Raw genomic sequence first — 72,089 nt, 5'->3', positions numbered from 1 at the left:
CGTGGTTGGCCATATTTTTCCATTTGTAAAAATATCTTAACTTTTATAAAATGTGCCAACTTTACTTTACGCCACTGGCAAATTCCTCACTGCCAGCCACTGATCATTTCAAAGCCCGTTTCGGCCAAAATGTTTTGATTTTTTTTTGATTTTATGGATTCTTTCGTAATTCTCTAACTAGCTAGGGCTTATAACAATACCCTTCATGTTTCTAACTAACTAGTACTGCGGCTGATTAGCCTTATTACTATCTCCATCTGATGGTTGTATTTAATTGACTGAATTTATGTTACATTAATAAGTTTTATGAGGAAAAATTCTTAACTGGATAAAAAACCTCATACAAATGACAAGAAAAAGATAAAAAAAATAAAAAATTCTGAACTTTTTACGCTGTTTTACTTTGTGATTTACTGAATTTAAGTTTTTCATTTTTTCATGTTTTGGCTGCGTCCTTTTCACTTCGGTGGTCCTGCAAAAAAGTTTGTTAGAGAATTCCTGTTGGAGAAAAAACACATTTTGTTATATTAAAAAAGGATACTATTTCTTCGTCATCGCTGTTATTTTTCTCATGGAGCTTCACGGTGTGATCTCCTTGAGAAGCTCCATTAGGATAATCAGTTTCTCTGTCTTTGATGAGCAGGAGGCCAGTTTTTCGCGTACCCTGATGAGGCCTCGCAGTAGGATCATTATGTCCTCGTCATCAGAGGATCCGGTGTTTGGGGCTTGGCGTTGTTCCGGTGTGGCTCTTGGTGGTTCCTGTTGTTCAGGAGCCTGTTGCTGGTGGTTGCTTCGGCCCGCTACGTCCGCCCAGGATCGGCCGTCAACTCGGGCCGCGGGTCTCTGTGCCCGGGGCTCTGCCTATTTGCGCCTCTGGGCGTTGGATTGCTCCTGTCTGCGCTGGAGAGCAGCTACGTATGCCACCCTGTTGGGGCATTTGCCGTTGTTTGCGGGATGGGCTCCGCCGCAATTTCAGCAGACGGCCGGCTCTTCTCGATCGGTTTTGGGGCACTCCGGTGTGGCGTGACTGCCTTCGCATTTGACGCAGCGGGCAACGTGTGCGCAATTTCTGGACCCATGTCCGAAATTTTGGCATCTGTGGCACTGTGTTCCGTGTTGGAGGTGGTTGCTTCTATACTTCCTCAAAGTAATCCTGCAGTGGCACAAGTAGACCACTGCGGCTCTCAGGTGGCCCATGTTTGTTTCCTGGCCAAAGTGTGCCAGGTAAAGTGGGTATTCTGTGCCAGAAATTTCAGACTCCGAAAAGCATCGATACAGCATCGCGCGCGCATCTCGGCCGAGCGGAACGATGTTTAGTTTTGTGTTTACAAATTGTTGATAGCTAATTATAACTTTAAAAATATGTTGGTAATACCTGTTATAACTTGTACATCTCCTCAGCGGTAGTCAAATAAAAACTATTGTGCTACCACGGGGGAGATATTTAAAAATGCTTTTTTAACAAATTCAACTATATTTTTGTCAATAATTTTACATATTTGGCTCTACAAAAGGCCGGGAACCCCGGGAAAGTCGATGTAATGAACTGTCTTAGCAGTTAAATTGTGGTATACAGTAGTGAATGGTAGAATAAGTCGGAGACGCCCGAGAAAACACTAGTTTCTCATAAATACAAATATCAAATAAGTAATTTCTCGTCTATTATATTTGTATTAGTTCTATTGTGTCATTTACGAAACTCCTAAATGTTGACTGGAGGTAAATGGAGGTCCGCTCGTATGAACCCCCATTTGAATCCATTTGATTCCCAAATTTTTTTCTCGCTGACATATACCCCCAGCAAGCCCATATCGGCCCCTGGGGGTCCATATAGACCACTTTGGGAACCTCTGCCTTAGACCCTAGACAGTTGATGCTCAGGACAGTTGAATGTCCTCCTAACAGTTCATCCCCCGGACAGTTAATCTGGGGAATCAAATGAAATGTATCCCGGGATCAACTGTCGGGGATCGAGTGCTCTGTCACCAGCTTTTATGGATGATTTTTACCTACTGACGTATTCGTTTTTGGGGATTTATGTCGTATTTCGCTTTATCTTTCTTTGGCCATTTATTTTTATAAAACATATAAATCCCTACCATCATGACAGACAGTGGTTTTTTATAGAACAGTCCGATAATTTGCCAAAAATAGACGCAATGATGACGGATCCATTATTCTCACAAATTGATTATTATGGAAAATAGTGCTATTTAATATTATTTTTGTAAATATGAATACACGCGTAAAATCTCTTATATTTGACATAACATTGCGGAAGCTTATCGATGTGAGGTTCGATATGAAGGTGCTGCCTATCAAAGACATCACTTTTAACCAGGGGTTATAAACGCAAGGTCTCCCTCGTTCGAAATTATGTAGGAAAATGTAAAAATGCTAACTAATAATAAAGATTTGTATAAAATAGCAAACAAACCCCTAATCAAAATGACTCTAAAATTATGTCAACAAAAACAATATAATATAAAATTGGGAATCTCCAAAAAACCCCGGAAACCATTCATTGGACAACCAACACTTTTACCATAGGTCACACATGTGGTTTGCTACGTTTGGTGACTTAGCAGGGGTGTCCGGGTTCATGGGGTGAGGATTGTCTAGGTCCTGGTACTGTGTAGCGGGACAGATTTGGAGAGACTGGTTGAGGGATACCTTTTTATCTCTCCAGCAGGACTAACACCACCTTTAGGAAACCATTCATTGGACAAGCAACACTTCTACCATAGGTCACACATGTGGTTTGCTACGTTTGGTGACTTAGCAGGGGTGTCCGGGTTCATGGGGTGAGGATTGTCTAGGTCCTGGTACTGTGTAGCGGGACAGATTTGGAGAGACTGGTTGAGGGATACCTTTTTATCTCTCCAGCAGGACTAACACCACCTTTAGGAAACCATTCATTGGACAAGCAACACTTCTACCATAGGTCACACATGTGGTTTGCTACGTTTGATGACTTAGCAGGGGTGTCCGGGTTCATGGGGTGAGGATTGTCTAGGTCCTGGTACTGTGTAGCGGGACAGATTTGGAGAGACTGGTTGAGGGATACCTTTTTATCTCTCCAGCAGGACTAACACCACCTTTAGGAAACCATTCATTGGACAAGCAACACTTCTACCATAGGTCACACATGTGGTTTGCTACGTTTGGAGATTTAGCAGGGGTGTCCGGGTTCATGGGGTGAGGATTGTCTAGGTCCTGGTACTGTGTAGCGGGACAGATTTGGAGAGACTGGTTGAGGGATACCTTTTCATCTCTCCAGCAGGACTAACACCACCTTTGGGAAACCATTCATTGGACAAGCAACACTTCTACCATAGGTCACACATGTGGTTTGCTACGTTTGGTGACTTAGCAGGGGTGTCCGGGTTCATGGGGTGAGGATTGTCTAGGTCCTGGTACTGTGTAGCGGGACAGATTTGGAGAGACTGGTTGAGGGATACCTTTTTATCTCTCCAGCAAGACTAACACCACCTTTAGGAAACCATTCATTGGACAAGCAACACTTCTACCATAGGTCACACATGTGGTTTGCTACGTTTGATGACTTAGCAGGGGTGTCCGGGTTCATGGGGTGAGGATTGTCTAGGTCCTGGTACTGTGTAGCGGGACAGATTTGGAGAGACTGGTTGAGGGATACCTTTTTATCTCTCCAGCAGGACTAACACCACCTTTAGGAAACCATTCATTGGACAAGCAACACTTCTACCATAGGTCACACATGTGGTTTGCTACGTTTGGAGATTTAGCAGGGGTGTCCGGGTTCATGGGGTGAGGATTGTCTAGGTCCTGGTACTGTGTAGCGGGACAGATTTGGAGAGACTGGTTGAGGGATACCTTTTCATCTCTCCAGCAGGACTAACACCACCTTTGGGAAACCATTCATTGGACAAGCAACACTTCTACCATAGGTCACACATGTGGTTTGCTACGTTTGGTGACTTAGCAGGGGTGTCCGGGTTCATGGGGTGAGGATTGTCTAGGTCCTGGTACTGTGTAGCGGGACAGATTTGGAGAGACTGGTTGAGGGATACCTTTTTATCTCTCCAGCAAGACTAACACCACCTTTAGGAAACCATTCATTGGACAAGCAACACTTCTACCATAGGTCACACATGTGGTTTGCTACGTTTGGAGATTTAGCAGGGGTGTCCGGGTTCATGGGGTGAGGATTGTCTAGGTCCTGGTACTGTGTAGCGGGACAGATTTGGAGAGACTGGTTGAGGGATACCTTTTTATCTCTCCAGCAGGACTAACACCACCTTTGGGAAACCATTCATTGGACAAGCAACACTTCTACCATAGGTCACACATGTGGTTTGCTACGTTTGATGACTTAGCAGGGGTGTCCGGGTTCATGGGGTGAGGATTGTCTAGGTCATGGTACTGTGTAGCGGGACAGATTTGGAGAGACTGTTTGAGGGATACCTTTTTATCTCTCCAGCAGGACTAACACCACCTTTAGGAAACCATTCATTGGACAAGCAACACTTCTACCATAGGTCACACATGTGGTTTGCTACGTTTGGAGATTTAGCAGGGGTGTCCGGGTTCATGGGGTGAGGATTGTCTAGGTCCTGGTACTGTGTAGCGGGACAGATTTGGAGAGACTGGTTGAGGGATACCTTTTTATCTCTCCAGCAGGACTAACACCACCTTTAGGAAACCATTCATTGGACAAGCAACACTTCTACCATAGGTCACACATGTGGTTTGCTACGTTTGGAGATTTAGCAGGGGTGTCCGGGTTCATGGGGTGAGGATTGTCTAGGTCCTGGTACTGTGTAGCGGGACAGATTTGGAGAGACTGGTTGAGGGATACCTTTTTATCTCTCCAGCAGGACTAACACCACCTTTAGGAAACCATTCATTGGACAAGCAACACTTCTACCATAGGTCACACATGTGGTTTGCTACGTTTTGAGATTTAGCAGGGGTGTCCGGGTTCATGGGGTGAGGATTGTCTAGGTCCTGGTACTGTGTAGCGGGACAGATTTGGAGAGACTGGTTGAGGGATACCTTTTTATCTCTCCAGCAGGACTAACACCACCTTTAGGAAACCATTCATTGGACAAGCAACACTTCTACCATAGGTCAAAAATGTGGTTTGCTACGTTTGGTGACTTAGCAGGGGTGTCCGGGTTCATGGGGTGAGGATTGTCTAGGTCCTGGTACTGTGTAGCGGGACAGATTTGGAGAGACTGGTTGAGGGATACCTTTTTATCTCTCCAGCAGGACTAACACCACCTTTAGGAAACCATTCATTGGACAAGCAACACTTCTACCATAGGTCACACATGTGGTTTGCTACGTTTGGTTACTTAGCAGGGGTGTCCGGGTTCATGGGGTGAGGATTGTCTAGGTCCAGGTACTGTGTAGCGGGACAGATTTGGAGAGACTGGTTGAGGGATACCTTTTTATCTCTCCAGCAGGACTAACACCACCTTTAGGAAACCATTCATTGGACAAGCAACACTTCTACCATAGGTCACACATGTGGTTTGCTACGTTTGGAGATTTAGCAGGGGTGTCCGGGTTCATGGGGTGAGGATTGTCTAGGTCCTGGTACTGTGTAGCGGGACAGATTTGGAGAGACTGGTTGAGGGATACCTTTTTATCTCTCCAGCAGGACTAACACCACCTTTAGGAAACCATTCATTGGACAAGCAACACTTCTACCATAGGTCACACATGTGGTTTGCTACGTTTGGTGACTTAGCAGGGGTGTCCGGGTTCATGGGGTGAGGATTGTCTAGGTCCTGGTACTGTGTAGCGGGACAGATTTGGAGAGACTGGTTGAGGGATACCTTTTTATCTCTCCAGCAGGACTAACACCACCTTTAGGAAACCATTCATTGGACAAGCAACACTTCTACCATAGGTCACACATGTGGTTTGCTACGTTTGGAGATTTAGCAGGGGTGTCCGCGTTCATGGGGTGAGGATTGTCTAGGTCCTGGTACTGTGTAGCGGGACAGATTTGGAGAGATTGGTTGAGGGATACCTTTTTATCTCTCCAGCAGGACTAACACCACCTTTAGGAAACCATTCATTGGACAAGCAACACTTCTACCATAGGTCACACATGTGGTTTGCTACGTTTGGTGACTTAGCAGGGGTGTCCGGGTTCATGGGGTGAGGATTGTCTAGGTCCTGGTACTGTGTAGCGGGACAGATTTGGAGAGACTGGTTGAGGGATACCTTTTTATCTCTCCAGCAGGACTAACACCACCTTTAGGAAACCATTCATTGGACAAGCAACACTTCTACCATAGGTCACACATGTGGTTTGCTACGTTTGGAGATTTAGCAGGGGTGTCCGGGTTCATGGGGTGAGGATTGTCTAGGTCCTGGTACTGTGTAGCGGGACAGATTTGGAGAGACTGGTTGAGGGATACCTTTTTATCTCTCCAGCAGGACTAACACCACCTTTAGGAAACCATTCATTGGACAAGCAACACTTCTACCATAGGTCACACATGTGGTTTGCTACGTTTGGTGACTTAGCAGGGGTGTCCGGGTTCATGGGGTGAGGATTGTCTAGGTCCTGGTACTGTGTAGCGGGACAGATTTGGAGAGACTGGTTGAGGGATACCTTTTTATCTCTCCAGCAGGACTAACACCACCTTTAGGAAACCATTCATTGGACAAGCAACACTTCTACCATAGGTCACACATGTGGTTTGCTACGTTTGGAGATTTAGCAGGGGTGTCCGGGTTCATGGGGTGAGGATTGTCTAGGTCCTGGTACTGTGTAGCGGGACAGATTTGGAGAGATTGGTTGAGGGATACCTTTTTATCTCTCCAGCAGGACTAACACCACCTTTGGGAAATATTTACACGTTTATTTATTCATTTGTTTATCGAACATCCTCCGTGGTCGAGGGATAAGGCTGTCGACTAGTAATCCGTTATTTCACAATTTATTCACTAAAACCAATATGTAGTGAGCTTGTGGCAAGTTCCAGAGTGGAAGATGCTCTCAGTATCGCATTGGTATGCTTCTTATCGTTATGGTTCTTCCCTCCTACAGCTTGAATGTCTTCAAGACCCATGGGACCTCCTCTCCTCAAAAACACAGCATCCCCAGAGATGATATACGGGCCTCCTGTGTGGAGTTTTTCAGAATGAACTCTATATGTAAAAAATAAAATTATTGTGGAGAACAGGTTGGGGAAGAGGAAGGTGGGAAAGTACCTGGCTATTCAGCTTTTGTCGTCAAATATGGCTAAAACCATTTCAAGCAAAGTTTCAATTCTAACTGGTGATCTTACACCAGGGTGATACTGAGAGTATCTTCCACTGTGCTGCAGATATGTCAGGTAGGTGTGCTGACCCCTATTCTACCAGTATTACAATGGAAGATGTTTCGAGGAACAGGTGCAGTCGGAAAACACACATTTGCTTCTACGATTCGTTCTATAGTTGCCTCCTTCTTCTCCTCAAACAGACCCTCCACACAGCATCCTGTGTTTGAAACTCCAAATCCATATATTGTATCATTTATTTATTTATTTTATTTATTTATTTAATACATGTAGGGTAGGGCGGGGCTAGGTGAACATGATTTTGCTAATTTGACCCCAGAGTCGAAACTCTTATAGTTATTTTTGTTTTTTCAATTTATTAAGATAGCTTCATTATCTGGCTTTATAATGTTATCCATGAAATGATATAATACGTTGACCTTATGCAAGATATTTTAATTTTCACGCAGAAGGAGAAATGGTTCAACTTGCCTCATAGGTGGGGTTAGTTGAACCACCCCACGGGGCTTGTTGAACAATATAGTGTCATATATGTATTATCATTCATACTCATGGTTTAATAAAACAAATTAAGATATTAAAGTAAATTTATTGAAATAATGAAAGAATACAGGATTAGGTAATAGAACGAAGATTATTTAATCGATAAAATCGGCAAATGTGCATCGGAATAGTTTCAGATGTGCATTTTTGGTGTGCCCACTTTAGACAGGCGTGACAACTCTTCTCCTGGAAAGCTCTCTAAATAAATCTCATCACAAATTAGGCAAGCATAGTCTTCACAATTGTCGGATGATGAGTCTGACAATGTGAAGACTTTTTTCTTAGTTGCCTTCTTTTTTGCCTTATCTGTTCCTGTCTTTTGCTTCTTAGATTGCTCTTCGGCAAGAGAATCCTTTTCAGGAGTGTCTGTTAAAATAGCAGCTCTTCTTTTCTTCCTCATTGTTTGCAGCTGTTTTAGGCACTGCCTTTGGAAATTGTCTAACGGTTTCAGGTGAAAAGTAAACGCCATTTCTAGATGTAGATTCTACAGTATTGTTGTTGATATTGGGAGAAACATTCTCTTTTCTTGTTGTCCGTATACCGTGTACGCATCTAGAAAGTTTAAAAAAATCGGTATTATTGATGTGTTGATGAGTGAAATTAATGCACTACGTATAAAATTACTGTAAGGAATCTGAATGGGGCAAGATGAACCAAATGGTTCAATTAGCCCCACCCATGTTTTATTACAAATTTCATCGAATAACTCATATACCACTAAATGTATTAAAATTTTACAATTGTCAAGATATAGTTGAGTAAATACCAATTTCAAATTGACTTACCTTGACTTGGTATCTTTTTCCTTGGTATCTATTTTCAAAAAAGCAGTCGATCGTCTTTTTTTACTTTTGGAGCAAAAATCACACAAAATCCCCGTACACACGCTACGGATGTCATGTGCCTACTGAATGCTTGGTGGCGCGGTCCCCACACTTCTAGCTTGTTAGAACATGTTCAGCATCGCAAGCCTTTCGGATCCGAAGATATTGGCGTGGCCCAACTAGCCCCTTGGTTCAACTAGCCCCGCCCAACCCTACATTTAATGTTACATTATTATGAAATTTACATAAAGTAGATATAATGAATCACCATACTAGGCGGCTGCCTGTTTCATGGTGACCAATTGAGTGTAATTAATTTGTATGAAATATGAAATCTAGTGTAAACATATGAAATTAGTAACTATAGATGAAGCTAAAATTTTGGAAAAATTGTAATAAAAAGTAGAAGATAGAAATTAGAAAGGAGAAAGAAGTAAATTAGCATTAGATTGTAAAAATGTACATAATTATATATATAATTTTTAATATGTGTGCATGCAAGCACACATGTATATATAGCAGCAGACATACCTATATACATATAACAGCACATGTATACATACACCCATATGACGCATCCTCACGCATATAAACAATATATACACCTCTATCTGAGTACTTGGAATAGGCTACTAACACTATAACAATCACACATCAAAAAATCCCCGAGCGCTTTCCTGAAACTGTCGTATTTGGATATTGATTTTATTTCTAACGTTAAATTATTGAATAGTTTTGGAGCAAGAAAGTTAAATTGTCTTTGTGCCATTGAGGTTTTTATTGGGGGAATAGTATAATTCGATTTGTTGGAATATCTTGTATTATGGGTCAATTCAAAAATATTTTTTTTCGTATGTTTGAATTTATAGTAGGAGGATATGTTTTTGACTTATAAGGATTTTATGTTGAGTACTTTGAAGTCGTTAAATAAGTCCTTCGTGGGGTGAATATAGTGTACTTTGTAAATAGTCCGCATTATCAATTTTTGAGCTTTAATTAATGGATCTAATATCGTGTTAGAGCATCCTCCCCAGACTATTTTTTTTTTTTTTTTTTTTTTATTGCCGGTAACCCGGGCGTTTATTGATATCAATATTTGTTTACAAATTATGTGCGCTACCCGACTCACTAGACAATTTCTGTTCTGAGCCGGGTAGCAGTATCTACTATTACATATATCATCAATAAATAAAAAGTGACTAAAAATACAAAGTAAATAAATAAAAATACAAAATACAAAGTAAATAAATAAAAATACAAAATACAGGAAAAAGAAACGTAATTAAAAAGTAAAAGATTACCTAGATAAAATAAACTAAATATAAATTAAATTATTACATTCATATGTAACACTAATTGGACATTTTAATATGTCATATAAAAATTAGCATGGAAGGTTTGCGAGTAGCTTGTTAATGCAATTTCTTTTTTTGTTCATTAGCCACGTATTAAAGTCTTTATATGTACATTTTCTGTTGATTTGAGTTGTATGTTGTGTTTCTTTTAAGAAAATATTGAATATGGAAGGTGCGAGGTAAGATTCATGTTTTTTAGCAAGAGTGGATTTAATTATTGGCACTTGTAAATGATTGTTAGATTTAGCTCTAGTGTTCTGGGAGTGAGATATGTGTGAAGGTGACGATTTTATGCAATTAGTATGGATAATTTTTTTTATGAATAGCTTCCTGATATCAAGTATTTTATTTTTAATTAAAAGATTTTCAGTGGGATAAAGATATGGTTTTTTGAACATAGTTCTAATAAGTGCTTTATGAGCTGTATTAAGTAGCTTGATGTATGTGTCTGCGGCACCACCCCATGCCGATATACCATAAATTAAAATGCTTTGACAAAGGGAAAAGTAGACATTTTTTAGTAGTTTAAGTGACATAATGTTTCTAATCGTTTTAAAAATGTATATTTGTTTCCGGATTCTCATTGCAAGTGAAATTATGTGAAGTTCCCATTTTAGTTTGCAATCCACTGTTAAACCAAGATACTTAATATTATCCGAATGTTCAATTTTTTCGCAGTCGCAGTTTTTGGTTTGTGGTGTAGTACATGGATACAGGTGTAAAAGCGGGACGGTTTTTGGTTGCCCAATATTTGTTTTACTGAATGTTAGAAATTTGGTTTTCGAGGTGTTTAGGGTAAGAAGATTTTTGTCGAGCCATTTTTTTATCTCCCTCATACCAAATTCGGCGCTCTTAAATGCCTTTTCCCAAGATTGCTCTTTAAAAAGAAGTACAGTATCATCTGCGTAGCTGATCACATTATAGAAGAGTGTTGGAATTTTAATATCAGTGAGACCATTAATATAGATAAGAAAAAGAATAGGGCCTAAGACACTACCCTGAGGCACTCCGTACTTTATTTCTGCTGTGTCACTCAAGCATTTATTAAGTTCAACTATTTGTTTCCTATTTTTTGTATAACTGATGAACCATTTGAGCGGTTTTCCATTGATGCCAATATTTTTAAGTTTTTCGTATAGCATATCATGAGAGATGGTGTCAAAGGCTTTAGCCAGATCTAGAAAAACTCCAATTACTTTAGATCCCTTATCTACATGTTTTACAATGAAGTTGGTTAATTCAGAAATTGCCTGTTCTGTGCCCATTTTTGCCCGAAAACCGAATTGATGACTTGATAGTAAGTTGTGTTTATCGAGGTAGGATAGCAGTCTTTTTTTCATTGCTTTTTCTAGGAGTTTTGATAGAGAGTTAAGTAGTGAAATAGGTCTGTAGTTGGAGATTAACGTTTTGTCTCCAGATTTATGGATCGGAGTAATACTGGCAATTTTAAGTTTGTCAGGTACAACACATTGGAAGAAACTTTGATTAAATATATGTTGGAGAGGTATACCGATATATTCTCGTAAATTAATCAGGATTAGGTTAGATATGTTGTCCGGGCCAGGTGCACAATGAGTTTTGAGAGAAAGAATGAGTTCGTTAATTTCTTTTTTATTTATTTTATAAATGTTAAAGGAATGATTTGGTCGCAAGGAGGAACTTTCTTTGACAAGTAGCTCTTCTGTCGTGTGGTTCTTTGTAAGTATTTTTTCCGCTAAATCTAAGCCAACGTTGGAAAAATGATAATTAATGTGATTTGCAATTTTTTTGGGTTCGTTTTGTGTTAAACAGATTTCCCCATCGACTAACAATTTATTAATAGAAGTACTGTTCACGGTGTGATCTCCTTGAGAAGCTCCATTAGGATAATCAGTTTCTCTGTCTTTGATGAGCAGGAGGCCAGTTTTTCGCGTACCCTGATGAGGCCTCGCAGTAGGATCATTATGTCCTCGTCATCAGAGGATCCGGTGTTTGGGGCTTGGCGTTGTTCCGGTGTGGCTCTTGGTGGTTCCTGTTGTTCAGGAGCCTGTTGCTGGTGGTTGCTTCGGCCCGCTACGTCCGCCCAGGATCGGCCGTCAACTCGGGCCGCGGGTCTCTGTGCCCGGGGCTCTGCCTATTTGCGCCTCTGGGCGTTGGATTGCTCCTGTCTGCGCTGGAGAGCAGCTACGTATGCCACCCTGTTGGGGCATTTGCCGTTGTTTGCGGGATGGGCTCCGCCGCAATTTCAGCAGACGGCCGGCTCTTCTCGATCGGTTTTGGGGCACTCCGGTGTGGCGTGACTGCCTTCGCATTTGACGCAGCGGGCAACGTGTGCGCAATTTCTGGACCCATGTCCGAAATTTTGGCATCTGTGGCACTGTGTTCCGTGTTGGAGGTGGTTGCTTCTATACTTCCTCAAAGTAATCCTGCAGTGGCACAAGTAGACCACTGCGGCTCTCAGGTGGCCCATGTTTGTTTCCTGGCCAAAGTGTGCCAGGTAAAGTGGGTATTCTGTGCCAGAAATTTCAGACTCCGAAAAGCATCGATACAGCATCGCGCGCGCATCTCGGCCGAGCGGAACGATGTTTAGTTTTGTGTTTACAAATTGTTGATAGCTAATTATAACTTTAAAAATATGTTGGTAATACCTGTTATAACTTGTACATCTCCTCAGCGGTAGTCAAATAAAAACTATTGTGCTACCACGGGGGAGATATTTAAAAATGCTTTTTTAACAAATTCAACTATATTTTTGTCAATAATTTTACATATTTGGCTCTACAAAAGGCCGGGAACCCCGGGAAAGTCGATGTAATGAACTGTCTTAGCAGTTAAATTGTGGTATACAGTAGTGAATGGTAGAATAAGTCGGAGACGCCCGAGAAAACACTAGTTTCTCATAAATACAAATATCAAATAAGTAATTTCTCGTCTATTATATTTGTATTAGTTCTATTGTGTCATTTACGAAACTCCTAAATGTTGACTGGAGGTAAATGGAGGTCCGCTCGTATGAACCCCCATTTGAATCCATTTGATTCCCAAATTTTTTTCTCGCTGACATATACCCCCAGCAAGCCCATATCGGCCCCTGGGGGTCCATATAGACCACTTTGGGAACCTCTGCCTTAGACCCTAGACAGTTGATGCTCAGGACAGTTGAATGTCCTCCTAACAGTTCATCCCCCGGACAGTTAATCTGGGGAATCAAATGAAATGTATCCCGGGATCAACTGTCGGGGATCGAGTGCTCTGTCACCAGCTTTTATGGATGATTTTTACCTACTGACGTATTCGTTTTTGGGGATTTATGTCGTATTTCGCTTTATCTTTCTTTGGCCATTTATTTTTATAAAACATATAAATCCCTACCATCATGACAGACAGTGGTTTTTTATAGAACAGTCCGATAATTTGCCAAAAATAGACGCAATGATGACGGATCCATTATTCTCACAAATTGATTATTATGGAAAATAGTGCTATTTAATATTATTTTTGTAAATATGAATACACGCGTAAAATCTCTTATATTTGACATAACATTGCGGAAGCTTATCGATGTGAGGTTCGATATGAAGGTGCTGCCTATCAAAGACATCACTTAACCAGGGGTTATAAACGCAAGGTCTCCCTCGTTCGAAATTATGTAGGAAAATGTAAAAATGCTAACTAATAATAAAGATTTGTATAAAATAGCAAACAAACCCCTAATCAAAATGACTCTAAAATTATGTCAACAAAAACAATATAATATAAAATTGGGAATCTCCAAAAAACCCCGGAAACCATTCATTGGACAACCAACACTTTTACCATAGGTCACACATGTGGTTTGCTACGTTTGGTGACTTAGCAGGGGTGTCCGGGTTCATGGGGTGAGGATTGTCTAGGTCCTGGTACTGTGTAGCGGGACAGATTTGGAGAGACTGGTTGAGGGATACCTTTTTATCTCTCCAGCAGGACTAACACCACCTTTAGGAAACCATTCATTGGACAAGCAACACTTCTACCATAGGTCACACATGTGGTTTGCTACGTTTGGTGACTTAGCAGGGGTGTCCGGGTTCATGGGGTGAGGATTGTCTAGGTCCTGGTACTGTGTAGCGGGACAGATTTGGAGAGACTGGTTGAGGGATACCTTTTTATCTCTCCAGCAGGACTAACACCACCTTTAGGAAACCATTCATTGGACAAGCAACACTTCTACCATAGGTCACACATGTGGTTTGCTACGTTTGATGACTTAGCAGGGGTGTCCGGGTTCATGGGGTGAGGATTGTCTAGGTCCTGGTACTGTGTAGCGGGACAGATTTGGAGAGACTGGTTGAGGGATACCTTTTTATCTCTCCAGCAGGACTAACACCACCTTTAGGAAACCATTCATTGGACAAGCAACACTTCTACCATAGGTCACACATGTGGTTTGCTACGTTTGGAGATTTAGCAGGGGTGTCCGGGTTCATGGGGTGAGGATTGTCTAGGTCCTGGTACTGTGTAGCGGGACAGATTTGGAGAGACTGGTTGAGGGATACCTTTTCATCTCTCCAGCAGGACTAACACCACCTTTGGGAAACCATTCATTGGACAAGCAACACTTCTACCATAGGTCACACATGTGGTTTGCTACGTTTGGTGACTTAGCAGGGGTGTCCGGGTTCATGGGGTGAGGATTGTCTAGGTCCTGGTACTGTGTAGCGGGACAGATTTGGAGAGACTGGTTGAGGGATACCTTTTTATCTCTCCAGCAAGACTAACACCACCTTTAGGAAACCATTCATTGGACAAGCAACACTTCTACCATAGGTCACACATGTGGTTTGCTACGTTTGATGACTTAGCAGGGGTGTCCGGGTTCATGGGGTGAGGATTGTCTAGGTCCTGGTACTGTGTAGCGGGACAGATTTGGAGAGACTGGTTGAGGGATACCTTTTTATCTCTCCAGCAGGACTAACACCACCTTTAGGAAACCATTCATTGGACAAGCAACACTTCTACCATAGGTCACACATGTGGTTTGCTACGTTTGGAGATTTAGCAGGGGTGTCCGGGTTCATGGGGTGAGGATTGTCTAGGTCCTGGTACTGTGTAGCGGGACAGATTTGGAGAGACTGGTTGAGGGATACCTTTTCATCTCTCCAGCAGGACTAACACCACCTTTGGGAAACCATTCATTGGACAAGCAACACTTCTACCATAGGTCACACATGTGGTTTGCTACGTTTGGTGACTTAGCAGGGGTGTCCGGGTTCATGGGGTGAGGATTGTCTAGGTCCTGGTACTGTGTAGCGGGACAGATTTGGAGAGACTGGTTGAGGGATACCTTTTTATCTCTCCAGCAAGACTAACACCACCTTTAGGAAACCATTCATTGGACAAGCAACACTTCTACCATAGGTCACACATGTGGTTTGCTACGTTTGGAGATTTAGCAGGGGTGTCCGGGTTCATGGGGTGAGGATTGTCTAGGTCCTGGTACTGTGTAGCGGGACAGATTTGGAGAGACTGGTTGAGGGATACCTTTTTATCTCTCCAGCAGGACTAACACCACCTTTGGGAAACCATTCATTGGACAAGCAACACTTCTACCATAGGTCACACATGTGGTTTGCTACGTTTGATGACTTAGCAGGGGTGTCCGGGTTCATGGGGTGAGGATTGTCTAGGTCATGGTACTGTGTAGCGGGACAGATTTGGAGAGACTGTTTGAGGGATACCTTTTTATCTCTCCAGCAGGACTAACACCACCTTTAGGAAACCATTCATTGGACAAGCAACACTTCTACCATAGGTCACACATGTGGTTTGCTACGTTTGGAGATTTAGCAGGGGTGTCCGGGTTCATGGGGTGAGGATTGTCTAGGTCCTGGTACTGTGTAGCGGGACAGATTTGGAGAGACTGGTTGAGGGATACCTTTTTATCTCTCCAGCAGGACTAACACCACCTTTAGGAAACCATTCATTGGACAAGCAACACTTCTACCATAGGTCACACATGTGGTTTGCTACGTTTGGAGATTTAGCAGGGGTGTCCGGGTTCATGGGGTGAGGATTGTCTAGGTCCTGGTACTGTGTAGCGGGACAGATTTGGAGAGACTGGTTGAGGGATACCTTTTTATCTCTCCAGCAGGACTAACACCACCTTTAGGAAACCATTCATTGGACAAGCAACACTTCTACCATAGGTCACACATGTGGTTTGCTACGTTTTGAGATTTAGCAGGGGTGTCCGGGTTCATGGGGTGAGGATTGTCTAGGTCCTGGTACTGTGTAGCGGGACAGATTTGGAGAGACTGGTTGAGGGATACCTTTTTATCTCTCCAGCAGGACTAACACCACCTTTAGGAAACCATTCATTGGACAAGCAACACTTCTACCATAGGTCAAAAATGTGGTTTGCTACGTTTGGTGACTTAGCAGGGGTGTCCGGGTTCATGGGGTGAGGATTGTCTAGGTCCTGGTACTGTGTAGCGGGACAGATTTGGAGAGACTGGTTGAGGGATACCTTTTTATCTCTCCAGCAGGACTAACACCACCTTTAGGAAACCATTCATTGGACAAGCAACACTTCTACCATAGGTCACACATGTGGTTTGCTACGTTTGGTTACTTAGCAGGGGTGTCCGGGTTCATGGGGTGAGGATTGTCTAGGTCCAGGTACTGTGTAGCGGGACAGATTTGGAGAGACTGGTTGAGGGATACCTTTTTATCTCTCCAGCAGGACTAACACCACCTTTAGGAAACCATTCATTGGACAAGCAACACTTCTACCATAGGTCACACATGTGGTTTGCTACGTTTGGAGATTTAGCAGGGGTGTCCGGGTTCATGGGGTGAGGATTGTCTAGGTCCTGGTACTGTGTAGCGGGACAGATTTGGAGAGACTGGTTGAGGGATACCTTTTTATCTCTCCAGCAGGACTAACACCACCTTTAGGAAACCATTCATTGGACAAGCAACACTTCTACCATAGGTCACACATGTGGTTTGCTACGTTTGGTGACTTAGCAGGGGTGTCCGGGTTCATGGGGTGAGGATTGTCTAGGTCCTGGTACTGTGTAGCGGGACAGATTTGGAGAGACTGGTTGAGGGATACCTTTTTATCTCTCCAGCAGGACTAACACCACCTTTAGGAAACCATTCATTGGACAAGCAACACTTCTACCATAGGTCACACATGTGGTTTGCTACGTTTGGAGATTTAGCAGGGGTGTCCGCGTTCATGGGGTGAGGATTGTCTAGGTCCTGGTACTGTGTAGCGGGACAGATTTGGAGAGATTGGTTGAGGGATACCTTTTTATCTCTCCAGCAGGACTAACACCACCTTTAGGAAACCATTCATTGGACAAGCAACACTTCTACCATAGGTCACACATGTGGTTTGCTACGTTTGGTGACTTAGCAGGGGTGTCCGGGTTCATGGGGTGAGGATTGTCTAGGTCCTGGTACTGTGTAGCGGGACAGATTTGGAGAGACTGGTTGAGGGATACCTTTTTATCTCTCCAGCAGGACTAACACCACCTTTAGGAAACCATTCATTGGACAAGCAACACTTCTACCATAGGTCACACATGTGGTTTGCTACGTTTGGAGATTTAGCAGGGGTGTCCGGGTTCATGGGGTGAGGATTGTCTAGGTCCTGGTACTGTGTAGCGGGACAGATTTGGAGAGACTGGTTGAGGGATACCTTTTTATCTCTCCAGCAGGACTAACACCACCTTTAGGAAACCATTCATTGGACAAGCAACACTTCTACCATAGGTCACACATGTGGTTTGCTACGTTTGGTGACTTAGCAGGGGTGTCCGGGTTCATGGGGTGAGGATTGTCTAGGTCCTGGTACTGTGTAGCGGGACAGATTTGGAGAGACTGGTTGAGGGATACCTTTTTATCTCTCCAGCAGGACTAACACCACCTTTAGGAAACCATTCATTGGACAAGCAACACTTCTACCATAGGTCACACATGTGGTTTGCTACGTTTGGAGATTTAGCAGGGGTGTCCGGGTTCATGGGGTGAGGATTGTCTAGGTCCTGGTACTGTGTAGCGGGACAGATTTGGAGAGATTGGTTGAGGGATACCTTTTTATCTCTCCAGCAGGACTAACACCACCTTTGGGAAATATTTACACGTTTATTTATTCATTTGTTTATCGAACATCCTCCGTGGTCGAGGGATAAGGCTGTCGACTAGTAATCCGTTATTTCACAATTTATTCACTAAAACCAATATGTAGTGAGCTTGTGGCAAGTTCCAGAGTGGAAGATGCTCTCAGTATCGCATTGGTATGCTTCTTATCGTTATGGTTCTTCCCTCCTACAGCTTGAATGTCTTCAAGACCCATGGGACCTCCTCTCCTCAAAAACACAGCATCCCCAGAGATGATATACGGGCCTCCTGTGTGGAGTTTTTCAGAATGAACTCTATATGTAAAAAATAAAATTATTGTGGAGAACAGGTTGGGGAAGAGGAAGGTGGGAAAGTACCTGGCTATTCAGCTTTTGTCGTCAAATATGGCTAAAACCATTTCAAGCAAAGTTTCAATTCTAACTGGTGATCTTACACCAGGGTGATACTGAGAGTATCTTCCACTGTGCTGCAGATATGTCAGGTAGGTGTGCTGACCCCTATTCTACCAGTATTACAATGGAAGATGTTTCGAGGAACAGGTGCAGTCGGAAAACACACATTTGCTTCTACGATTCGTTCTATAGTTGCCTCCTTCTTCTCCTCAAACAGACCCTCCACACAGCATCCTGTGTTTGAAACTCCAAATCCATATATTGTATCATTTATTTATTTATTTTATTTATTTATTTAATACATGTAGGGTAGGGCGGGGCTAGGTGAACATGATTTTGCTAATTTGACCCCAGAGTCGAAACTCTTATAGTTATTTTTGTTTTTTCAATTTATTAAGATAGCTTCATTATCTGGCTTTATAATGTTATCCATGAAATGATATAATACGTTGACCTTATGCAAGATATTTTAATTTTCACGCAGAAGGAGAAATGGTTCAACTTGCCTCATAGGTGGGGTTAGTTGAACCACCCCACGGGGCTTGTTGAACAATATAGTGTCATATATGTATTATCATTCATACTCATGGTTTAATAAAACAAATTAAGATATTAAAGTAAATTTATTGAAATAATGAAAGAATACAGGATTAGGTAATAGAACGAAGATTATTTAATCGATAAAATCGGCAAATGTGCATCGGAATAGTTTCAGATGTGCATTTTTGGTGTGCCCACTTTAGACAGGCGTGACAACTCTTCTCCTGGAAAGCTCTCTAAATAAATCTCATCACAAATTAGGCAAGCATAGTCTTCACAATTGTCGGATGATGAGTCTGACAATGTGAAGACTTTTTTCTTAGTTGCCTTCTTTTTTGCCTTATCTGTTCCTGTCTTTTGCTTCTTAGATTGCTCTTCGGCAAGAGAATCCTTTTCAGGAGTGTCTGTTAAAATAGCAGCTCTTCTTTTCTTCCTCATTGTTTGCAGCTGTTTTAGGCACTGCCTTTGGAAATTGTCTAACGGTTTCAGGTGAAAAGTAAACGCCATTTCTAGATGTAGATTCTACAGTATTGTTGTTGATATTGGGAGAAACATTCTCTTTTCTTGTTGTCCGTATACCGTGTACGCATCTAGAAAGTTTAAAAAAATCGGTATTATTGATGTGTTGATGAGTGAAATTAATGCACTACGTATAAAATTACTGTAAGGAATCTGAATGGGGCAAGATGAACCAAATGGTTCAATTAGCCCCACCCATGTTTTATTACAAATTTCATCGAATAACTCATATACCACTAAATGTATTAAAATTTTACAATTGTCAAGATATAGTTGAGTAAATACCAATTTCAAATTGACTTACCTTGACTTGGTATCTTTTTCCTTGGTATCTATTTTCAAAAAAGCAGTCGATCGTCTTTTTTTACTTTTGGAGCAAAAATCACACAAAATCCCCGTACACACGCTACGGATGTCATGTGCCTACTGAATGCTTGGTGGCGCGGTCCCCACACTTCTAGCTTGTTAGAACATGTTCAGCATCGCAAGCCTTTCGGATCCGAAGATATTGGCGTGGCCCAACTAGCCCCTTGGTTCAACTAGCCCCGCCCAACCCTACATTTAATGTTACATTATTATGAAATTTACATAAAGTAGATATAATGAATCACCATACTAGGCGGCTGCCTGTTTCATGGTGACCAATTGAGTGTAATTAATTTGTATGAAATATGAAATCTAGTGTAAACATATGAAATTAGTAACTATAGATGAAGCTAAAATTTTGGAAAAATTGTAATAAAAAGTAGAAGATAGAAATTAGAAAGGAGAAAGAAGTAAATTAGCATTAGATTGTAAAAATGTACATAATTATATATATAATTTTTAATATGTGTGCATGCAAGCACACATGTATATATAGCAGCAGACATACCTATATACATATAACAGCACATGTATACATACACCCATATGACGCATCCTCACGCATATAAACAATATATACACCTCTATCTGAGTACTTGGAATAGGCTACTAACACTATAACAATCACACATCAAAAAATCCCCGAGCGCTTTCCTGAAACTGTCGTATTTGGATATTGATTTTATTTCTAACGTTAAATTATTGAATAGTTTTGGAGCAAGAAAGTTAAATTGTCTTTGTGCCATTGAGGTTTTTATTGGGGGAATAGTATAATTCGATTTGTTGGAATATCTTGTATTATGGGTCAATTCAAAAATATTTTTTTTCGTATGTTTGAATTTATAGTAGGAGGATATGTTTTTGACTTATAAGGATTTTATGTTGAGTACTTTGAAGTCGTTAAATAAGTCCTTCGTGGGGTGAATATAGTGTACTTTGTAAATAGTCCGCATTATCAATTTTTGAGCTTTAATTAATGGATCTAATATCGTGTTAGAGCATCCTCCCCAGACTATTTTTTTTTTTTTTTTTTTTTTATTGCCGGTAACCCGGGCGTTTATTGATATCAATATTTGTTTACAAATTATGTGCGCTACCCGACTCACTAGACAATTTCTGTTCTGAGCCGGGTAGCAGTATCTACTATTACATATATCATCAATAAATAAAAAGTGACTAAAAATACAAAGTAAATAAATAAAAATACAAAATACAAAGTAAATAAATAAAAATACAAAATACAGGAAAAAGAAACGTAATTAAAAAGTAAAAGATTACCTAGATAAAATAAACTAAATATAAATTAAATTATTACATTCATATGTAACACTAATTGGACATTTTAATATGTCATATAAAAATTAGCATGGAAGGTTTGCGAGTAGCTTGTTAATGCAATTTCTTTTTTTGTTCATTAGCCACGTATTAAAGTCTTTATATGTACATTTTCTGTTGATTTGAGTTGTATGTTGTGTTTCTTTTAAGAAAATATTGAATATGGAAGGTGCGAGGTAAGATTCATGTTTTTTAGCAAGAGTGGATTTAATTATTGGCACTTGTAAATGATTGTTAGATTTAGCTCTAGTGTTCTGGGAGTGAGATATGTGTGAAGGTGACGATTTTATGCAATTAGTATGGATAATTTTTTTTATGAATAGCTTCCTGATATCAAGTATTTTATTTTTAATTAAAAGATTTTCAGTGGGATAAAGATATGGTTTTTTGAACATAGTTCTAATAAGTGCTTTATGAGCTGTATTAAGTAGCTTGATGTATGTGTCTGCGGCACCACCCCATGCCGATATACCATAAATTAAAATGCTTTGACAAAGGGAAAAGTAGACATTTTTTAGTAGTTTAAGTGACATAATGTTTCTAATCGTTTTAAAAATGTATATTTGTTTCCGGATTCTCATTGCAAGTGAAATTATGTGAAGTTCCCATTTTAGTTTGCAATCCACTGTTAAACCAAGATACTTAATATTATCCGAATGTTCAATTTTTTCGCAGTCGCAGTTTTTGGTTTGTGGTGTAGTACATGGATACAGGTGTAAAAGCGGGACGGTTTTTGGTTGCCCAATATTTGTTTTACTGAATGTTAGAAATTTGGTTTTCGAGGTGTTTAGGGTAAGAAGATTTTTGTCGAGCCATTTTTTTATCTCCCTCATACCAAATTCGGCGCTCTTAAATGCCTTTTCCCAAGATTGCTCTTTAAAAAGAAGTACAGTATCATCTGCGTAGCTGATCACATTATAGAAGAGTGTTGGAATTTTAATATCAGTGAGACCATTAATATAGATAAGAAAAAGAATAGGGCCTAAGACACTACCCTGAGGCACTCCGTACTTTATTTCTGCTGTGTCACTCAAGCATTTATTAAGTTCAACTATTTGTTTCCTATTTTTTGTATAACTGATGAACCATTTGAGCGGTTTTCCATTGATGCCAATATTTTTAAGTTTTTCGTATAGCATATCATGAGAGATGGTGTCAAAGGCTTTAGCCAGATCTAGAAAAACTCCAATTACTTTAGATCCCTTATCTACATGTTTTACAATGAAGTTGGTTAATTCAGAAATTGCCTGTTCTGTGCCCATTTTTGCCCGAAAACCGAATTGATGACTTGATAGTAAGTTGTGTTTATCGAGGTAGGATAGCAGTCTTTTTTTCATTGCTTTTTCTAGGAGTTTTGATAGAGAGTTAAGTAGTGAAATAGGTCTGTAGTTGGAGATTAACGTTTTGTCTCCAGATTTATGGATCGGAGTAATACTGGCAATTTTAAGTTTGTCAGGTACAACACATTGGAAGAAACTTTGATTAAATATATGTTGGAGAGGTATACCGATATATTCTCGTAAATTAATCAGGATTAGGTTAGATATGTTGTCCGGGCCAGGTGCACAATGAGTTTTGAGAGAAAGAATGAGTTCGTTAATTTCTTTTTTATTTATTTTATAAATGTTAAAGGAATGATTTGGTCGCAAGGAGGAACTTTCTTTGACAAGTAGCTCTTCTGTCGTGTGGTTCTTTGTAAGTATTTTTTCCGCTAAATCTAAGCCAACGTTGGAAAAATGATAATTAATGTGATTTGCAATTTTTTTGGGTTCGTTTTGTGTTAAACAGATTTCCCCATCGACTAACAATTTATTAATAGAAGTACTGTTCTTAGGTTTTGAATAAGCGGCATCTTTGATAACTCTCCATATCTTTTTTGTGTCTCCTCCGGCATTATCTATTTCTTTCCTGTAGAACTCATGTTTCGCCTGCTTTACTAGTCTATTACATAGGTTTCTGTATAATAAATAATTGTGTTTTAGTTTACTGTCCATTGGGTTTTTGTTTACTCTTGCATGCATTATATTCCGTCTGTGTATACTTTTTACTAGCCCTGCTGTAATCCATGGTTTAATTTGAAGTGTTTTGTGAGTAGTGTTTTTACGTGTTTTTATTATAGTGTGTTTAGTGGTAAACGTATTCAGGGTTAATAGAAATTCATTTAGCGCTTCATTTGGATCCGTTTCTTTTAGAGTTGTAATCCAAGATTCGTGACTTATATCAGAGCTAAGTGCTTTGAAATCTATGATATGCTGTGACATATTTGTATATATTTTACGTTTTATTTCATTTTTCAATCGCATACCAAGTGTGGTGGTGAAATGGTCGGTAACGGTGGAATGAATAGTGGATGAGATGGTTTTATTTTTTGTTTTAACAAAAATATGATCAATACAGGATTTTGACTCTAGTGAGGTTCTTGTCGAAGAATTTATTGTTGACTGAAGGCCATAGTGAGCTAGTAGACTTAGATATTCGTTAGTTTTGGGTTTACAGTTAAGAAGGTTTATATTTATGTCTCCTGCTAAGATGAGTTGTTGAGTATTTTTATTGTTTTCCATGAGTTGTTGTAAAGAGTTTAGGAAAGGTGATATATTTTTGTAGCATGGGGGCCTATAAATAGCCAAAATAGATAAATCTGATCCTAGAGATATTTTGACGCAATTTGCTTCTGTTAATTTTATTTCTGATAGAGAAGAGTTCAGCGAGTCCTTAATAAAGATAACGATCCCATCATTTTGGTTCAGTTTAGTAGTTGTGTGGAAAGTCGTATATCCTAATATGTTAATGTCAGTGAAAGTTTCGTCTATCCAACATTCGCTTAAAATGATAATATCGAAATGAGTGTTAAGGTCTTGTAAAAATACTGCAAAATTGTCAAAGTTTTTTTGAATGCTTCTAATATTTTGAGAAATTATGTTTAGGGAGTTATTTTCGGCGATGGTTGCTTTAAAATCTGTAGTATTGGTGAAAGTGTGTTCTACATTACATGATATTTCAAAATCAATATTCAGTGTTGAGGCCATTTTAGAGGATGAATATTGCGTTCTATTATCTCTGTCGCAATTTTAGTTGGAGTAGCCATATAATGCAAGTATACCCACAATGATAAGATTTGTAAATGTACAGATGTGTGTGTGGTGTTTGAGTAAAATATTATGTGTATGCTTGTATTGGTGAGTCATAGTGTGAGAAGAATATTTTCAGATGTAATGTGTATAGCTCGCGATTCTGATGTTTGGCGTACGTAGACCCTTCCCGCTTTAACCCATACGTAAGCTAGCTTTTTTTCCGTAGCCGTCTTCTTCGCCAGGTAGAGTAAGCGTTTATTTGTCGACGTTAGGTGTTCTGATATATAAACTGGATTGCGCGGTCCGGAGAGGCCTAAGGAGGTCGTGTTGAGTTTGTCTTCGTTCGTGGTAGCGTTCAAATTGTATTTTTTTACACAATTTAAGAATTCATCTCTTAAGTGAATGTCTTTGAACCGCACAATTATTGGCCGGGTTTTTGTTGGAGCTTGCCTACCAGGAGCTCTAAAGGTTGTTTCGATGTCATTTTTAGTGGTGGTTGTGCGTATTACTTGATTTATGTTGAAAATAATGTTTTGTAACTTTTCACCTTCAGCCTCAGGTATTCCTCTTATTTCGGCAGCGTAATTTTTTTGTTGGCGTTCTTGATCGTCTAGTTTAAACTCGAGCATTGTAACTTTTGCTTCAAGTTCCATGTTTTTCTTTTGGACAGAATCTATTGTTTTCATTTTGAGGATTGTCTTTTTCAATTCATCCTCAAATCCCTCCATTTTTGAGTTAAAAAATGTCAATGAATTCTTGAATTCTTTGAATTCATCATATAATACTGCCACTTTTGTTTGGATGCCCTTGAAATCTTGGAGTTCCATCTTAACCGTAAGATATAATTGATTGGCATAAAGAAAAGTATACCGTTTTTAGTGTATTTTTATTTAGAATATTTCGTAATGATCTGAAGATATATGCCAGTTTCCGTATACGGTTTGTAACATTTATTACGTGATCTTCCCATCGTAGTTTATTGTCAATTATTACACCCAAATATTTAATGGAATCTACTCGTTCTAGTGGATTGCACAGACAACTAGAGTTATCTCTACAAGAATGTATTTTTAGTGTATGATTGATTGAAGGCTGACTCGGAATATTAAGACTAAACGTTATATATTTCGTTTTAGTTATGTTTAAGGTGAGTAGATTATCATCCAACCACTGTTTAATAATTTGCAATGTTAGATCCGCTCTGTGAAATGTTTCTTCCCATGTCTTACTTTTTAGTACTAGGGCAGTGTCATCGGCGAAAGTGATTATATTGCCATCAATAATAGATAGTTTACATAAGTCATTGATATAAATGAGAAAAAGTGTGGGACCGAGTACACTGCCCTGTGGCACACCAAAGTTAATGCTAGTTGAATGGGATGGTTTATGCGATGGTAGCTTAACACATTGCTTTCTGTCTGTGAGGTACGATTTGAACCAATCAAATGCCTTATTCTTTATTCCGATTTTTTTGAGCTTGGCTAGAAGGATTGGATGAGATACTGTATCAAATGCCTTAGCTAAATCCAGAAATATTGCCAGACATTTATCACCTTTGTCTAAGGCTTGTGTTATATGTGATGTTAGTTCTAAAATAGCTGAATCTATATTGAGTCCTTCTCTAAAGCCATACTGGTTTGACGAGAGTATGTTATATTTTGTAAGATGGTCGATAAGTCTTTTTTTTACTATTTTTTCAATAATTTTTGATAGTGATGATAATATAGAAATTGGTCTGTAGTTTGTTATGTCAGTAGGATTTCCGGACTTAAAAATTGGTTGAACTAGGGCAAGTTTGAGTTTGTTTGGGAATTCACCTAGCGCCCTTGAGGTGATTTTTCACAAAAACGGCGCTATACAAATTTATTTTTATTTTTATTTATTTATTATTTTATTTATTATTATTATTATTATTAGTGAGACTGAGGTTGATGATATTTTTTATTTATTTATTTATTTTTATTTAAGTACATAAAACAGGCATGGTGCCCAAAAATTTATATACATGGATGTTTAAATACATAATAATAACAAAATGATAATAACAAAAATAGTAACAAAAGGAAAATGTAAGTAATATTAATATTAATCTATTATAATAATATGTAAGCTAAATATGCAAGTAAATAACAAATAAGAATGGGTAAAAGGTAAATACAAATATGTTCATAAACGATTTGTTATTGTCACACCTTTACTGGTGAGACACTGATTAGGTAGGTACAATGTTGCTTCTCTTTAAATAAAGGGCTTCATCACAATATCAGCTTAATATGATTAAAGGTAATACATTTTTTTTAAGTGTTTAAATTGGTCATTAAAAATGTCTATTTCATTATTAGAGCCATGTATAATGTTATAATTTCTTAATGTTCGCGGTACAGGGGAAAAATATCCTGTATTTGTGTGGTAGGCTTTAATATAGAAAATGTCTTTCATCCTCCTTGTTGATTTTCTTGATGGTATATTGATGTTAATTTGGGATAAAATGTTTGGTGTGTAGCGGTTATGTCACCGCTCCGTCATCAAAATCATAAACCAGACGGCATGTGCTAAACAACCGAGTCAGCGGTCCTGCGGATTCGAAGTCCAGACGCTACTCCAACCCGTGGCAGACAACAAAGGAATCAGCAGGTATATAAGCGGTGGAGGACCGAAGTACATCAGTCAGTCAACAGTCAGTCATCATTCCACATCGTTCCACTCAACACGAGTGACAACTGGGGGGCCCCGTGCCCCTCCACGAAGGACATATACCCGGCTTCGCCCGCACCATCATGGACTCTACCGGGACATCAACCTAGCGCCTTGTCCGGATCGTCGTCCCTGGCAAGCGCTACTCGGATTACAAGCGCCCTGGTCCCAGCGTCTCTGACCAGCGCTTCTTCCACGCATCATGACCACCACGAGGACACGCAGCATCCTCACTGGTCACACCGCGCCCGTTCAACTGCCTACAAGGTCCACCGCACCTTTGGCCGTCTCGTCAGCACTGGAGTGCCTGAAGACCTACGTTCTTCGCCAGTACCTGACCTTCATCGAGTCCCGGTCACTAGCGCCCGGCGTCGACTCACTGACCCGCGCTTGACCACCACATCATCGCAGCAACCGGAGTATTCAACATCTGTCCTACATCATCTCCTCGTCTCAGCAACTGACTCAATAAACACAATGACCTTCACCAATGTATTATGCTGACTCACCAATAAACACGACCTACAACATCATTATCTTGCATTGTCTCACTACCAATTCCCATAATAGGACTCTACCGGGACATCAACCTAGCGCCTTGTCCGGATCGTCGTCCCTGGCAAGCGCTACTCGGATTACAAGCGCCCTGGTCCCAGCGTCTCTGACCAGCGCTTCTTCCACGCATCATGACCACCACGAGGACCAGCAGCATCCTCACTGGTCACACCGCGCCCGTTCAACTGCCTACAAGGTCCATCGCACCTTTGGCCGTCTCGTCAGCACTGGAGTCCCTGAAGACCTACGTTCTTCGCCAGTGCCTGACCTTCACCGAGTCCCGGTCACCAGCGCCCGGCGTCGACTCACTGACCCGCGCTTGACCACCACATCATCGCAGCAACCGGAGTATTCAACATCTGTCCTACATCATCTCCTCGTCTCGGCAACTGACTCAATAAACACAATGACCTTCACCAATGTATTATGCTGACTCACAATAAACACCACAACCACAACATCCTTATCTTGCATTGTCTCACTACCAATTCCCATAGGTGTATCAACTGATGCATGTATAATTTTGTGTAGGAGCAGTACGTCAGAAAGTTTACGTCTGACCGTCAGTGAGTGTAGTTTAAAGTGCAAAATTCGGTCATTATATGATCCAAATTGACCAGATAAACCTTCACGATAAGCAATTACACGGGTTAGTTTCCTTTGTATGGATTCAATCCTATAATTATGAATCTCATAATTGGGAGACCAAATTGTTGATGCGTATTCGAGAATACTTCGCACAATTGATTTATATAATGTTAAAGTTAATTCTGTACTTTAAAAACAATTCGTGATTCTTAGCGTTAATCCTAATACTTGTGATGCACTTTTTGAAATTGTATCTACATGTTTATTGAAGCTAAGTGACGAGTCAAATGTCACGCCTAAGTCTTTGATTGAAGTTGTGTTTAGTAAAGGGATATTGTTAATGTGATATGTGTTTGAGAATTTATTAATGTTCTTTGTGAATGAAATTACGGCACATTTTTTTCATTAAAATATAAATCATTTAGTGTGCACCATTCATGAAGTGATGATAAGTCTTTTTGCAAATCGGTGCAATCTTCTAATGATGTAATTTTTTTGTACAACTTAAGGTCATCGGCAAACAGGAGATGTTTTGATATTTTTATTCTTGAAATTATGTCGTTGATAAAGATTAAAAACAACAAAGGTCCAAGATGCGAGCCCTGCGGAATTCCCGACGTTACATTACATGATATGTACTAATGGATGGATTATAAAGGGTTCAACTGTTTTTAGTATAGTTGAGGAAATTTTGTCATGATTGCACGAATGAGAGGGCTTTAATTGTCTAATGGTTTGAGAAATTTCATCGTAGTTGGTCGGGTTTAAGGTGAGTATATTATCTGTTTCACTGGCACATTGATTGATAATGTCGGCAAGGGCATTTTCATCGGTTGATGTCTTATTTAAAATCTTTGATGCTAGATTTTTACCGATATTGCAAAAGTATTCATTTATGTGATTGGTCACAGTGTCTGGATGGTCATTTAGGGAGGTGTCTTGGCCGTTGATGTTTAATTTATTGATTGGTTGTACTGGGTGATCAGTGTTAGATATTTCTTTGACGATATTCCAAATTTGTTTGTTATTATTACCGACTCTGGACAGTTTTTCTTTGTAGTAGTTTTCTTTTGTGGTTTTAATGATATTATTACATATATTTCTGTACTTTTTATAAAATATTTGGGCTTGAATGTCTGGATTATTGAGTAAGTTTTTGTGAAGCTTGTCCCGTTTTTTAATACAAAAAATTAGGCCATCTGTTATTCATGGTTTCAGTTTTTTATTTTTTGAATTATTCACATGGGATTCTTCAGTGACATCCTCAATATGTTGCAAGAAAGTTTCAGAGAAGGTATTAAAAGCAATGTCTACGTCTGTGGAGTTAAGAGTGGAGAGACAATTTTCTAAAATAATTTTAGAAGTTAGTTTCTCGAGATTAATGTGTTTCTTTTTTATATTACTACGTGACGTTCCGGTAGTGGGTTTATTATGCATAAGACCAATTGCTATTGAGAAATGGTCCGTTATGGTTGATTGATATATAATTCCCTTTTCATTTTTTTTGTATGTAGAAATATGTGATCAATACATGAGTTACTAGTGTCAGTTACTCTAGTAGGAACATTAATATAAGAAATAAGCCCGTGTTGAGTCATGAGATTTTTATAGTCGAGAGTTTGTGATGCTTTTGGTTTAAGTAAATCTATGTTAATGTCACCGATCACCATTAGCTCTTCATTTGGTGTAGAGTTAAATAAGGGCAAGTCTAAGGATTTAAGGAAGGATGAAATATTTTGGTGTTTAGGTGACCTGTATAGTGCAAATATACTTGTAGGTATTGTAGGTACAAATATACTTGTAGGTATTGCTTGTATGCTATCTATATTTTCTGTTTCCTACTTTACTTGTCTAAGTTGACATATTCATGTGTGTAGTTTAATCTCTTATTCAATTACTGTGTCTAAAAACAGAGATGTCAGTTTGCGTTTTGTTATAGTAAAAACCTAAGTTGCTTTCCGATTTCATCCAAGTAGCACCACGTCGGAAGGTTCAGCTGTTCAACCGTCCGATCCTTAAACCAGAGATATTTCCTTTCCGCATGTTCTTTCATATTAATGTTAATTAATTAATGATCTAGGTATTATGCTTTTGAATCAACCAGACGGCAAGTTTCTTATCATTGGAGACTTTAACCTAACCGATATTACCTGGACTCTTCCTGTGGGTGAGGTTCACCTTATTCCTAGCAACTACACTTCTACAATAAGCTCAACATTTATCGACAATATTAATAACTCTTATATCCTGGATCCATTTTGGGTCCTTTGCTTTTCTCTATCTATATTAATGTTATTACGACATGTTTTGACAACGCTCAAATTTTACTATTTGCTGACGATATAAAGATATACCTTCCTATAAGCTCCCCAGACTGTTTTGCGCGTTTACAAGCAGATCTTGATCGACTGACGGATTACTGTCTCAGAAATAAGCTTTTTATCAATATTTCTAAATGTTGCAAAGTCACATTCACACGTAACCGTGTGAAAATACTGCATGATTACACCATTTCTGGATCGATTTTAACAAATAAAGACTATGTGCGTGATCTCGGGGTTTTCTTGGACTCTAAACTTACCTTTGATAAACACGTTGATAACATTGTCACCAAAGCATCAAAAGGTCTAGGTTTTATACTGAGAACATGCAAATTTTTCAAAAATACTAATACATATCTGACTCTCTACAATTCACATGTTCGTCCTCACCTGGAGTACTGTTCATCGGTTTGGAACCCGCGCTATATTGTTTATGTTAACAGGTTAGAAAGAGTTCAGGAACGATTTCTTAAATTCCTCAATTTTAAATAATTTCACATATACAACTCTTACGACGAAATCGAGAAACATTTTCGAAAAACGAAACTACTCAACGGGAGGATTGTCGCCGATCAGATGCTCTTGTATAAAATTATTAACTCTAAAGTTGACTGCCCGGATTTGCTGAACAAAATAAATTTCTATGCGCCAATTCGATACAGCAGACAAAATACCCTTTTCTACATTGATTCTTTTTTTTTCTTTTTTTTTTTTTTTTTAGAAAGAAAAACATTCCCGGGTTACGAATAACCTGACAATATTTGAAAATCTCCTACTATCACAACAGTAAGCTGAAAATGTTGCTTGTGTTGTGATGGAGGACTTAGCCAGCCGAGGAATTGAATACACTACGCCCGAGTGGGACCCAAGCGCGATGTCAACTCGGCCACCGACCGGTCAAAATGCAATACCAATTCCAATAAAAATGAATTTATGCAAAGGACATGTAACTACTATAATAATAAATTTGCAAATATAGACACTCGTGCAGACATATTCACTGCTAGTTACTATTACTACAGAATTTCATTGTATCACATTCTAACTCATATTCACGACTGTTAAATTGATTGTACCTAATATTTTAATATTACTTGCCTGGCAACTTTTCCTTATCCCTCTCCTCCCCTTTCCCGTTCCAACCCAAGTCTATTTAAGTATACTTATAATCACATTTATTTTATTGCTGATTATGGTAAGCATATTATAGGTTTATCGTTTGTTGAATTTACATTCGTATTATTATTTTTCGTATTTGCTGCTTTATTCTGTTTTTTTTTCTTTCTATTTTTATTAAATATTCTAGTTTACAGGTTAGTTATATGTTTCTGAATATCTATCTGTGAACATTAATATCTGGTCTGTTTTTTCTTATTCTCTTATGTATATTGTATTACAAAGACTGTTTATGTTCCTCAAATAAATAAATAAATATTGACGGCAACATCAGAGGGGTATAGACTCGAGACAAAGGAGGTGAGCAGGGAGTAAGCAAGTCGCAGCACACTATTATTTTATATCAAATCTCTTCAAGGAACACCACAATTTGCAAGAGTGCATGTAGATGAAAGTGAGTTTCTCCCGAGAGGGATTTGTTTGGCAGTCTATCCTCTCTTCCCACCCCTGCGGGAAAATGGCGTGTTGGATGTTTCGGTAGTTTTTCAAGACAATACGTAAACCAAAATAATTGCAAGCTTTTTATTTGCAAACATTTACTGCACGCATAAAACAAGTAACATCCTTACAAGTAATTAAAACATGAAATGAAATTGCAAGAAATCATTTATTAATTTACGCCTGTCGGGCTTTTACATAAACAAGTATAAATTAATAACATTACACAGTGCATTCAAAGTAACGTAATAATAATAATAATGTTTAGCTTTCAATGAATGGAAGGTTCATTTACAAAGGATGTTGGGATCATTCTATCTTGGTATTCTAGTTTAATTTCCCATTAGTTCTGAAAAGCATTTATATAATAATATTTTTTTATTTTATTTTATTTTATTTATTAGCGTTATAAACAGACTTTATACATGCATATATGACAGTGATCAGAGTAGTTATGTCATTGACCAATAAAATAACGACAAAACAAACCATAACAGAAAAATACATAACAACATACCTAATACAAACAATTCTGATAAAGTACATCAATTATCAAAAATGTATTAATCAATTGGAATATTTAAAAAAAAAATCAATGAAAAATTAAGATTTTTGGTATAAGATGCAGTATCACTTTTTTACGGATGCTGTGAATTTAGCTAGGTTCGTGTTAAACACATCGATGTTTGGGCATAACCTATTAAATGTGCTACAGCTTCTTCTTATAAATACATTTTCGAGGTAATTTGTATTGCTTTTAGGAATATAAAACGTATCCAGAGATCGAGTAACTCTTTTTGGACATTTGAAATGAATATTTTGTAGTAAGTATGGGCTATCAATATGGTTATGAAGTATCTTATAGAGCATCAATAGGTCTCTGATATCACGGCGTTGTTCAAGAGATTTAAGGTTTATAGGGATATAGTATTCATCATTTCGCACGCGATAAGAGACATATTTGATAAACTTTTTCTGAACTCTTTCTAAATGTGCTTTATAAGTAGAACAATGAGGGTTCCACACTGTCGAAGCGTACTCCAGGTGGCTTCTGACGTAATATATGTAAAGAATCTTAAAAGTTTGTGGATTTTTGAAAACTGAACTTTTCAAAGCCTTCGACGTGATATGCTCGACGTGAGATTGAAACATAAGCTTACTGTCTAATAGAACTCCAAGATCTCTTATTACATTTACCCTGTTTAAAATATTGTTCTTAATTAAGTATGGATATAATATTGTGTTTTTCTTTCGAAAAAAAGAGATGACGCTACATTTATCTGCATTCAGAAGAAGACGATTTTCTAGACAATATACATTAACCAGAGAGTTCAGATCATTTTGGAGTTCCATACAATCCCTCTCAGACTTAATTATTTTGACAATCTTTTTGTCATCCGCATATAGATACAGCTGAGAGTTATGGATAGTTTTGTTGACATCATTTATAAAAATATTAAATAAAAGGGGACCAAGATGAGAACCTTGGGGAACTCCTGAGGTTACGGGGACGAAACTAGAGCAGAACCCTTGTACCGTTACAGCTTGAGTACGATTGTCGAGATAAGAGGCTAACCAACGTAGCAGGTCACCGTGAATACCCATTGCTTCGACTTTATCAATTAAGATGCTGTGTGGGATTTTATCAAAGGCTTTGGAGTAGTCTATGTAGACTACATCAACTTGATATCCGTTATCCATAGCAACAAGAACTGTGTCAACAAACTCACATAGATTAGTTTCTGTTGATTTTTTTGTGACAAAACCGTGTTGATTCGAAATTATGTATGGTCGTATACAAGGGAAAATGATATCAAAAACTATTTATATGGTTTACTGTATGTCTACACTAGAGTATCAGTAATTATTATAGCTTTATACATTACCACATCACGTAAAGTCTCCATTTTTCAATGTATTGTAAATAGTTTTTGTTGTTGTAACAGCTGTTTCAGCTTTCAAGGCCAATTTCAAACTGTGGTTTTAGCCACATTTAGACGACTTATTTATATGATTCTATTTTGACACATTTAAATAAATTATTAACTGCTACATCATTATTAAACAATTAAGATAACATTATTAAACAATTAGGAAAACAGACTTCAAAATACCCAGACAGAATATGAAATCTATTGTCACAATTATTTTATCAGTAAATAGGTTTAACCGGTAATAAATCATTTTAATTTGGGAGCGGGTAAAATAGAATCATATAAATAAGTCGTCTAAACGTGGTTAAAACCACAGTTTGAAAATGGCCTTGAAAGCCGAAACAGCTGTAACAATAACAAAAACCAAAAGATACTTGCAGAAAAATAATTATATTATTAAATTTTATTTTAATAAAAAAAATGCTAAAAATAAATGGAGTTCTACGAAATAAACACAAAAACAATAAATATATTGTAAATAGATTACTACAGAGAAATGAATTAAATAGGTAAATACATTAACGAAGACTTGTTTTGCTCTTCTTGTAGTAGACGTGGAACAACGAAAGTGTTCCACAACTTTTACATTGATATTTTGACTTACATTTTGAACGTATGTAAAATATATTATTAGGAACCTACCTAATGCAATTTTGTCGTTATGATCCTGTTAAAGATATGATTTTACTTTGCTTTATCATTGACATAGAAATGAGGATATACTTGACATAGAAATGTCAACTTTGTCCTCAAATAATTGCTATTTATAAATGATGGAGAAATAAAAAAACATAATATGATACAATTATTGAATTTTTTTCGTGGTTTGAGAGCTTATGCGTAAAATTGTATAACATTTTTAATTCAAGTATTTTGTTTTCGTGTAACTTATTTCATAATTTTGTACACAACTAGTGTTATATTCCTTCTATCTGCTCTTACAGTAGGGCAGCAATAAAAAAAGCTTGACATGTGGCCAAGTTGGCGCGAGGCGGCGGCATGCAAGCATCAAATTGGGCGTTCCGAATAATATTTTAAAATCCAATGACTGATTATTTTTTTATATTTCGGGCTTAATGCGCAAATTGAAAGTTTATTTCTTAATAAACTAATGAAAGCCTAAAAATTCTATTTCAACATCATATGTACATGGGTAAAAAGATTACTCTGTTCTAGAGTAAATAACGATTGGAACTGTTAAATTAAATATTTTAAAATAAATTTTGACTTGAACTATTTTATAAGAAGCTTAGGCTACATGTTAACGCCGTTGGTGAAATACACATTACAATCTCTACTGTGAGTCAGCATGTGGTGCATTAAATACCTCTTTTGGGAAAATGATTTTTTGCAGTCGGAACATGAAAAAGGCTTTTCTCCACTGTGAGTCAGAATGTGCCTTTTCAAAACTTCCTTTCTAGAAAATGAATATGTACAGTCAACACAAGAAAAAGCTTTTTCTCCACTGTGAGTCACCATGTGTTCCTTCAATTCTGCTTTTCTAGAACATGAATATGTACAGTGAGCACAAGAAAAATCTTTTTCTCCACTGTGAGTCACCATGTGTCTCTCCAAGCCTACCTTTCGAGAACATGTATATGTACAGTCGACACAAGCAAAAGCTTTTTCTCCATTGTGAGTCAACATGTGACTCTTCAAGTCTGCCATTCGAAAACAAGAATATGTACAGTAAACACAAGTGAAAGCTTTTTCTCCACTGTGAGTCAGCATGTGGTTCGTCAAAATTCCCTTCCGTGAAAATGATTTTTGGCAGTAGGAACATGAAAAAGGCTTTTCTCCACTATGAGTGAGCATGTGGTTCGTCAAAATTCCCTTCCGAGAAAATGATTTTTTGCAGTCGGAACATGAAAAAGGCTTTTCTCCACTATGAGTCAGCTTGTGGTTCGTCAAAATTCCCTTCCGAGAAAATGATTTTTTGCAGTCGGAACATGAAAAAGGCTTTCCTCCACTATGAGTCAGCATGTGGTTCGTCAAAATTCCCTTCCGAGAAAATGATTTTTTGCAGTCGGAACATGAAAAAGTCTTTTCTCCACTATGAGTCAGCATGTGGTTCGTCAAAGTTCCCTTCTGAGAAAATGATTTTTTGCAGTCGTAACATGAAAAAGGCTTTTCTCCACTATGAGTCAGCTTGTGGTTCGTCAAAATTCCCTTCCGAGAAAATGATTTTTTGCAGTCGGAACATGAAAAAGGCTTTTCTCCACTGTGAGTCACCATGTGTCTCTTCAAGTCTGCTTTTCTAGAACATGAATATGTACAGTCAACACAAGCAAAATCTTTTTCTCCACTGTGAGTCAGCATGTGACTCTTCAAGTATGCCTTTCGAGAACATGTATATGTACAGTCGACACAAGAAAAAGCTTTTTCTCCACTGTGAGTCAGCATGTGCATCTTCAGATTTGCTGTACTCGAATAGTTACGGTAAGTACATTTAAAAGTTTTAACTCCAACGTGGTCGCCGAAGTGAAGTTCTAACTTTGACTCAGAAGAGCAGGAATTTCCCAGACGCGTCTTCAGATTTGTTGTTAAGTCTGCAGAAGAAAGTTTTATAGAAGTTAAGTAAATCAATTCATAGCAAACGAAATTATTTATAAAATTAAACTTGTGAATTTACAAAGAATACTTGATTTTACCTGGTATCGGGGTAATTCTTTCAGACTGCTCTAAGCATTGTTTTTTAACATCTAGCAGGTCTATGTCTATTTCTGTAAAGGTAATTCCCCCTCCATCTTGTTCTCGGGGCCCTGGTTCTGCCTTGATGGGAACAGTTTCCACATTAATTCCACCTGTTATATAATATATGATAATTAACATAAGGTAACTTGAAGTAATAAGAAGGACCCCAGATGCCCGCTTCTGGGATCGATGCTTTCACCGGAGACGCCTTTGAACCGGAGCGTTTGATTTTCAATTGAATAATTATTGTTTCCTGCACCAATAACACAATTTCATTAGTTCTTTGTGATTCACAAATCACACAGAAAGAGAGCACATTGACAGTAAGGTAAATATGCACTTACATCAGATATCAGACAGAAGAGTGTTATCTAATAATTTTATATACTTAATCAAAACTATAATTTTTCCCAAAATTGTTCTGAGATGTCTTACTGACAGCCCTGATTCAATAGAGCTAACTCTTAGTTCTCAGCAAATTCAACCAAATTCAATATTGAAGGTAACAATAACCTCAATACTAAACTACTGTACGGATTGAAAATAAAAATGCTAATGTACCTATGTATACCAGATTTTATTTTTGTTTAACTTTCAATATAATTTCTCAGTAATTATTCTGTTTAACATAATACTGTTTCGCTCCTGTGAACCACTGTTAACATAAATCATGTATATTGTAAAAGCCTTTTACGGCGTCTAAATAAATAAATAAATAAATAAATGAAGTTTTTTAGCCTTAAAAACCTTTAGGAATCATTAACGTTTAGCGGGGAATTATTTGGGGCGTAAAAGTTTGTTACATCTAGCAATTTCCTATAAAGTTAATTTAACGTGTTCTATTACACGGAAATGAACTGTAAATCAAATCCACAAGAAATGCGACAATTTAAAGCTCATTCAATTGGGTTTGAAAAATCACGGGAAATGTGGAATGATAGAAACAGCCTACATTGAATTCCCATGAATCCCGGCAGTAGGGCTGTCGACTAACTTGCACTGTTCACAGGGTGAAATTTCCTCCACAACGATATAATCTGATTTTGATATTTGCAAACAGAGCACAAAGCGTGTGAATATACGACGAGGACACGACGATTACACCTTCTTGCCACACGACACGAATACGAATGTCGACTTGCGATAATTTACAATGCAACAAATCATCTTCTTTCAATGTGAGTAAGGCTGTTTTTAAGGTAAGGAAATGGATAGTAGGTATGATAGTATATGATGGCGAAAATGGTAAATATTATCTTAAACTGTTTCAATACTAAACATTTAACGGAAATACAAAAGCAACTTATGTTTGGGTGTACAGGTAGAGATAATTTCGTTTATATGCATTAGTCTTTGTAACGTTCTATTCCACAATAAACAGGAATTTAGATATCTACAGTTTTACATAATATGTTCCATAAACTTACTAGCCGTCGGAGTACTTTCGACATACTGCAAACATTTCTACTTTACCTGCGTCTTCTTTCTGGGACCCTGTCTCCGTCTTGATGCAAACACTCTCTGGGTTGGGAAGATCCATGGCACTGTTATGTGATGGTTACTTGTCGAAGCTCACAAAATGGACCTGAAACAGAACTGACTTGTGTGAATTATTTGTTCTCTATCCTCGCTAAAGTTGAAAACATTATAAATTTGGGTGTTATTATTGAAACAAATCTAAATTGGAAATCGCAAACAAATTACACTATCTCTAATTGAAAAATATAAATTACATATTTTTCTCATACGCAATCTTCAATCATTTGCGGCATTATAGGATGGGGTGGTGCGCTTAATGCATTTATCAAGCCTTAGAAAATAACTCTAAAGCATATTAATAAAGTTATATATAATAAAAACAGAACATCCCATACTGTTATTATAACACACATAAATAAAATGTTTAATATTCGTAAAACATTTTCAAATAAATTTAAAATCATTTATACAGGGTGCAGCAGAGAGGACGGACGTTTTTGAGATGGGTAGTTCTCTTCTAGGGTGCCGCTTGACTCGTTAGTTCCTAGCATTGTTTTACCAGCTGTCGTCATGGAGCCGTGGACGGTGGAGCACCGCGTTTTCGCCTATGATTGTTTCGTCCGAAATAATGAGTCAGTCACCGTCGTACCGCGTGAGTTTCGTCACCACTTCAACATTCGTCGGAATAGAGCTGTTCCCTCTCGAAACACCATCCTTCGTTGGGATGAATCACTTCGCAGGCGTGGTGAACTGATCAACAGAAGACCAAGAGCAACTCCGCGAACAGTTCGAACTCCTGAACATGTTGAACGCGTTCGACAAGCCTTTCTTCGCAGTCCGACTCGATCTGCCCGGAAACATGCTGCTGCACTTCGCCTCAGTGATCGTTCGGAAAGGCGAATTTTGCTTATGGATCTCCGCATTCACCCCTATGATATAGAGCGATGTTGGAGAGAGTCTACGCAAACTTCCAAGAACGCCTCCAGCACTGCATCAACGATTTCGGCCACCACATGCCTGATGTGACTTTCCACACTTTACTGTCTCAAATGCTATTTCCTCGATTCCATCAATAAATTTGTTTTTGAGTAAAAATTAGCTATTTTATGATTATTTTAAAACCGTCCGTCCTCTCTGTATGTAGTCTTCAGTGGGTGGTCAGGAAACCACGGTGAGCGTCAATTGAAAGGAGATTTGACGTTGGGTGCCAATTGATAGGGGCTATGAGGGGCGCATATTTTGTGATTGTGGGTTTAATATTTTTTTTATTTTTTTATTTTTATTTATTACTTGTAAATTATTTAACATTATAAATGATAACAATATGCAGACAGATATATAATTTTTCGTTTTTTTATTCTACTACTCCATAAGTTGAGCTCCAGGAGCTCGTGTTTATGGGAGGAGTATTTACATTTAGTTCTAATGATTTTTTAAACAATAATCAAAAACTTTTGATATAAATACAAACATAATATTAACATAGGTATACAAATTAGAAAGGTGTCTTTTTAAAGATAATTAAAATAATATATCTTCTTAAAGATTAAGAAAGCGTGAGGAAATTAAGGGTACAATATATCAGGTAAACAAATTAGAAAAATATTTTTTTAAAGACAATTAAATTAATATATATTTTTGTACAAATTGAGTAAGTGTAAGAAAATTAGGAAAATTAGGGGTACAATATATCAGTATCCAATTTTAGGGACTTAATTAACTTTTTGAATTGTTCATAATTCACAGTTTCGGTTACACTAATTTTATTTTTGGACAATAATATATTGTACCATCTTACACCTAAATAGGAATAGTGGTGCTGAGCCGTGGTCGTTCTAAGCATAGGAATGGCTATTAAGCCATTAGTTTTGAATCTATTGCTTATGCTATCTGAGGGGTGAATTTTTTAAATAAAATATTCTTTATAAATTTGATATAAGGCGATTCTCTTATACAATTCTGTGATAGATGGTACATTAAATTCCCGAAATATCTCTAAAGTAGGGGAGTCATATGGTTTCCTAAGGATGATTTTTATAATTATTCTTTGAATTGTAATTATGGGCTGTAAAGAAGCCTTAAAAGCCCCTCCCCACCCGATAATCCCGTACTGCAATATGGACTGAATTAATGCATAATAGACAATTTTGATAGTTTTCTTATTTAAAATATTTCGTATATTATAGAAAATATAGATAAGTTTTCTTATTCTTTCAACAGTGAGATTAATGTGGTCTTTCCATTTAACATTTTTATCTATTAAGATACCAAGATATTTTATATTAGATTTATGATTTAGTTTCGCGCAGTCCGTATTACATGTACCGTATTTTACACAATTTTTAGAATGAATTGTTATGTTAATTTGGTTATTTGGCACATCTTCTTGTAGAGTGAAAGGAATACAATATGTTTTTTCTGTATTGAGTGATAATAAATTGCCATCGAACCATTTTTTTATAACCTTCATATCTTGATTGGCTGCATTGGTAATTTCGTTCCATGTCTTTTTTTCGATAATTATTGCAGTGTCGTCAGCAAAGGATATAAGTTTACCATTAAGTGATAATTTAAACATATGGTTAACGTAAATTATAAATAAAATTGGTCCAATAACAGTCCCTTGGGGAATTCCAAATTCTAAAGTTTCATCCACGCTTAGTGAGTTATTTAATTTTACTTTTTGGTTTCTTTGAGTTAGATAGCTTTTCAGCCAATACCTTACCTTACCAATAATACCGATATCATTTAATTTATTTATTAGTTTTGTATGGGAGATACTATCAAAAATTGAATGATGATCTTAGCCACCTAAACTTTCTCTAAAAATCAAAATCATTTTCACAGTTTTATTGAAGAACTTGTTTATAAAAAATATAATAAACGAATCAAACGAACATTCAGACGATTCTAAAAAAGTACTAAAAGTGTGGTTTTATTTCAGGATCGCGTGTGATGTTTTGTTTTATAACCGCAAATTTAAATATCCAATAGACCGGGCTGTATTATCGTCCTGTTCATGTTTTGACAGCTAGACCATAGATGTGGGTTAAAAACAGATGGCTAGTCTACGACGGTAGTATTGTACTGGACGTGACGGTACTGGAGTATCAAGTAAAAAGATATTTCAAAATATTATGTTTCGATCGCCCCATTTCTCCGTTATCTAATATTATATTTGTTAATTGCACTTTTCGGATAAACATCGATAACGTCCGCACAAGGCGACACTCTCTGACACTCTTCAAGCGAAGGGTTTTGAAGCCATCAGACTTCAGGTCAGTTTTGATATTAACCGTTTGTTGTGTCCTCAAATATTTGGCCCTCAGGAATTTGGGGGACAGTTAGTTAAATGGTACCAAACTTAGGAGAAATACCGTCAACTTAGGTGATAAGTAGTGCACGCAACTACAGTATTGCCAAAAAATTGTCTTATTTCAATAGTGATGAATATTTGTCATAGGTATTTAATTTTAATAAAATTTTTAGTTAATTAATGTTTAGGTTCTCCCAAGCGGTTGAAAATTAGTTAACAGGTATATTTTTTAACTATATTCCTAAGAAAAAAATTATTTACAACTAGCTGTACCCCGCCATCCGTTGCTGTGGTACAGTCTGCCTGTGCAGATATAGAAACAATAGCACGTGTTGCTTTCACGTCTAAAAGCTGTTTTTTTTAAAGCATGTTATGAGCTGTCATAGGTGACATATATAAAATAAAGGGATATAAAAACAGGCGGGTATTTGAATGCAACGTTGTATTAAAATTTCAAATCATTCGATGAAGAACTTTCGGCGATTTAAGATTTTGATCAATAGAACATTAACATTTATTTATAAAAGATGAATAACAGTTACTACAGAATTCATTAGTTAAATAAATGTTATTAGTTATCCCGGTATGAAATAATGTTTTGTTTCAATTTTTGGCGGATTTATAAAAGTTTATGGTGGAAGTAATAAAGCCTTCTCTGTTTTTTTTGCCACACAGTTTCTAAGATGCTTCAGTCACAACCGGCAAACAACGTTTAATTGATGTGTAACAGGGCAACCTGTCAAATTTATTGAAAATAGAACTGACTTCTAATGTTTAAATTAAATATACAATTCCTGAGAGAAAGTCCAGTTATATCCAATTTTCTAATTATGTCCTAAATCCTGTATCTAAATTTAGCTAATAAACAATTAGATAATTTTAATTAAGTGCCAATCTCAAGTGATCTACTAGGTAAGTATGGTACTGTATATTATCTCCATAAATAGTAAGTAATAGAATAGATCACTGTATAAATGTATTATAAATTTGTACAGCGCCCTTGAGGTTATCCACAAAAACGGCGCTATACAAGTCATGATTATTATTATTACTAGGCATTTTTCTGGTTCTTCTTTTGTTCCATCGGGGGATACGTGATAAGCGTATCTTGCCAGGATATCATATCAACGTAGGTTCTTGCATCAAAATTCTACGTCGCTACTTTAAATGTTCTCTTCTGGATAACTGAGCACGTCATTCCAAGGGTCGGTAAGCAATCCACATAAACCAAATGCTGTAAGACCCTGCGCAGAAAAGTTCCACAGTAAACTGATTTGCAGAACGTTACCTTAATTTAACGAACTTAATTTTCTGTGCAGGGTTACGGTTTGTGTTGATTACTGACCCGTGGGACGACGGGCTAATTATCTGGCTTTCAATAAATGCCTTATCCCTAATTCTTTAGTGATAGGTGACTCATCAGTTATCATTGTTAAGTGTTCAAGTATTAAGCATTTTGTTTAAACACAGAATTAGTTATTATTTTTAATTCGTTCGGAAAATAGCGAGAATGGCTTGTGATATTTTAAAGACGCCACGTAAGAACGTATGCCCTTATGATAATATTACCAAATTTTCTGATGAAAGCTTCCAATACAAAGTCGTAAAATACGGCTCGACGGATTAAGCCAATACCACTCCTAGACTCGTCGGTTTCTTATAGCAAGATCAGGATAAAATGCTGGAAACTGTGGATTTTATCAAGGAAGAAGTTGTTAACCTTGCTTGAATCAGAATGGTCGAGTACTTCACATCTATTTTTAGAAAGTACTGGCAGAATTTAACAATAATTAAGAAGAGCCGGAAAATTGAAATTAAGAAGAGCCGGAAAGTGGAAAAGTGCAGTTGTACCAACTTATTAATCAAATGACGTAGTAGCAGCTCGTTGTAATTAAAAAGACAGAACTACCACTGTACCGGACGATTCAAACGTTTGTCCATCGTTTGAATCACACCTCCAGTTAAATGTGGAACCATTGAACTGGTACAAACATATGTATATTTGGGGGTAACTGTAGATGCGCATATGAAATGGGATACACACGTTAGCAACATCTGCAAACGCCTAAGAGCTGTTGCGGGGCGAATTTACAAAATTAAATATTTTATGCCTACAAGTACGTAAAAAAATCTATTTGTCACTAGCGGAATCTAGAATCAGATACGGAATAAATTCCTGGGGAAACTCCTGCAAGACAAATATAGGTTACATCCAATCAATTCAAAACTCCATGACTAAGCTTTTGCTAAACAAACGTATTTATGCACAAAGAAGAGATATAAAATTATTATATGAGTCAGTTAACCTATTATCTGTTATTCAAAAAATAATCAACTTAATTTATCTCTAGTCTTTTCTTTCTTGATCTAAAAGAAGTTTAGATCTGGTACGCACTCGTGATGTTTCATTTGAATTATTCTTCGTGATTATGTTAAAATCATAAGACCCATGCTACACCAGTCGACCGGATATTATAGATCTAGATCTTGCTACACCAGCTCGACCCGATACTATAGATCTTGCTACACCAACTCGACCCGATACTATAGATCTTGCTACACCAGCTCGACCCGATACTATAGATTCCACCAGTATTATAAAGGAATGCGCTCAGTTTATAGCAGCTCCACTTCAACACATATTCAATCTGTCACTTCAAACTGGAATATATCCTGATCCTTGGAAACTTAATCACTTGACACCTGTATTTAAAACAGGTGATAAAAATTGTGTTTTAAATTATACACCAATTTGCATACTGTCTACCACCCCGAAAATGTTTGAAAGTATTGTCTTAGATAAAATTGTTGTTCAGTTTAGGCATATTATTACTCCAGAACATCATGGTTTTGTGACCGGTCGATTTACCACAACCAATCTTCTATTGTATGAAAACTATATCTGTGAAGCTTTCACGTCTCGTGCACAAGTAGATTCAATATAAACTGACTTTTCAAAAGCCTTTGATAAAGTAAATATTAATATCCTTCTCAGACATCATATTGACAGTTCAATCGTTTCTCGCTTAGCCAAGAATATAGCTAATTCTCTAGTGAAACTTAAGCATAAGTTGGGCTAAGTCGCGACGCTATTAAATCATGCCTTAGTTCAAATTAAAGTTCATCGGTCGCTCAGTTTGATTTTGGAACAACGTTAACTGAACAAACTAGGGTAGAAAATATTAGCATTAAAACTTACCAATAACTATGACAAGCTTCGAATAGTTGATTTAACTGCAGGGGTAAAACGGTTTAAGTTTAATTATGTAAAATTAAAGGAAACATGACAACAAGTTAAGCAGAGACGAAACCACGCTTCATAAGTGAGGTTATACAAAGACAATAAAAAATACGAGACCGACTAAAAGATCGTAAAAAATATTTATTTATCGAGGTAGGTACTTACTGATCGAAATGTTCCACAGCCTGTTTTTATTTCAGGAACGCGTGTGAATACTAATATTGACCTTCATATTAGCAAATTGATATTTCCAATAAATGGGGAAGTATTAGAGCAAGAATTCTTTGACAGTTAGCCCATAGACGTGTGCTAAAAATAGATGGTTAGTCTACGCCACCTCTTAGACCATCTATTTTTAGCGAACATCTAATATCTATGTCCTAGCTGTCAAGAATCAAGACGATAATACGGTCCTATTTGTTGAAAATATCAAAGTGCAGACATCAAGCTAAATATTATTGTTCTCACGCGTTTCTTAAATAGAAACATGCTTTTAAATGTTGCGATCAGGTGGTATCTACCTCAATGAATAATTATTTGGTATATATAATTCTTTTGAGTACTAAATGCCCGTTTATAATAGGAATAGTCCGTAATTCGTATTCGATAAGCCCTAGGCCGTAGAAGTTGGACGATATGAAACCTGTGTATCCGTTTATAATAGATGGCAATAATCTCTTATTTTTTTCCATAACCGAAAAGATGGTCAAACTTTGCAGAAAGCTAAGATATCTACTGAGATTTATTTATTTTCGATCAATAATCTCTGGTATCTGCTATTTGACAATTGAATATAATTAACTGATTTGTGTTGTAGAAGTCCTAACAATTTATAAAAATTGGTCTGCGACGTTCTTGTATATTTCTTGAATTGATCGTTGTCTACTGCCGCCATGTCTTCAAACAAATTATGGAAATGTCCTGTTTTCTTCCTTTTATGATTAATTGGACGCACACTCCAACGTCGTTTTTTCCTTATTACTCTCGTCAACTGTGCGTCTCAATTGCAGTGTGTGCTAGCCCCAGAATCGGCAAAAACATTCCACATGAAACAATGTCTGATGAATCCATCGTTTTAATATTTATTTATGTAAAACAATGTGACTTTTTATAAGATGGAGGAAGAATAAACTCTCGGTTGACAGTTGGCATAGAACATTGACAGCGGCATAGTCACATGGGCGTATTCTATTCTATTCCTTTCCAATTATAAACCACGATCTAAAATATTACGGATTACGGCACCGGCCAATTCTTACGCTTATTCCTATTACAAACGGGCCTTAATCGCGCAGCAGAATTCGATAAATTTATATTTTTTTATGCTTTCTTAGTCCATTTATTGTCTTTGAATAACCTAACTATTAATGAAGCATGATTTAATTTTGTCTCTGTGAATTAAATCAATGTTTCCAATCTTGTCCTAGTTGTTAGTAAGTTCTAAATCTTATGTTTTCTACCCTAGTAAATGGCGTAGTTCATATTGCTTGGCCAGTTAATGTTGTTCCAAATCAAACTGTGTCACCGATGAGCTTTGATTAGGACTGAGGCGTCATTTAATACACTATTTCGTGTTTTCCAACGCGACTTAGCTCAACTAGGTGGAATCTTTCCGCTAAATTTGGCTAAGCGAGGAATGATTGAAATGTCATTTTGACATCTAGGTACTTCACATTAACTTTGTGTTTCTTAGATATTAGTTGTAATGATTACACATAAATTAATAAAAAAGTGAAATTGTGGATCAAATATTCATTGTTATAACCGGGAAGCATTAGATTGCTAAAATCCAATAACTGTTGGCGATTGGCTCAACCGTTTTCAAATGTTGGATTGCATATTGTACAACATCAAAGTCAACAATGCATTTTTCCAAATTCTTAATTGACTGCATATTCAAAGATACTTACATTTTAAACTCTATATCATTCTATATCCCTTTTTATTATCCGTGTTCAATATTGGCTATTTGAAAGGGGACGAGCCTTCTTCAAATAATGCATGACTTCCTAACAGTGTTTAATATAAAGAAGTTTTAGCCATCATTTATTTAATTTTATCTTAATTTTTATTCCTCATATGGTTTCTAAAATGATATGCATTTTTTAAATTTCTGTTTTACCATAATTTTTTATTTTTACGTTTCGTTTTATTATTGTTATTCTTACATAAATCACTTACGACTACCATAATACAGACATGAGTCTAGTATGTTAGTTGAAAAGATTACCAAAATTGTAATTTTTTTAATTTACAAAATGTAAAACCCAAACACGTCAATCATGTTTTCATCAAGGTTGGTTACTAGCAAAATTAATATCCTCGAGTTCTTACGCACTGTGTGTCTTTTTGACTTTTTGAAATAATGGCATACTGAGCTCCGGGCCAAAAAGGCCCCTTTCTCTTTCATCATGAGTTTAAATTGGTTGAAGGAAAATAATTTTTAGTTTTTTGTTAAAAAAAATTGCAATAAAATAGTCAAAATAGGGTTTAAAATTATCAATTCTATAAAAAATACAGAACGTTTTTTATGTGAAATCGTACAAGAGTGCCAACTGCTCCCAACCGTTTGTAACCAGTGAGACTATGGCATCCCCATTGGGATATGTTGTGGGGCGGAAGGTAGTGGGGAGGGGAAAGCGATGGGGAGATGAAGGTGGGGAAGTGGCTGGCTGTTCAAATTTGGTCACCAAATACAGTCAAAGCCATTTCAAGCATCGTTTCAATTCTGAATCGTGGTCTTACACCAGGTCGATACTGAGAGTATCTTCCATTCTGAACATGCCGCTAATATACTATAAGTAGGTACTAATGAGTAATTTGTGAAATAACACAATTAACTCTGCAGTGGTCACGCATCTAAATGAGGAGTTGCGCGGACTACAAACGTAGTCCATTTTTAAATTGAAATAAAACAAAAATTAAGAAAATATAATCAGTTCAGTTTTCTTAACTAGATACAATAAACAAAACAAATCCTCTGTTTTATAATTAATAATTCACAGGTTTGCCTCTAATTGAGATAATAATAAAACTATTTATTAAAAATTATTAACTTGTAATATTTTCTGTGCAGGAAAGAAACTAATTTCGTACGATCCCCACAAATGAACTTTTTAATTATTACATACGTATTTACACACTTGAAAAATACTTACGTGATTGGTCGCGCGGACTACGTATGGATCTTTGCGGAGCTACTGTTACACGTCCTCACACGATTTATGGCTTGCGCTGCACTCAGTGCGTCTCTCGATAGTTCGTTTAAAAGTACCTAGCAGCACGTGAAACTAATGCTTAGCACTTTAGAGAAATTTTTGATTTAGTATTAGTGGACTATATATGTAGTCCACGCGACCACTGCAGGGTTAAATAAATTTGTCTTGCGCACGCTGGAATTTGAAAGCACGACCACCAGCTTGCTAGTCCAGAGCTTTACCACTCGATCATGGACGCCGCCAAACTGCAGGCATGAAAGGCATCACACTACTTTTTACTTTACATTTTTTTTAAATGAAAGACAAACATTCCCGGGTTACGAATAACCTGACAATATTTGAAAATCTCCTACTACCACCACATTAAGCTGAGAATGTTGCTTGTGTTGTGGAGGAGGACCTAGCCAGCCGAGGAATTAAACACACTACGCCTGGGTGGGACCCAAACGCGATGTCAACTCGGCCACCGACCGGTCACTTAATAATTAAATACAATTATCAACTCAATTCTGTAGGTTGGTTTGAATTATGAGGGGTTTTTTTTTATGTTTCCTACTATGTTAACCCCTCCCCTCCATGTAATTTGCCAATGTATATAAACCCTAGTTTAAGACAAAAATTGTACCAGTCTGAAGATGGCCCTAACAGGCTGAAACCGGTCACGGTCTAATAAAAACAAAGTGGAAAAAAGTTTAAAATTGTGTTCTTTATATATATTTATAATGGAATTCCACCACGAAATAACAGTTTCAAATATTAAAATATTAACCTTACAGTGAATTGCCAAACGTTGCAAACTTCTGATGCTAGCTAGCTAGCTTCTGAGTCCTCTCCTTATTTCACGACTGAAGTAATCCATTCGGCTTACTGACAACACTTTTTCTTTCTGTATGTTTTGTGAAACACCTACTATTATTCAGAGCTAATAAAAAATATTATTGATTTTGAAATAATTGTTCCAGTGACTATAAAAATCAAAATTTGTAATAAACGGTTTTTCTGGTTAAAATATCAGCCACAATAGCAAACATTTGTGGTCCTTCTTATAACCAAATTTACCTTTTGTTAATTTTCCATAAACGGAATGTATTGTTGTTTTGTTCTTACAGATATCAACAATGTGGAGACTGTTCCCATTAAGGCAGAACCAGAGCCCCGAGAAGAAGATGGAGGGGGGATTCCTTATACGGAAATAGACATAGACCTATATGATGTTAAAAAGGAATGCTTAGAGCACAATTACCCGGATTGCATGTAAAACCAATTTTTCTTTTTTTAAATTCACAATCTGAGCTCTTTAAATAATTTCATCTGTTATGAATTAATGTACTTCTTAATCTTTTGCAGACTTCAAAACAAACCAGAAGACGCATCCCGGAAAAAAACGATTTTCTTGTCCTTATTGTAATTACTCCTGCTGGCATAAGTCAAAGATAGAACTGCACTTGCGCAGTCATACTGGGTTAAAACCTTATTCGTGTTCCGACTTCAAAAAATCATTTTCTCAGAGTGGGACTTTGACGAACCATAATATATGCTTATTCACAGTGGAAAAAAACCTTTTTCATGTCCCGATTGCAAAAAATCATTTTCTCAAAGGGGGTCTTTGACGAACCATATGCTTATTCACAGTAGAGAAAAACCTTTTACTTGTTACGACTGTGCATATTCATCTTTTAGGGAGGAAGAATTAAAGAAACACGTTCTAACTCACACTCGTGAAAAACCGTTTTCGTGTCTTGAATGTAGAAATTCATACTATAGAAGGGCAGGTTTTATGAGACATATGTTGACTCACAGCGAAGAAAAACCTTTTCATGTTCCGAATGTACATATTCATGTACTCAATAGGTATCTTTGAGAAAGCATGTGGTTACTCACAGTGGTGAAAAACCTTTTTCATGTTCTGACTGCGAAAAATCATTTTCTCAGAGGGGGTTTTTGTCGAACCATATGCTGACTCACAATGGAGTAAAACCTTTTTCATGTTTGACATGCAAAAAATCATTTTCTCGGAGGGGGCCCTTGGCGTTTTGAAAAACGTTTTGCTTTTTAGCACTATGCATATTCATGTTGTCAAAGTTCCTGATATTCAGGTCTAATCACTAAACTCGGCCAAAACTATTTCAAGCAAGGTTTCAATTCTGAATTGTCGTCTTACACCATCGCGATACTGAAAGTATCTTCCAATCAGTTTTCAAATAACATTTATTTGCTCACGCCAGAACTAGAACTCGTGACATCCGGTATGCTAGTCGAGTGCCTTACCCCCACAGGCCGTCTATTCGCCTACAGCTAAAATTTAGGTATTTGACGAACTACGTGCTTATTTGGAGCATTTTCTGTTTCATGTTTAATTATAAATATATCCATGTATTGCTTTTTTTATTAGTTTTAAATTAGAATGTTGCATTCACTCCCCCTGCATACATTTTTAGTAAACTATTATTATTTGTTTTTTGGTAAAAATAAAACAATACGTATTACATTTTTAGCATTTCGATAATAACGATAAATGTAAGAAACAGTGTTTTATTAAACCGGAGACTAGCGCATGATCAAATAGCAATTAGTCCATCTATACTCGGAAACACAAAAAATTATCAAAAAACATTATCTCAAAACCCTTAACACATTTAATCAACATAAGTCTCCAAAGCGGAATATTCCCAACTGTATATAAACAAACCATCATTACTCCAATTCATAAATCTGACAACCCAGAAGAAATTTCAAATTATCGTCCAATATCGCTGATCTCAAACATTGCGAAAATCTTTGAAAAAAATATCAAAAAAAGATGGACTAAATTTACTGACAAAAATGACGTAATTCACGGCGACCAATACGAATTTATGAAAAATAGAAGTACCCAAGATGCCATTGCCAAATTATCGAACATAATCCAGGACACATTAGACAAATCTTTGAAATGTCTCGGAATCTTCATAGATCTTAAAAAAGCTTTCGATAGTATTTCTCATGATAATTTTATTGAAAAATTGAATTGTGTTGGGATAAACGAGTTGATGAACGAGATGTTGACGAGTTTAATAAACATGTTAACGAGACTTGTCAATCAATAGCAAACTGGCTGTTATCACAATATCTGTCGCTTAACACAAACAAAACTGAACTTCTTAAATTTTGTCCAGTACAAGCTACACCTATAAACATAAATGTTAACTTTTAAAAACAATCATATCGAACCTTCCCAAACATGTTCACTGCTAGGAATACAACTAGATGCAAATATGAACTGAAAAGAACATGTATCTAAAGTTGTTGCAAAAATCAGTATCTTTTCTTTTGTTCTAGGCACCTTTAAAAATATCTTAAACATCGAGTCAGTAATCACCGCATACTATGGATACGTATACTCAATGATAAAATACGGAATAGTTTTTTGGGGAAACTCAGTAAACGCCAAAGATGTTTTTATCATCCAAAAGAGGTGCCTACGAAAAATTACAAACTCTGATCACCTGGATTCATGTAGACCATTTTTTAAAAATCTTAATTTTCTCACAGTGACGGACATATATATAATGGAATTATGCCTGTTAGTACGATCATCTCCAGAAATGTTCCCACAAAAAAACTCAACACATAAACACGCTACAAGGTTCACAGAAAAAGTATTAATCCCAAAAGCAACCAGCAACTATTTTTCAAAAAGGACCACACTACATGGCCATTAACCCTTGATACGTTGTTGATTTGCACGGATCGAACCTTCCACAAGCTTCCATTTTTTCAAAGACAATAATAAGCACTATTTTGTTCTCTTTCTGACATAAAAGAAATAATTAATTTTTAGATGAGAGGAAGAGAGATATATGCATTTTAATAATGTGCGGTCTTTCTGGGACAAATATGGTCTTAGGAGAGTGTAATGCGCGCACGGCATTTGGGACTGTTTGGGTCTTAGAAGGTCCCAAGGGTTAAAATATATAACAACCTTCCACGTAGCATCAAACAAATAACCGACACACTTATTTAAATCAACACTAAAAAAAATTCTTTTAAACAAATGTCACTACACCTTGAATGAATACCTTACATGAATTAAATACTTCTGTTTTTTATTTTTATTTACTATTATTTATTTTTATTTATTTGTTAACATGTAATTGTTGGGTTATGTGATATAATGTGTATTTGGTGGGTTAGCTGGAAGAAATAGGATGTAACCTATAAGTTATACCCTTTATACTCTTTGTGTGCAATAAATATTTTTTTGAATTTGAAAAAAAAAAAAAACGATTGTTTAATTTTGGATCAAGGTAGAAATATAAACCCACTTATTTCGCCAGAAATTTTTATTGCAGAAGAGACATAAAAATGATAAATCAACCTATTTATTAACTTTTAACAGGGAAGAATCTATGGCGACATCTATGAAAAACTATCAACTTATTTATTAACTTTTAACAGTCTGTTGGAAAGGTAAGTATCTACATATAGCGACATCTATGCAAAGCTACACTAAACTCTATTTTCTAACATAAACTCCCCCCGAAAAAAGGATTGGAGGTCATTTTTTCTGAAACAAACCCCAAAACATAAGAATAAAAATTAAGCAGCTAAATATCTACATATATGCCAAAATTAATTTGGAAGAAACAAAAATAGTAATTATTAACTATAACTGTTAATACTAAAAATTGATTAACAATATATATTTTAAATAATAGGTAGGGGGAGGTCCTCTAGTACCGTCACCTTAAGGATTATTTGTAATGAAATAAAAATCCTTTCGCTTATGTGCAAAATACCTAGTGAAATGTGTAAAGGAACTCTTTTACTATAAATAGAAATAATAGAATATCGATATATTTAGAAACAGTCAACTTTATTAATAAAATTGTAAGAACATGAAAAAAAGACATTTAAAAAATTGGCCTCCAGTACCGGCCAGCTAAAAATTCAATATTTATCCAAGGTAATAATCGCTAAACATAAAAAATAATAGCAAAAAAATGAAACATTACATTTATCCAAGACAATGATCGCAAATATATATAGCTGATGTCTCTGAAACGTTGGCGCAGGCCTCGTGTATCCAGATCTTACAATTTCCGCATTGAATCCAGTCTTCGTCATGAGACTCTAGACACAATGGGCAGACTGTATCTTCTTGAGTTGGTGTATTGGGAGACTGTTAACATTTTTTTTTGTTTTTTGTACTATTTTTGCAACATCTTTTCCTGAAAGCAAACGCTTGCCTCGCCTAACTGATTCAGCACACATTTTATCTGCCTTTTTCTGTTCCAGCATATTCATTTACTCAGCACCTTTTCCACGGCTTTTCGCAAATTGTTAGGATCCCAGGTCCCCTTTTTCTTCTTTGTCTGACTAATATCTTCCTGGTCTGGCATCTTTGTGTACCTAAAAGCAAAATTAATCACACAAACATTAATTTAAATAGTGGCCAGTACTGGAGGACAATTTTGTGGCCGGTACTGCAGGGAACGGAGTAAAATATTATTTTGACATAGCGTGACACTGTGCGAATAAAGATTTATTTTAAATGTATTTTATAATAGCTATATAAACACTCAATACATACCAAGTTTGACTTCTTTAGAAGTCGTCCTCAAAACTATAGAAATAACACACCGAACTTTAATCGTGCGGCGAACGTCCGCTTCTCCCAACAGATATCTTAACACTGACACGAAGCTAGTTGAAACTTGTCGCCGCCGAGCGGGGCATCTTCATGTGATACCATACTGCGTGTATTGCATGAACTGTCTCAGAGCCATCTGTTGTAGAATCTCGGAAATTGTAACTGGCTGGTACTAGAGGCCGGCCGGTACTGTAGGACCTCCCCCTAACCTATTTCTAAGCATAAGTTTAAACATGAGACTACTCTAAAAACGAAATGACAATTTCAAACTAACTAAAATTATACAAATTAATTATGAGATTAAAATTATTACTTTCGTTCAAATCAAATTCATGCAATTCACTAAGCTATTCTATACTATAATTTAACAACTAAGATAATTCCAATAACCTTGTTCTAACAGAAATCATAACAATAATCAAACATAAAACAAATAATATAAACAACACAACATGGAGCGCTGGTTTCCTGGTCATCCTTCTTAAGGGTTTGTGTTTTTCTATAGTTCATTACCACATTTATAATTAGTTTCTTCAGATGTATTTGTGTAGTTTGAAATTACATATAGCCAGCAGGCTATCTCGGTTTATAAGCGTTCATTTTTTTTCTTGGTATATACGGATCTACAATCCTTTTTTTTTATTTTGTACATTTTTTATCACACTCGCAAGTTTTATTGTTATCCACTTTTTTATGCACTGTTTTTACCTTTTATTTATTATTATTTCTTCCTTTTCTTCTTTTAATTTATTATTATTATTTTTTTTATTTATGATAATACATTAACAAAAATTTTATATTGTTTTTATCACGAAACTTTTTATATTGTTTTGCACAAAACCTTTTTTTTTTATTTTGCACTTACTCAGCGTCTGGTCCGTTGGGTGGGGGTGTCGACATTTTCAACTCCTCGTTGTCATCTATTGGCAACAGACAGATCTTTGAAATGGCCCTCTGGATGATGCCTTTCGACGTGATGATGGTCGCCACGCGAACTCTTCCATCAGCGCCAGGATGAACGGCGCTCACACGTCCCAGCCTCCAGTAGCAAGAAGGGACGTTGTCCTCCTTTATTACGACCATGTCGCCAGAACGCATCTGCCTTTGATTCCTATTGGTCCATTTGCTTCTGGTTTGAAGTTCTGCTAAGTACTCCTTCCGCCACCTCGACCAAAAAAATTGTACAATCTGGATTAGTTTTTGGTAATTGTTTAATCGATTGAATGTGATATGTTCCAAATTTTGTTCTGGAATCGCCGCCAAACTAGTTCCTATTAGAAAGTGACCAGGAGTCAAGGGATTAAGGTCATAAGGATCATTTGATAAGGGAGACAGTGGCCTGGAGTTTAAGCAAGATTCAATTTGACACAACACCGTATTAATCTCTTCATAAGTTAATGAAGCGATACTGGTTATTCTTTTTAAGTGATGCTTAACTGACTTTATCCCAGCCTCCCAGAGCCCCCAAAGTTCGGCGCACGAGCTGGTATAAATTGCCATTGTATTCCTAATGTGGATAAATAATTATCAATTTTATCATTAGACATATTTAAAAAATTATAAATTTCTCTTAGTTCATTATTAGCCGCTTTAAAATTGGTTGCATTGTCCGAGAACATTTTGCTTGGTCTACCACGACGCGAGATAAACCGTTTCAAAGAGTTTAAAAAACTCTCTGCGCTCAAGGACAGCACAGCTTCTAAGTGCACGGCTTTAGTGACCATGCATACGAACAAGCAAATATATGATTTAACGCTATGTGATTTTCTGTGAATACCCGACTTTATTAATATTGGTCCACAGTAGTCCACTCCTGTTATCTGAAATGGCCTACATTCAGTTATTCTTTCAGCTGGTAGGTCGGCCATCAACTGCTGTTCGGATTTGGGATTACATCTATAACAAATTATACATTTTTTTATTATTTTTTTTACAACATTCCTTCCCTTAATCGGCCAAAATTTCATTCTAATCAACGCCAATAATGACTGCGTTCCCGAGTGTAAGTTCAAGTAATGATAGTGTTTTACAATTAGCTCTGTTAATTTATGATGCGAAGGTAACAAAATTGGGTGCTGCTGGCCTTCGGTTACCATTTTACCTTTGGAGAGCCTTCCCCCCACACGAATTAGATCCCTTTCAATAAAAGGATCTAATGACTTTAGTGCACTATTCCTAGGTATATTATTTAAAGCTACATTAATAAGCTGTATTTAATAATCATGTCAAGACAACTTAGAGTAAATATTCCAATAAAGTCAAGTCATTTAAAACCTAGGACAGTTAGTTTCCAAAAATACCAACAGAGGATGAGGAAAAATCAACATAAAATGGAAAAATCGTACAACTCTCATACGAAGGAGTTAACACCATTGAAAATTGGTGATCCAATTTTATTCAAAAAGACTCCTCAAAGTCATTGGATGCCAGCAACTGTTGTTGAAGTAATAACTAACTGCCCGCGTTCATATGTAATTAAAACTTTAGATGGTGTAACATACCGCAGAAATAGGAAACATCTCATGTTAGATAAATCTAGATTAATTAATGATAATTTAAGATGTAATTTAAAACCCTATGAAAGTATTCTAACACAAAATGGCGATAATGACATCGAACAACTACCAACTTCGTCCAATGCTCCAGATAAAAATTTGGTCCCGGTGTCTGCGACAAGTGATACAGGCATCCGACACCAAACAAAGTCTGGAAGACAAATAAAGAAACCAAAAAGGTTTACATTTTCTGAATTTGATTAAAATTTTTGTCTATAAGTTATGTATGTTGTATTTTTTTCACAGTGTTAGAATAAATGTCATGAACAATTTGTCTTATTCAAAAAAAAAAAAAAAAAAAAAAAAAAGGAAAGATGTTACATTGTCTATTGTAGTGTTGTATTGTCTATTGTAATATTGTATTGTCTATGCCTATGTCTATGCAATGTCTATGGTATTGTCCTATCTATGTATGCGTTTCCGGTCTGAAGAACTAGCTCTCTCTTACCGACAGCCGGCAACGCAACATCTAAAATGTCAATCTGGTATCACATTGAATAAAGCCTTATCAATTCAATCTGAATGACTTTTATTGAAGAATACCAAGGATCCACTAAAACAGTGATATGCGGTAGTCGTGATGAGAGATGATTTGTGACAGATATTGAATTCCCCGGATGCGGGCGGTGGTTTGCTGGTCGTGCGTGAGTCAGTGGGTCGACGTCGGACGCTGTTGACCGGACTCGATGATGGTCAGGCGCTGGGGAAAAACGTGGTTCTTCACTCCGGTGCTGACAGGAGGCCGAAGGTACGGTTGACCTTGTAGGCGGTTGGGCGGGAAGTGTTTAGACCAGTGAGGATGTCGCGTATCCTCGTGGTGCTTGGATGAAGCGCTGGTCCGATTGCAGGAGCCAGGGCGTTCAGGTCCGATGTAGCGCTGGTCCGGGACGACGGCCGGGGCCAAGGCGCTACAGTGATGTCCCGATGAGTCCAAGAGCAGAGCCGGGAATATCGTCCTTTGCGCGATAGAGCTGCGCGGTTGTTGCTTGCGTTTCTCTCAAATTATTGAAGACTGATTGACGACTGATTTGGTCGATGGAGATGCGCGGGTTATTGCTTGCTTTTCTCTTAAATTGTTGAAGGCTGATTGATTTGAGTTGTTTGAAGGGTGAGCTTTTATGTTTGTTTTGTAGAAGAGATACTTGATGTACATCATACGTTGATCTGCTTGCTTTTCATCTCAATTCCAATTGGGAGATGAGTTGCGTAGTTGGGATACTTCACGTGAAAGTGCTGCTATTTGTTGCTGCAGTTGTAGTAGTAAGGAATGTTCAGCTGGTTCCTGACGAGATGTACTTGGTTTGCTGCCTTTACGAACCAAAGAGAGATGTTTTCTTTCCAACAAGTTGGTAATTTGTTGGATTTGGTAGATTCTTGATTTGATCCGTCGGTGTAGTCATTGAAGATTCTCCATCCGAGGTCATTTCAACATTATTACGGAATAAGCACGCAAAGACAGTGATTTAATTAATGTTTCAAGATATTATGTTTCAAAATTCAGCTGAAATTACTTTAAGTATTTTAGAGATTTGAGATATTGGCATCTATGAGAATTCTACTGAAGTTACTAGGAAATATCCAAGACGCGAACCTTTTTGAAATTATCATTCAAAATCCAATTGTAAATATTCAAATAATTGTAATATTAATTGAAATGTAAAATGTTTTAAAAATATGGTGTGTATATGCAATCATATTATTTCGAGATATTTGCTAGGAATTGTAACATATTATTTTGAATAATTTTATGTGTGTATGCAACATATTATTTCTAGAAACATCCTAAGAATTGTGACATGTTATTTTGCAGAATCTGAAACGTGTAGTAGGTATGTAACGAAATGATGTTGATTTAAATTTTACTTGGCTGGAACGTTGTTGCACTGATGGTAATCTGGTTTCCGAGGGTGTCCGCAGCTGATGCAGGGATGGTAGGCTGCGTCAGGCTGTTGGCGGGGCTGCAGGATGGCGATGAAGGCTGGCAATGGACGCTCGGAGGTAGAGGTAGCTCCTTTGTCAGCATCACGCGTTGCTGAAGACGTTCGAAGCCTGGAATAGAGGGTAAAACGCACTTAATCCGAGATAAGAATAGTACATAGATTAGATGTCAAATTAGGGTAATTTGAAATTGCGTCAATAAGAACCTGTTGTGGATCCGAACGTTCAAAAAAACGTGTTCGTAAAACAAATTTACACAATAGCTGGTAGTGTGAAAACATTAAATTCAGGACTTTCACCTTTCACAGTCATGTATTAGCTTGACACTTTTGAACAATGTTGAAAAGAAACAAGATGGCTATTACATATTTGTATAAAACTGCGATGTAATTCGTTAAGCATTGTAAACCACAAAAGATAAAGTATAAATCTTGAAATACTGGGTTATATTGTAGAAAAAGGTTTGGAATTTAAATTGTAAGGTAGGAATTTAAAATTGAAAAGGTACTCACCGAATTATCCCAGGAAACCAGCCGTGACTTTTCGCGCGAGAACAAATGTGACGTTTAAAAAATGTCGGGTTCACCAGTTGTGGAAGGAAGCTTTATGTCTTGTGTGTCGGAGACACTTACGGATCTTTCAGGAAGGATTACGTGTTCAAAGATGAAATCAAAAGTTCCTTCGCACGTTTAATAATTTATTGAGTTTTTACATGTCAAATGTACAGGTTACATTTAGGTGAGATCGCGGTAGGTAAAAACTCGGGAATGCGAAATAGCTTAATTCTTATGCCACGTGTTCTCGGCTCGAAGGTCACGACTGGAATGAACTCCGTACGCATAAATATACCACTCTCTAGATCGATATCTTCGGGCTTTTTGTATACAACAGAATTAATAATAATAATAATAATTGGATAATTTGTAGAGCGCCGTTTTTGTGAAAAATCACCTCAAGGGCGCTTATATTATACATTATATTATTATACAGTACTTAACCACAGATATACAAGCAGTACCTACCGTGCGGAAAAGAGCAGTAGACAAGATAGAAAAAACTCAAGGTCATCTAAAAGTAAGATGCAACCATAGACAATATAATTGCTCTCGGCCTACTCCATTCATTCACTAGCCCAAAAAAATATTTTAAAAATAAAAATGTCCTTGAAGCAGAAAAATGTCGAAATGTTTTCCAAGGGCAAGGTTCATCTGACTAAGAAAATAAACTTTTACAGTGCATTTCCTTGAGATGAAACTTGTTAATCTGAGAAGAAGAAACCCAAAATGACAAGAAATTTGCAAAAACACTGAAGAAAATTTCCAAAACATGATTGTCCGACAGTATGACGAAGAATTCCGACATTTTTCAGCCTCATGAACTCATGGTTACATATGTTTAAAAATCTGTAATTTCACCAAAACAATAAGATAATACAGGATAACACTAATCAATAACATGAATAAGTTTATCGATATAATAAATAACATTTATACGTTGTGGAGGAAGACATATGCCAAGTATGAAGCATTGTTCAAAAAACCGAACGAATAACTGTCAATTCACTTTAAACTTGAACTTACGTAGGTGTTGAATATATTATGTTTGTAACTCGCTAACACTATACTGGCTTATATTGTATTTTGGTAAATATTTACCTACGACTACCGTTTTTACTACTACAAAAAATTGCCCCTTTAATAACGCCTGCTCGCGTCCCCTTTAGAGTTATATCCCAGTTTTCAAGTAGTTTGTGGGCTACGCTAGGTTTGTATAGACTGGTTTGTGATTTAATTCTACCTAATCCAACCTAACCTAACATGTACGGAATATTTTCTCAAACGGTAGTCGTAGGTAAATAATTACCTGTATTTTTATCACGAACAACTTTAACACGCAATATTTTCGACGGAAATGATAGTATTTCGGCAACAAATGACAACCCGCGTGTATAAATAAACCACACTCATTTTGTTTGAATGATTTGAAACTGTCAAAGGCAAAATTCCGTCATCTCTTTCTGTTACACGAGTCATTATGGTAGAGAGCGAGATATCAAACCAATCCTTCTTTTCTCACCAATGAGATCTGAGCTTTTAGCCATATTATTCGTTTTCTATAAGAATTTTGAGGTGGGCGTGGCGGTTACAAATGAGTTTCAAGGCCAAAGCTTAGTTAAATGCCCCTGTCCGTACGGATGCTCTGGACGGGGTTCACTCTAGGCGGAAATGGTCATCGCGAATGTTGCCAGTGTGAACAATCGGTTAATTAATTAATCATTTAGTCAGGTGCTTAATCGCATTTCCATAACTTCATGTAAAACTTATTTTTTATAGCATTAAGGTATAATCCAAGAAAATCTGCAAGGCTTTTAGCTTCTTTAACATCCATTGGAAGTGTATTGAATATCATGAACCTTTAAAATAGAGGAAAATTTGGGTTCCCAGCAGATTTGTTTTCGGAAGTGAAAATCTCCACTATTTCTCTTTATTTCGAAATTAAAATTTACTGTATAACTATATTTTTGAGCTAAATTATAATTATTTGGCTCAAAAATAATGGTCTCACATTTAACATTATTTACTTTTTGTTACATTTAGTACTTATTTGTTTATCTTTGACCGTATAGATATGTGATCCGGTCGTGCTTTATTTTGATAATCTTTAACCGCATAGATATTTGATCCGCTCGTGCTGTATTTTGAGCCCATCTTCTTTAAACTGATTTTCTTTTATATCTTAACGTGTATCATCTGCAAATAGTTTCATTAAACAGTATTTTAAGCACTTCACCTCTTGCCATTCATTAGTTAATGTTTTAGTTCGATTAGGAAGATATTCCACTGACCATAAACATCGTGAGCTCGTTTGTAAATCTGTTCGAGAATCAAAGGTTTTGTCGTCGGTGAATTTTTCGTTTTTTCATCGATTCAAGAAACGGGCATCTGGACTCCTTTTTATTAATAATATTTGCCCTTTGTGAACTTTCCATAAACCTTATATATCGTTTGTTATTACAGGTAGCACTGACTTGGAGACTGTTCCCATGAAGGAAGAACCAGGACAGAATGAAAGGGGAACTTCTTATACGGAAATAGACATAGATCTGCCGGATATTAAAAAGGAATGCTTAGAGCACTCTGAAATAATTGCCCGAATAGCAGGTAATTCGACTTTCAAACGAATATTTGTAAATCCACAATTTGTATCCTTCCTTTAATGTCTTCTGTTATAATTTAATTTTTTTAACATTTTAAAACTTTGTCCGGAATCTTTTTTAGATTTAGTACCAAACCTGAAGAGGCATCCCGGGATAAAAAAAATTTCTTGTAGCTATTGTAACTACTCTTGCTCAAGTAAGTCAGTTGCAGAATGGCACTTGCGTAACCATACTGGAGAAAAACCATTTTCATGTTCCGACTGCAAGAAATCATTTTAAAAAAAGTTTTTTTTGACTCAACACATGTTGATTCACAGTGGAGAAAAACTATTTTCATGTTCCGACTGCAAGAAATCATTTTCTCTTAAGGGAAATTTGACTAAACACATGTTGATTCACAGTGGAGAAAAACCCTTTTCATGTTCCGACTGCCGCTCTTCATTTAATCAAAATGTATCTTTGAAGAGGCACATGCTGACTCACAGTAGAGAAAAACATTTTGCTTGTGTTGACTGTACATATTTATGTTCTCAAAAGGGAAATTTGAAGACGCACATGCTGACTCACAGTAGAGAAAAACCTTTTGCTTGCGTTTACTGTACATATTCAAGTTTTAGAGAGCAATGTTTTAAGACGCACATGCTGACTCACAGTGGAGAAAAACCTTTTTCTTGCGTTGAATGTACATATTCATGTTCACAAAAGCAAGGTTTGAAGAGGCACATGCTAACTCACAGTGGAGGAAAACCTTTTGCTTGCGTTGAATGTACATATTCATGTTCTCGAAAGGCAAGTTTGAAGACGCACATGCTGACTCACAGTGGAGGAAAACCTTTTTCTTGCGTTGAATGTACATATTCATGTTCACAAAAGCAAGGTTTGAAGAGGCACATGCTAACTCACAGTGGAGAAAAACCTTTTGCTTGCGTTGAATGTACATATTCATGTTCTCGAAAGGAAAGATTGAAGACGCACATGCTGACTCACAGTGGAGAAAAACCTTTTGCTTGCGTTGAATGTCCATATTCATGTTCTCGAATGCAAGGTTTGATGAGGCACATGCTGACTCACAGTGGAGAAAAACCATTTGCTTGCGTTGAATATACATATTCATGTCCTCAAAAGAAAGTTTAAAGACGCACATACTGACTCGCAGTGGAGAAAAACCTTTTGCTTTCGCTTACTGTACAGTAGGGTGGAGTGACGTTGTATGGGACTTTTTTTTTTAAAGATGCCAGTACTGTAATAGCAAAAAAAAGTTGCCTTTATATAACACCTCTTTCGTCTAAAAAAATCAACTCGATCGAAACATTCCTTTATTCAACAACCAGCACATTTATATTTAGAAAAAAAATTGTATGAAAAATCGCTGAAAACTCTGCCAAGCATTATAAACAAGCGATATTCATAGCAAAAATACAATTTTATTAGGGGTTTTATAGCTAATAAGGTGCATAACATATGTGAAAATAAAAATAAAATTACCATAGTTTCAAGGCGGGGTCTATTTTTGGTTTTTTGAAGAGGATAATTGATTTTTTATTGTTTTTTTCGTGTTTTTGAGAAACATGTTTTTTTATTAAATAAAATACTTTAACAAAGAGAATTTTTTTAAACATTATCAAAGTTTTATAATATATATCGTGTTTTGAAATGAGATTTGGTGTGAAATTTGGGCATTATATGCCTAGATTTTATTGTCGCCCGAATGAATCCATCTCTTGCTTCAGGCCCAACTGTAGACAACGATGCCTGGGTAACTAATTTGATGCACCTCTCGACTGCTTGAGTGTGGCAGGGAAATCTGGGAAATTCAATACTGTCTTTTTCTTCACCGAAATTATTTATCATTTTGACTAGGTCGTCATTACTGATTCCGGATAGTATCGGTGGCGGTGTAACTTCGCATTCCTGCCAGTTGATAATATCGTAATATTTACTTGCTGAAAAGTTTATTGTTGGAATAATAAAGTCTCTAACAACAGATGGACTCGGACATCTATCTCGCGCCTTTAATATTCGTCTCAAACCCAATTCTCTTACAATAAGGTTGTCATCCATTATCATGGATAGTAGCAGATTTTCCGGGTGGCAAAAATAGGCGTTTCTTTGAATTACTTGATTAATTATATCTCGTAGATCGGTGCTCAAATATCGGGTGAGTTTTATTATAGTAAAAACATGTAATGCCCCATCTTTACACGACGGGTGCCTCTTTAACTCAATCCATGTCGGAGCATATGCTTTAACAACATATTCAGCAAGAATTTTTAGGTTCACTGAAGGGTTAGTTGTTCCTATATATAATCGAAGTATTGAGTTTGCTGTCGTCAACCAGCGTGAGTGACAAATACTACCTGGATGACGGTTTGCTAAATTTGGTGGGCAGTGACCTGTTGTAACTGCAAAACATATTTCGTACAAGTATTTTTGGTCCGTGCTCAAATTTTTCAATTCCTCTGCGTTGAGTTTGTGCATCTCAAAGTGTATTGGTGAATAATTTATTACGGTGTTTTTAGAGCTGCTTGAAAGAAGTTTTCCAATAGGTCCTGAAAACCCTTTAGGTCCTGTTGTGGCACCATCTAAGTGTTGAAACAAGTGGCAAAGGGGAAGTTCGTTTGCATGCAGCTGACAGATAAACCATTGTAACGGATGACCTAATTCCAATTCCATGAATCTAATAGTTACATTTTTTTGCCTGTATTGACAGCAGTCCCATCACATCCAATCGCTGATAAATCATTCAAATTAAAACCGTTCATTTTTAAATGGTGTAACATGCTCTTTGCGATGTTTTTGCCAGTTCCTGATGATGGTGTAACATGTCCAACATATTGAGACCCCAGCTCAGATAAAATGGAATAATGTTCTTCTGAAATCGTTCTCCGATGATATCTATCCCCTATTTTTTTCTGAGACAGTGTTTTATCCTTCCTTCCATCGAAATATAGACCTCGAATTTTTGTTGACTCCGACGACATCTGCCATGTTTTTATTAAAGAAGTGCAACACGTTTGTCTAGCTCGTCTGAGTTTGCTCCTATCAATCACCATTTTAGAGTCGTCTTCGGTTACTATGTCAAAATCTTGTAATGTAGCACTTGCAACAGCTGATGCCGACCTGTCTGACAAACCATACTGATCGCAGATTCTGGCCAAAGTGGAGAGTTTTAACATCATACGGGAATTTTCTGGAGGTTGCGAAGAATGTGAAGAAAATGATTGGTTTTCATCAAAAAGGGGTTGACGTGGTTTTGTCGCTGATTCTGTAGATGAGCTGACCTTCGAAGCAAGTTCAGATAAACGAGCTTGCATCCTCATTTTCCGATGTAATTTTTTTGTTGTGTCGGTGTCTATTGCTCCCAGCATCATTTTTCTCGAGGATCTTTGGTCTTGAAGGAATGCTTGTTCTTTGGTGGGTGCCTTGCGCGTCTTTTCGCAGGAACACGTATTCAGATTGTTACATTTAAATGAAGCAATATCGAAAAGTTTATTCATTTTGATTTTATAAGAATTTAACTTAACATAATAATGCACACTTTTTTTGGCCAATTTTTAAGTATTAAGTATTCGTTATAATGATCTTGGATCAGTTTCATCACTCGATTGTGTGAAACAATGGGAATAGAAGCGCGCTTCAAAATTCCTTCAACAATTGCAGATATAACACTTTTTATTTCGAATACTGACGGTTTTTTTGTAGAGTTAAGATTGCGCTCATATCGTAAGAACAAATAATGTTTAATCACTTCTGAGACAGTAGGTAACACTTGAGAGTTCATTTCAGTTGGTGCCCCGAATATTGGACATAAAATTTTGCTTCTCGTGTAATTTGCATTCATTTTCAACAACAATTATATGTGTTAAAATTTAATCGGACAAGGATTCTAATACGTCTACGGTCAGCGGTAGCCGAAACGAAACTAGATGCAAGTCGCAGAAACTATTCTGCGACGAAACAATAGGAGCGAAATTATCCCCCCCACCTCCACAGCGCTCACGAATTCACTAGTTTAACGGCAATTTATGCAGTGTTTTTTTTTTATAAAACATGTAATGTTCAATAAGGTAAATGCAATTGAAAGTAATGGATATTATTTTATATTTTTGAGACTGTACTCAGATTTTGGGAAAAAAAGGATAAATTTACGTTTTTTACGTTACGAAATCGCTAGGTTGTTGAATGAAGACATAAGTTTAGATTTTTTTAAGTATTTTTACGAGAATATAAATGACATGAAGCATCTTTTGGCAGCTATTACAATACCGAGATTTGATTTTTGCAATGTCGCTCCATGCTACTGTACAGATTCATGTTCTGGAAAGCAACGTTTGAAGAACCACATGCTTACTCACAGTGGAGAAAAACCATTTGCTTGCATTGACTGTACATATTCATGTTCTCGAAAGCACAGTTTGAAAAGGCACATGCTAACCCGCAGTGGAAAAAAACCTTTTGGTTGTATCGACTTTACATATTCATGTTCTGGGAAAGGACAGTTGAAGGAACATATGATGACTTACGGTGGAGAAAAGCCTTTTTTATTTTCCGACTGCAAAAAAATTTTTTTCTCGAAAGGACCATCTGATGAAACACGTGCTGACTCATGGTGAAGAGAAGCCGTTTTCATGTCCTGCCGGCAAGAAATTGTTTTTTCGTAAGGAAAATTTTTCGAAACATATGCTGAATCATAGTGGATAGAAGCCGTTTTCATGTCCCGACTGCAAATCATTTTTTAAGGACTATTTCACTACACACATGCTGACGCATAGTGTTGGGAAGCCGTTTTTTATGTCCTGACTGTACATATTCATGCAGTAAAAAGGGACATATGAAAGGACACATGCTGAATCACAGTAGATAGAGAAAAGCTTTTTTCTTGTTCCAACTGCAATAAATCATTTTCGCGAAAGAGAAATTTCACGTTTCACATTCTGCCTCATAGCAAAGAAAAGCTGTTTTCACGCGCCGATTACGAAAAATTATTTTCTCTTTAGCATTATTTGACGAATCACATGCTGACTCATAGAGAAAGTAAGCTTTTTTCATGTCCTGACTGTAATTTTTTTTATTTCTATATTATAGGTAAATTATAATGAGAAAAAACCTAAGCTGGAAAGATCAAATCAACTTACCATTAACAAAATAAGGAAATTAATTTATATTTTTCTGAAACTGCGTAACTTTCTATCATTGGAAAATTCAACTTCAGTCTACTACGCATTAGTACAATCGAATCTCCAATACGGTGTAACCAGTTGGGGATCCGCATACAAAACTAATCTCCTACCTCTTAAAATTGTACAACGTCTGATTTTTTAAATAATATTGAAGAAACCGAGAGATTATCCAACTCAACCTATATTTGAAGAATTTAAAGTACTAAAATTTAATGATCTTATCCGAAAAAACATAATAATTCAAATAATAAAAGAAAAACAAAATCACAGTTTTTCAACTGAAAGACGTACTCGTCAAAAACGTATGTTTTCAATACAAAAATGTGACACCTCATTTGCACAACATCATTACACATTCCTAGGCAAAAAATACTTTAATAACCTACCTGATAATGTCAGAAAAATCGAAGATGACAAAACCCTACTCAAAGCGATCAAAGAACATTTCAATGTAAAAAATCAAAATAAAGAAATTCGTCAAATAAATAATGTAACGTTATAAATCGTTAAATTGTACATTGTTGATATACATTTATATTTTTAATTTTCTTAACTCCTTAAATTATTAATAAGAATACTTACATAAATAAAGATTAACCCTTCTGAAAAATTATTAAATAATAATGGGCCTAAATGAGAACCTTGAGGTACACCGGAGGGCACAGAGGAGAAGCTGGACTTTGTTCCCTCAACTAAGACACTTTGAAGTCTACTCCAAAGGTATGAGTTGAGCTAACGGAGTAAGTCACCATGGATGCCTAATTGTTTTAATTTTTGAATTAGAATGAAATGGTTTACCTTATCGAAGGCCTTAGAGAAATCAGTGTAGATTACATCTACTGGGTTTCTATTGTCCATACTGCACGTTAAATATTCCGTAAAATTTACCAAGTTTGTTAGTACTGATCTTTTTTGAAGAAATCCGTGTTGTGGGTTTTGTATATTACGAACAATTGTTGTGTAAATTTGATCGTATACAATTCGCTCAAAAGTTTACTCAATACCGTGAGTATTGAGATTGGGCGGTATTTTTCAATATTAATTTTTGACCCTGTTTTATGAATAGGGATTATAATAGCTTCTATAAACTTTGTAAAAAATTTACCTTCTTTTAGTGACATTATAAATATGTCAGTTAAAGGGTAAGAAAGATTTGTAGCACATTTTTTGATGAAATATGGCGAGATACCGTCACTACCAGCACCCTTAATAACATCTAAATTTGTCAGGTATTTATTGATCATTAGATTGTCAATATTTATGTAACCGATCGAAGAATCATTATTTACATAAGTAGAACTATCGATTGTGCTGATATTGTTCATACCCATATCGCTTACGTAGGTGGACTGAAAGTGTTTAGAGAATAATTGACGTACTTGATGAGCGCCGGTGCCTTATTCGTCTTTAAGGTACATGATTTGCGGGATCCCAGTTGTTTTACTTTTGTTTTTAGCGTAATTCCAGAGTTGTTTATTATTATTCTGAATATTAGATTCAACTAAACATATATATTTACTATAGCAATGCTTCTGTAGGTGTTTTTGTTGTGTACGTTTGATAGCGAACTCTATGTTATTTATTGGGTTGTTAGAAGATTTCCATTTTTTATGAAGTTTTTGTTTTTCTTTGATGATTTTGATTAGAGGAGCTGAATACCAGTTCGGAAAATTTTTCTTTTGGACGAGGCGTTTGGGGACAAATTGGTTGATGGTATTGATTATAACACTTTCAACTGTAAAATTAGTGGCAGGCACCAAATTTTACTTTTCTAGACGGTGCTTCCCGAGGGATAATTGAAATATACCCCACAGAAGAATGGCCTCCTAGTGCAAAGACGACTGTGTTTACCTCCATTACCCTGGCCGCGTGTCGAATATTGGTTTTACACGACTTCATCACTTATTTCGTTAAGATTCTGGCTTTCTTTAAGGGTATTTTCTCGTCTGAAGCGAAGTCACGATGGACACCACTGAAGAATTAGTTATTTATGTTTGCTGTACTCAACATTGAAATTGAAAACATTAAGCAATATTAACTGCGTAATTTACTAGGGTAGTGCGTAATTTATCAGCTTTAAAACTAACCAATAACTATGAACAACTTAACTATGACAGGAATAATTGATCATATCTATTCATATCATTGATCCATATCTCAAATGGAATCTTCATACTCAAATAATTGCAAACAAAATAAGAAAAACCATGCACTTCTTCAGAATCATACGAAACTTTCTCGGCTTACAACACCTGAAAATGATTTATTTTGCAGTCTGCCAATCTATTATTGAGTATGCTATCAGCATGGGGAGGCGGCACTTCATCTGCACTAGACCCAATCTATTATTGAGTATGGTATCATAGCATGGGGAGGCGGCACTTCATCTGCACTAGACCCAATCTATTATTGAGTATGGTATCATAGCATGGGGAGGCGGCACTTCATCTGCACTAGACCCAATCTATTAGTTAGTATGGTATCATAGCATGGGGAGGCGGCACTTCATCTGCACTAGACCCAATCTATTATTGAGTATGGTATCATAGCATGGGGAGGCGGCACTTCATCTGCACTAGACCCAATCTATTAGTTAGTATGGTATCATAGCATGGGGAGGCGGCACTTCATCTGCACTAGACCCAATCTATTATTAAGTATGGTATCATAGCATGGGGAGGCGGCACTTCATCTGCACTAGACCCAATCTATTATTGAGTATGGTATCATAGCATGGGGAGGCGGCACTTCATCTGCACTAGACCCAATCATAAAAGCTCAGAAAACAATTTTAAAAATAATTCTAAGGCTACCTATAATAACAGACTTGAATCTAATTATTAATATTATGAATGTGTTTGATGTTCGGCAGCTATTTGCAAAAACTATCCAAACTCATCTATACTCAAATATACATAATTACTACGAAAAAAGTTTAAATACACGATGTACTCGAAGCAACAACAAATACTTACTACAAATACCGATAACACATACTACGTTTGGTCAACGAAACATTAAATACTTTGCGACAAGACTCTTCCAGACAGCATAAAACAATATGATTCGCAAAAAAAATTCAAAGATAATGTAAAAACTTGGATCAAAAATAAGAATAAGGCCTTCACCGGTGCATTCACCCAAATTCGCAGTTATTGAAGTCACCACATTATTGAGCGAATACATCTTAATACAAGTATAGGTATGTTCAAAGGTATTAGGAACTAACACGAAAAATTCTTCCTCAACACAGGTTAGCCTAGTGAGGCGGTATTTGAGAAACCTCAACTAACTGCACTTTTTTTTTTTTTTGTTATTTGTTTTTGGGGTGTTATGCCGTGTCGCGCTAACTCCTTCTTTAGCCAATGTTTCGGACAGCATTGCAGTGTCCATCATCAGGGCAGATGTGTTATTTAATCTAAAATCATATTTAACTGCACTTTTATTTTCTTTTTACCTTCATCATATTATGTTTGTATTTTTCTGTTAATTTTATAACCAAAAATAAAAGTTACAAATCAATGTACCTACACCATAATATGTATTTAAAGTTGTAATGTGAATACTTTCCGTAATAAAGATATTATTATTGATTTAATTGGTTGAAATAGTGTAAGCGATATTATGCAGAATTAAAGGAAACAGGATGACAAGTTTCGAAAAAGCTTGACATTTATTTAATAAAATAAAATAACATACTTTTTGTTTTAAAACCACGAGTTTTTTATAATTTTTAGAACCGACCAGTTTCGCTTTACTCAAGCATCTTCAGGGTACAAATTATTACTAAACAAGAAGTACAGAGTGTGAGCTTATATAAAATAATTTTTCAGAGGGAGACAACAATTTTTTTTTGTATATGGACAGGGACAGAGCGTCAACTGAATTCCTTCCTCAATCTTATTAACTCTTATCATAATCAGATTAAATTCACATTAGAGATAGGCAATAATTCAACCTTAAATTTTTTAGACCTTACCTTATCGATCGTCAATAACAAAATTGAATTTAACATATTTCGTAAGCCCTCCTTTACTGATATTGTAATCCACAGTACATCGAATCATCCATTTACACATAAGCACTCCGCATTCCATTCAATTGTCCATCGTTCGGTCACAATTCCAATGTCAGATAATAATTTTGCTTTCTACAATAATATGAAAAATATTTATTCATGCAAGTACTTACTAACCTTAATGTTCCACGCCAAGTTTTTATTTCAGGAACAAGTGTGAACAATGATATTCACCTGGATCAAATTTTCGACAAATCGAGCTTCATTATGTGGATTCTTTTTTGACAGCTAGGCCATAGATGTTTGTAAAAAACAGATGGTTAGTCTATGACATTCGCCTTACGGTAGGTACTGGAGCAACGAATAATATAATATTTTCAAATTCATTTATGTTTGAAAGACGCCAATTGATTTACTATTCATTTTAGTGGTTCTTAATAGTACAACAAAACTGAAAAGTCCGTATCGTCACCTCAGTGCTTAATTATCCAAACGACCATTTGCAAATTTTACAGGAGGAGGTTTTCTTTAATTATTTCAATGAAACATTATGACAGGTGTAAGATGAAGATATTTCCGTCAAGCTAAAGGTCTCATCAGTTTAAGTAATTCTTTGTAAATTGACTAAGGATAGTTTTTGATACTTTTTTTTTACATTTTAAAATGGAGATTGAACAAAAACGCACCACCAGAATTTTGTAAAAGGAGATTGAACAAACTGGAATTGGAGATAGGGCAACTTTTGCGTAGAACTTTCCGTGCTTGTTTGTTCAAACGACCACCTTTAGTTATATACAGGTGAGTTTTTTTTCAATATTTCTATTTTCGATACTGACAATTCGTGGTGAAATCTATATATATATTTATGAAAGTGATTTTTTCTTTGTTTGAGTGAGCTCTGGCGTTATGAAATTTATATACAAATTCACATCTTATTTCCCATACCACTCTACCGACTGCGATAAAACTTTGTAACTTTGAGTTGTGCACACGCCCGCGAAGGTTTCCCTATATTATATTGAACTATAGCGTCGTGAAATTTGTATAAAGATTCTCTTATTATTTCCTATATCATTCAACCGATTGTGATGAAACTTTGGTGAGTTGCTTTGCGCACGCCGGCGAAGGTTCCCATACATAAAGGTGAACTCTGGCGTTATGAAATTTGCATTCAGATTGTATATAAGGTGGCGCTCGAGTTGTTATAAAAATGGGTGCATTTTTTCTTGTAGCTTATCAGTAGGGACTGAAAGAGGGATGGGTGAGGGTAATCCGTGAGGGGGGAGGGTTCGTGGGATGCGGAACAAATCTTTCTTTGAGTGGCATTGAAACGCGTGCCAGGTACTCAACAGTTCAATTATAATAATTTACTTCCATGATAATAATATATTAAACAATGTCCAACTTTTTTTTATTAATAACCGTGACCGGGTTTAGCCTATCAACCATCTTTAGACTTCCATCTTCGTTGTTACGACATAGCAACAAAAATGGGATATCTATATAATTTGAATAAAATCATTGCATTCCACCCCTTTTAATCCCCCTCCCTAAATTTAATGTATATAAACCACAGTTCAAGGAATATCTGTACCAGTCTGAAGATGACCTCAGT

The sequence above is a fragment of the Hesperophylax consimilis genome, chromosome 20 (assembly GCF_061612785.1).
Source record: "Hesperophylax consimilis isolate HC1 chromosome 20, BYU_Hcon_1.0, whole genome shotgun sequence".
In the NCBI taxonomy this organism is placed as follows: domain Eukaryota; kingdom Metazoa; phylum Arthropoda; class Insecta; order Trichoptera; family Limnephilidae; genus Hesperophylax; species Hesperophylax consimilis.
Note: the sequence above shows the minus strand (reverse complement) of the source record.